Source organism: Motacilla alba, chromosome 5, assembly GCF_015832195.1.
Source record: "Motacilla alba alba isolate MOTALB_02 chromosome 5, Motacilla_alba_V1.0_pri, whole genome shotgun sequence".
Classification (NCBI taxonomy): domain Eukaryota; kingdom Metazoa; phylum Chordata; class Aves; order Passeriformes; family Motacillidae; genus Motacilla; species Motacilla alba.
This window is the reverse complement of record NC_052020.1, coordinates 32,355,319-32,427,407: the sequence shown is the minus strand read 5'-3', so window position 1 is coordinate 32,427,407 and position 72,089 is coordinate 32,355,319. Positions and strand designations below refer to the sequence as shown.

At 37.8% G+C, this 72,089-nt stretch overlaps 2 protein-coding genes and 1 long non-coding RNA gene across 4 annotated transcripts; all 3 read right to left on the bottom strand.

The window, feature by feature from the left end:
- Positions 1 to 12,472: 12,472 nt before the first annotated feature.
- LOC119701750 lies at positions 12,473 to 22,115 on the bottom strand. 2 transcript variants are annotated; one of them, XR_005257165.1, is made up of 4 exons: positions 22,017 to 22,115; positions 16,825 to 16,890; positions 13,722 to 13,865; positions 12,473 to 12,762 (listed from the first exon to the last, which is right to left on the bottom strand). It is a non-coding gene; the product is annotated as an uncharacterized LOC119701750 (long non-coding RNA). The 2 variants fall into 2 exon arrangements; XR_005257164.1 differs by lacking the exon at positions 12,473 to 12,762 and having other exon boundaries at positions 13,162 to 13,865.
- A 12,578-nt stretch (positions 22,116 to 34,693) lies between these two features.
- Positions 34,694 to 36,699, bottom strand: LOC119702157 (outer dense fiber protein 3-like). Its single transcript, XM_038139689.1, has 6 exons — positions 36,588 to 36,699; positions 36,263 to 36,463; positions 35,941 to 36,042; positions 35,459 to 35,580; positions 34,900 to 35,037; positions 34,694 to 34,789 (listed from the first exon to the last, which is right to left on the bottom strand). Exons 1-6 carry the CDS (start codon positions 36,691 to 36,693, stop codon positions 34,694 to 34,696), a joined length of 765 nt encoding a protein of 254 aa, XP_037995617.1. The 5' UTR covers positions 36,694 to 36,699.
- Positions 36,700 to 38,199: 1,500 nt separating this feature from the next.
- On the bottom strand, positions 38,200 to 40,124 carry LOC119701833 (outer dense fiber protein 3-like). The gene is made up of 6 exons (XM_038138983.1): positions 40,013 to 40,124; positions 39,693 to 39,893; positions 39,371 to 39,472; positions 38,889 to 39,010; positions 38,398 to 38,535; positions 38,200 to 38,295 (listed from the first exon to the last, which is right to left on the bottom strand). Exons 1-6 carry the CDS (start codon positions 40,116 to 40,118, stop codon positions 38,200 to 38,202), a joined length of 765 nt encoding a protein of 254 aa, XP_037994911.1. The 5' UTR covers positions 40,119 to 40,124.
- Positions 40,125 to 72,089: the final 31,965 nt, after the last annotated feature.

Below are 72,089 nucleotides of genomic sequence, written 5' to 3'. Positions count from 1 at the left end.
TTGTTCCCCAGGCAGAAAAATATGTATCTATTTAGCAAGGTAGTTACACACTGCTCTTTTGAGGACATTATCTATACTTATTGTCAGAAATACAGAACATTGTCTGCTAAAACTATTTCGTAAATCTCAGTAAACCTGCAGTTCAAGATAAAGAATGTTTAATATTGATGTAAGGGCACACGGTATCTATTTCCAGTGGGCTTCTATTTTCTATATTTTCAGGTGACAGATTAAAAACTATTTCCAAAGTATCAGTACTTGTGGTTGATGAAGATCATATACCCTTTTATTCATAAAAACAGTGATCTGACTTCCATAGTGATATTTCTTACACTAATTGAGACCTATAATGTATTACACGAGTGCTCACACAGGCTAATTTCTTGTGTCTAATGTACAGTAAATATACACAGCAGATAGGTGCACACTAGCAGCCTCATGTCACACAAACAATCTCAGGTAAAATGCAGAAGCCAAGAGTTTCTAGTTTCTAAAAACCAAATATGTGTCAAACAAGCCCTTTGTTCTATGACCAATAAAACTCGACTTTGTTCTTCTATATGACTCTCACTTCTTTTTATGGTCTTCATTTCATTATTTCTAATAAATCAAAGAAGAGACTGACTCATGGTGGAAAATTGTGTAAAAGTAGGACAAAGAAGATAGAGATAGAGATAAATCCAGGAGATGTGGATGAAGGAAAGAAAATTGATTTATTTGTAGAAAGTTTTCTGTGGAGTAAGCCTGGAAATGAGAATGTGTTGTGAAATGTGGAGGGCATTAAATCATGTCTAAACCTAAGTTAAAACACCCTGTACACTGAACTGTTTTAAGTGAATCACAAAACTTTCAGATGACATTACAGTTCTAAAAAATACAGGCGAAATTAACGAGTGAAGGCCAAATATATGGTAACTTCACTAGAGTAGGAATGTTACTACTTCAAACTCTTTTATCTTTAATTACTTTGCAAGTTTTAGAGTTGAGTTGTATAGCTTGAAAAAAATGCTGACATCTGCAAGTGTCTACTGCAGACTGTAGGTTGAACCCAAGGAAAATATGTATTGTGCTACAGATCATTTAACAAAATTTGATAAAGCCAATATTTGGGGATAAAGTGCTCTAAAATCTTCCTGTCTAGGATAGATAGATAGATAGATAGATAGATAGATAGATAGATAGATAGATAATTGGAACAGATTCCAATGCCTTGTTTACCTTTTGATATCTCTTTTGTATTGAAATTGGAAAAGTAATCCATCCTTTTTCTTTTATTTTTTTGGTTAATAAAAACTTGTTTGCAAAGGCACAAAACAGTGACATTCATCAGTCATGTAGAGTACAATGTTCAGTATTTAGTATCATCAACTTACTTTTTCTTTTATGTACATCACCCTAACCTATCTGGTTTTCCCTTGGGCACACAATCATGTCCTGTATAAATTTACTTATGTACTGGGAAAACAAAATCTCTGGGTTTTTTTGCCACGCAGTTTAAAATTCAGAATTAAGATTGTAATATGAGCATAAATGAAATTATACAGGCTAAATAGAGTCGTAGAAAAATAAAGTAAAAGATAATCCTTCGCAGGGAGAAATCCGTGTCATGTGAAAGAATATTTTCTTTTCTTGCTACGGTTTTTGCACATTGACTGCATATGCATTACTGAGGACAAGAACATGTCAATATGACTGTGATTTTTGTGTGAGTGTGTGTGAAAACAAGCATGAAGAATATTTAATTTAAAAATAAAAATTTCTTAAGAAATGATGTAAATTAATACTGATCTTTTATCCACCAATACATGGCTTTCTTTTTCTGTTGCGTTTCTTACATTTACATTTTTTAGGTTCCAAAATATTTCATATGTACTCTTGGACACAAACATTAAGGTAATTACATTTGCATATTTCATGTAATACTGAAGCAGACAGCAACAACAAGAGCAATATTATAATATGAGGAAAAAATGTTTATTTTTTAGTTTAGAATACCTTTTAGCTGGCAGTGAGGGCAGTTAGGACAGCTGTTGCACCTAAAACAGCTATCTATCTCTGTCAGTGTCTGCCAGCTCTTAGGGAGAGGTTTGCAGTGGACTTGACTGGGCTGTCAATCCTAATCTGGAGAAATCACTTTTGAGGTCATGTAACCCTACACAGTAGAGACCTAGATCACAATTATTTGGAAAAGAGTAAAAAGTGGAATCTTATCTAACTCACATTGAAAAGAAATGAAAAAAATCCGTGCTATTCACAATAAAGATTAAATAACATTAATCAATGTTATTTAACAATTTAACAATTCAAATCTCAAATGAAAAACCATTCTTTCAGTGTGTCATTCTAACCTTTCAACCTCTTTGGACAATAGAACAAAATCCATTATTGTTCAATATGAATTTATACAGATTATAGGATAGAACAAACCTAGAAGCTAATACTTGCATAAATTAATTCAATTTCTTTGCTTTCAACATTACTAATAGAAAATATTTATCCATATATGTACTTTTGTACTGTGATGTAATATATTTATCAGTATATGTACTCTTTATACTTGAAAAACTGGCAGAAAGCTATGTTGACTCTGATTCATGACTTTAGATATTATTTTGTGGAGCACAGAAATTTGGATTTAATTCCCTGAACATCCAAGATTCAGAAACAGCTGCGCAAAAGGTAAGGTTTTTCTTTTTTCTTTTTTCTTTTTTTTTTTTCTAAGAAAAATTCCAAGTTGTTTTTGCATTTTATGTCAAAAGCATGATTCATAGCATGTCTGGTTTTGAATAAAGAAGAATCTTAGGAATGTTAAGAATATTAGCCCAGGAACTTAAAATCCTTTGTTCATCCCTGCAAAGGTACAACACCTTTATCTCCTTGCTCTCCCTCTTTCCTGTCTTGTGGAAAGCAATCTCAGCTTTGTAACAATGAGTTAATAGATTAGCCACACAGGTGTTTTTTGGTTTTTTTGCTATATTTTTTGACATTTCTCTGTCATGTCTCAGTTCCAGCCAGATCTAGTGGTACAATGCAGTTGATACAGAGCCAGCAAGACCAACACAGAGCTCCTAGTTTAGTCACTTAACCAGTGAGGAGATAGAAAAATATAAATTTTCCTCCCAAATTAAATGTGTATCTACAAGAAACCAGTAATTCTAATAGCCTCAAAAGACTTACCCATTCTGTCTAAATTAGCTGGGTATATGATAAAATAAACTTTTTGTTCTCATTTTAATGCTGCTCCAGATTTCTCCATTCCAATTCTATCTAAATTTAAACGGTGAAACGACAAAATGACTTCAGGCTCAGTAACTGAGAAAAAAACCTCATGCAGTGGTAGATATGAATTCATCAATGGTCATGGAAGATAGCAGAAGTGATTCAAACAGGGTGGAAACTTCAGCTGACTTCATTTGCATTAAAAAAACAAACTGAGCAAATTATGCAATAGAGGCAAATAATACTTTTTGTAGAGAGACTTGGATTAAGGACCCATGACGCATGGGAGCTGAAATGAAGGGTCAAGAAAAAAGTGCAACTTTAAAATAATTCAGTCCTATCTCTGGAATCAGACTTCTTTATCCTAGACGGGCAGAAAACCTGTGGATCTATGTCAGTCAGGTTTGAAAGCTCCAGGCTTTTTTTTGTTTGGTTGGGTTTTTTTAGTTGATTTTTCTTTTGTTTAAAGAAAGACTAACTGCTTTTGAAGAATAATCCTGGCCTATTATGAAAGGACTCTAAAAGGTTTAGACTTTTGGGCTTTTTTTATAATTCTGATCTAAGTATTGCCCATGTTGCATTAAGACATATTATAGCTTTTGTTCAGCAAGAATTATTCTAGAGGCTTTGCTTGATATTAGCTGTAAAAACTTATTCTTTGTACAATTTGAACTGCTAATACTTACATGAAGAAACAAAACTTTAAATACCTTCCTAGAATAGATTATTTTTACAAATCTGGCATTGAGGCACTTCCAAATTATACCAGAAATTCATAGTTGTCAAAGATTTGCCAAATATTTGTAACAAACATCAACAGCAGCATTTATTAACCACTTATGAGTCTTGAATACTGTGACAGTGTAGAAGCTTTTTTAGATCTTCAGATTTGCTTTATAAAACTGGAAACACACTTTTAGAATGTGTATGTAGCATGCATAAAAGGGCTTAAATTAAGCTGCACAATCTCTCACAAGTGACAGACCTAGGATATGCAAAGGGACTGCAGTCACTTCGCCTGATCTCCACTTAATTTCATAAGCTTTGCAAATTAGTCATACACCTGTACCATTTAACAAGTGATGACAAAACAATGACATGTGAAGTCAGTCAGCAGGCCACGCATTTGGGACACATGGCAATGCAGCCAGTTATAATGTGTGTAAAGTGTGAATCCAGGTGTATGGAAAATTTTCTAGTTATTTGGATTTTTTGTGAGTTCAGATCAAGTCAGGAGAGACAATCCTGTGACCAAAAAGCAGCACAGTGACAAAGGAGGTTGACTAGAACTAGGCTAGCTCCCTTTCCAGGTCCCACTGATTTTCTACAGGCTCAGTCTGGTTGGTTCTCCCTACTGGTAAAGTCCAGAAGTCAAAGTAGGAAATCCTCTCTTTGTCAGTTCTGATTCTAAGAACAGTGAAGAACTAATTGGCAAAAATTCTGCAATAGTGATTACATATGAAATTCTGTTTGTGTAAAACCAGAATTTTTATACATGCTTGTACAACACTCTGGATTGTGCCAGCAGGTACATTCACTACTTCAAAATTTTAGACATTTTATGTCCACTTGAACCATTGAGCCCTGGACCAGTGTGTGACATCTGATTTTAACATGAAATCTATGTTTCCTTTATGAGTGATGGCAAATTGTTCCAAAATAGCCATGGTATCAGAAATAATATTAGGAAACCTTGCACTTCACCTCTCCTTTGACAAAACTGGGCAGCATTTTACAAAAGCACTTTACAACAGAAAGTCTGCAGATCTCTGACATTGTAACATAATTTCACAGGCTTTTCAAATAAAATATAGGACATATAAGCACTGCTTTGGATTACCAATAGTCCCAAAATTAAAATTTTTGTCCATTCCTTTCATCATTGCTCCATCTTGCAGTGACTGCTTATGAAAGAGTCACAAGCTTCTACATTACCTGAAAACTGCAAATATCATATTTGTGCTTATTTGAAATGTAATCTGTAATCTGTTTTGGCCTAGAGAAGATTTTAAGAAGTTAAATGGCTGAACACAAGCTGTAAAAGCAAATTTCAAGGAAAATTCAAAATATTTAAAAATTTGAAGGGCCCTTTTTCATAATTCAGAAGCATAAGAGGAATTTTTAAAATAAATAAATAGCTGCTTAGTATTATTATTATTATTATTATTATTATTATTAAATCAAATAGATTAATTTATTCCAGCACGTGTCTAAATCTTATATTTTGTTATGATATGAAATGTATACTATATGCCTCAAGTCAGAAACTGCTTTAAATAAAGACATCATTTGACATCAAATTTTTTCAATGTAGTATAAAACTTCATTTTAGACTAGTGTGGGGTTTCATACTGTCGGAACTCAGAATTTTTCACTCTATCCCTTCTTTTGCCTTTCTTGTTTTTTTGTTTTTTTGGTTTTTTTTTTAATTGGCATTACATCTATGCTAACAACTGATAATACTGTCTCGGTTCTCCTTATGTTCTATCCAAATTAATATTTTTCTCTTTCCCTGGTGTTTTCTTACTGTCACCTTCTTTACAATCTTCTTAGCATGGCTAAATCAAAATTCTTATCTCTTCCTTTGAATTTGGGTATACTAATGCATAATCATGGACTTTCTTCCTCTGGAATTTATCATTCCTTTCCACCTATACAATCGATCTGTGCATCAGCTGGAGTATCAATGAATGCCCCTGTACTTGTGCTTGGCCTTGGTGCACATCATCTTGCATTATTCTCTACTGGCCAGTGTCACCTTTCAAGGCTTTTACTAAAAGTGCTTAGGGTGGCAATACCTTTCACGAATTAAAATTTAACATGAGCTATTTTACTTCTGGCACTAAGTGACTAACACATGCTGCCAGCAGGATTGTTTTACTTACTATTACTAGGAAGCAATCACTAAACCTTTCCCATTCTCCATTTAGCCTTTCTATGCTGATAGTATCCAAAAATATCAAGGAAGCTATTTAAAAATAGGTACAAATCTATAATAATGTTTTATAATATCTTACCCAAACTGATTACTTTTTCCAGTGTATGGCCTGCTACAAAAACAATACATATTAAATAATGCTTTCTCTGGGGAAAATGTGGAGTGAATATGAAATTTAAGACAAGTATGTAAAAAGAGAGCTTGCAAAAAATAGCACAGATAAAATTAGGGTAAGATAGGTTGAAGCTTTCTTCCCAGAGGAAAAGTAACCTAGAAAATGTGACTAAGTACCATAGAAAACTATAGGAAAAGGCCACTGAGAGGCATTATTTAGACTTGTGCTATTTTTGTACAAATTATGAAAAAGTGAAGCCTGGGAAGAAGGCAGAGCTACATATTTTTAGCATTTACTACTCTATTGCTCTTTCTGTCTTTCTCTCTTAAAATGTGAATACACATTTTAAGACCATATAGAAGCATCATAGGTTGGTTTGGGACATAATGGAAGCTTTACAAGCTGTATGTAATGGAAAAATTATTAAAAAAATAATTTCCTTATGTGATCTCTTTATAACATCCAGTGGTTCAGGAAGAGCACTTCCATGAGTTTACTCACCTTCAAAGATAGTTACTAGAGAAAAAAAAACCACAAACCATAAATAGTTTTCAAGTTATTTATTTGAAGATGTATACGAACAGAGACACAGGCTTTGAGAACAACAAACACTGTAATCTCTGATGCTTGTGATTACCACTCCAGCTGTGCTGTTCTGTTCCAACTTAAATAAAATCAGGAATGCATCCTGTCCATTGATCTGTGCTTGAAGGTCTACAAGGACACTAACATTTTATGCAAATATACAACCTTTACATTTGAAGTTTTGTCCATAGGTGTTGACATTATGTATCCAGGTAAAATGGCATCACTTGACCTCAACAAAATAGCTAATTCTGAAATTATAAATGTACAAGGTACAGGGAGAGAATTGTATCCCTTATTTCTTTCTTAAATATCCCACCTTAGCTTAGGTTAGACAATATTAAAATTAAAACAACGTCCTTGCTCAGGAAAAAACTATTTTCCTGTGAAACAAGTGGGATTCCTTGTGATGGAAAACTGCAAAATTTTGCACCAGTGATACAAAAAGGCTTTGCTCTTTGAATGCCATACATCCTTATGCCTCCACAAAATACAGGCAATGCATCCCACAGTACTCATTTACACTCTGATATCTTCTTACATTATTTCAGGCATTTTCAAGTGTGTGAAAAATTTTGCATTATTTTTCCTGCAAATCTTTTGGATGCAAAGAAGATATAGAACCAGAAATAGTGTATTAGTGATGTGCTCTTTTCTGTTCACAGGGTTAATTTTTTGCCAGTTGTTGATTTTGAAACAAAATAGATCTTCTTAGCACTGCATATATTCACTTAAATCTTGTCATGTACTCTCTAGTTCATGCTGTTCCCAATACCCAGCACTTTAAGTTTGCAATTGTTTCTGCTGTAGAGGGATTAATGACAAACTGATTGAAGTTTTTCATTCAAGGAACAGCATTTTTATTGGTTTTATCTAAACCTTATAGTAAGATCTCACATTGTTTTTTATAGGAATGAAATATGAAGTGAAAATGCTTGATTTTTGTCACACATTTATGTGACCTGCTTATCTAGAACCATTACTGTAATTACTAGCATAACTGAAAGCCTGGCCTTTTAGGTTCATGTTTCTCCATGTGTAGCAGCTGTAAACCACAACTGAAGTTTCTTATGTTAGACAAGGTGTAGCCATTAGTTCCGCTATAAAGCTCTAGCCACCAGTGCTCATTGATTTCTAGTTTCATATATCTTTAATGAGGAGATTAAATACTTGTTTAGGAAGCAGAGTCTGGCTTAAGTGGTGTTTGCTCATACAGCATGGATAGTCAAAGACCTCTCTAATATTTCCCTTTGGTAATAGAAGTGGAAAAACCTTTATTGCCTCAAATATAAACCATTTAGCTCATTCTGCAGCAGCATGGAATGTGTTATTATGGAAAAAAATAATTAGAGATTAAGTGCTCCAGAAAAAAAAAAAACAACACTTTCTAATTGATAATAGACCTTTTTTTCCCTGTTCCTTTAATTCTTTATGAACACCAGGGAGCATGCTAAATTACCATTTCAAATCAATAAAAGTAAAAATAATGAAAGAAAAAGAAAGTCTTAGTAAGTTTTATTTTCTGGTCAGTCATTAAAAAGCATAAAGGCTCTGTCCCAGAAAATGAAGTTTAATGCAGTTGAAGAAGTGTGGAGATGCATCAACTAGTTCTCACTGAGGACAGAGTGAGAAGAGTAAGAAAAAGTGGGACAGACACTGCAGTAGCAAATACTTCCGTAATGAGTGTCAAAATATAAGACTTGAGAAAAGCACAGAATCTCACTCTGTGGCAAAAAGCATCAAAAACATTCAGAATCTGATAGGGATACAGGGAGGAAAAAAAGTAGGGCTGTCCTTTGCCTCACTAAATTCACATGAAGTTCCTTTGCTTAGAGTATCAAAAAGCTTTGGTAGTGACAAAAAAAAAAAAAAAAAAGAAAACCCAACAAAATACCAGAACCCAAATATTCCTTTTGTCCGTATTATTTGCCCCATATCACAGCAATTTTCAAATAGGATCAAGAGGTAGAAAATTGGTAGGGGAGAGGATGAATCTTGGAGATCAGCATGCCACTAAATTGATACCATGTAAACACCATATAGTATTGGAAAACCACTGCTGGGGGTAAATGAAATGAATTCACTGGGGCATCTAATCCTATTTCTGGAACACTTAAAGTGTTTAAATGCACTGGAAAGCAAACAAACTTCAAAGTGATCATTATACCCCTGACACTAGTACTTGTGTGGCTGAAATCTTTATGAGATTAAACCCCTACAGAGAAAGGAGTTGAACACAGTGAAAACCACTTTGAAACTGTCAGGAGGATACCAGTTTGAAAGCTCAGTGCAAGTCAGAAATGAAGCTGAATGTTGAATATTAAAGACAGTTCAATATGCTGTATGGAACTCCCTAATACACCTACAAGAGCCATAGACATAAAGTGAGCCACCTCCATGTCCACATTTTGTTCCTTACTGATTCTGTAAATGCTAACATCAACAAAGGCTGATGTAACATCAACAATTTCCTGCTAAGCGAGAAAGCTGGGTGACTCAATCACAGCTCAGACTAAACACATACATGAGTTACCCCATCGCAGTTCAACACTTCTTCTGTGATGAAAAAGCTTAAAAATGTACAGCTAGCCCAGCGGAAAAGAAGCTATTAAAACACTTTAAAATCTTTCCACAATATTAGAATTTCAATGTTAAAAACATTTCCACTGAAGGCATAACTAAATTTAAATATTGAGTGTGGGGATTATATGTTTTTAGCATGTGTGCATATGTGTGTATGTTCTAAAAAAAATTTACCACAGTTGAGAATAAAAGATACGCTCACACCTTGAAAAACAATGAAACACTAGTTTATTTATTGCTAGAAATCATGCTTCACACATTGTTTCCAGCCCTTTAATGAACTGCACTTAATGTTCCTTCTGTTTTGAAGAGAGTGCTCTTTTTTGATTTCAGTCTGAAATCTTACCAATATTTGCCACTCCAGCAAAAAGTTTTACACAAATGAACTGGTGAAATGGAATGTTAGCCAGTAATACAAGTCTGTCACAAAACAGTCACACTGGAGGAGACCTACCATTGATTTTTCAATAAATAGAGCGAACAGTGAAAAATACAGCACACATTCCTCAGCAGTAAATATCTTAGTAACTATTTTTCTTTTCTGCTATTTTCAGTTCTTTTGTCTTCTGGCAATACTTAATAAAATATGGTTTCTTTAAATATAACTTCTGCAATGTGACAACCAGTTGGGAGCTGTATGGCAACAGGATAATTACCAAGCTACTCTTACTGCAGGGATGCTTTGCAGTTTCATTCATTGGCAAAGCAAAAAATAACAGATTGTCAGTGATGTGGATGGAATGTAAAAACAGAAAAATCATATTAAATATTCTAAAAAGGTAATTTAATTGTGAGTAAGGATTGAAAAAATTTAACACTGATATAACAGATTTGTACTTCTGAAAACTGCATATATGTGTTTTTAAACATTTGGACTATCTTCACTCATATACTATAGAAATAGTTATATATGTGGGTTTTTTTAATTTCCTATTGTACTGACTGCTGAGATTTTGGGGTCCAGATCCAAAACTCATTGAATAAATGAATGATGGACTTAGAAACCTCCCTGCTGCAGATGTTGCTGCAGGCAGCCCCCAGTCTAGCCCTCAATGTTTGGCCCCATGACGTGTCCGACTGCCCCTGGCTTCCTAGGGTCTCCTACAGCCCTGAAGAGTTCAGAAGCTCTAGAGGACTTCTCCTGTCCCTTAAACTCATACAGTCAATGCAAATTCTAAATTTTGCAGGATTCTTCTGGCCCTGAATATTTTCAAGGTTGAAGTATTTGCGTAGCTAAAGTGCATGGTGGGGCGATAGCAAAACTATTTTCAAGTGACAACTCCATTCCTCTACATGCATGCATAACCAGCTGTGTACACACAGCTCTCGTACACACTGCTCCATAGATCCTTACTAATCATACAGTTGAAGCTTATTTGAAGGCCTTCTAAAGTGGACAAAAAAGCAATTCTTTTAAAATATATATAAATCTGTAATTAGCGTGTATTACTAAAGGTCCCAGTGTATGCTATGGTGTAATGCTTCTTGAAGTATAAGAATTTTTTAGGTAATTTCCCTTAACAAGCAACACTTTTTTAAAGTGCATAAAGTGTCAGTAGAAGCATTCATTGCACAGGACTTGGAAGAGGAAATATATTCTTTTAACAGGTTTGCTCTTCTGTAGCCTACTTGTTTAAGAGGTGTCCCATGGCATTCATTTAGCTACAATGCTTCATCATAAAAATACATGAAAACTCAGTCTCTTATTTACAACAAGGCCCTGGAGAGAGAAAACAAAACACAAGGGAACTACCATTAAGAACACTTCTTATCACCATGGTACAAATAAACATAAAGGGTTGGCATCTCTTGGCAGACTTTGCAAATTAAGAGATGATTGATCAGAAGCTATGTGTCTTGTCTGCAATTTAATGTCTTCAATATTCGCTGTATCTTCCAAGTCACTCGTGCATCATGTGTTTGTAATGATTAATTAAGATGAATAGTGGCAGTAAGTGACGAGACACAGAAATATAATTAATGAAACAGAAAAAAATATAGTTCTTTCAAAATTTCTTTAGTTGACCTTTTCTTGGAAATACACTGATATGCACAGGATCTTTCTTCAAATACAGTGGCCTCTGTCACTATTTCATCTCTTGAATTGATTTGATCTACATAGTAAATACTATGGTAGTCTATGCCAAGCACTCTTCCATTGCTCTACAGTTAGATTATTCTGTAGCATATTTTGTAGTACAACCTGTTTAGGGAAAGACTAAATTGACATAACTGGAAGTGATCCTCGCTGCTGTGACTATTCTCAAAAGCTAACCTCAGCCTAGAAAGGACAATCTCCCCAGGCTCCCTCTAGTATAAATAGGGAGACATCACTTGAGAGAGATCTCCTGCTTAGAAGAAATAGCGCAGGAGCTTATATTTTAAATCATTGTCTAGAATAACCTGTCTGTCACCACTGACTGGAGGCTGAGGCTAGGCAGACTAGCAGCAGCTCGCTGACTTGCGTCACTATGATCATTTTAGCACTTGTGAACATGACTTCCTTTCTCCTGCCTCCAAAAGGGTAATTAAAAAATACGAAACCTATCTTTATGTAAACTGGCGAACCTACACACACTTGTAGGCTTCAGAAGATAAGAACTTGGTGCTGACAGAAAGCTTCACTGTTCAAAATCATGTAAAATTTTCCTTGCCTAGGGCATCTATTACTATTAGAGTGGAAATCATGGGCAAGCCACCTGCCTGCTAAACAAATAAGAAAGCCAGCTTGTACCAATTCATTGTTCTATACCTGAATGTAGAAAAAATGAAATACTGGCTTTTAGGATCAAGATAAGAAGTGAAAAATCAAATCTCCCTACAATGTGCGCCTCAGTAGGTGTTATGTTGCTTCTTGCCTCTAGTTTATTTGGGTAGAGGAGACTTGGAAGCAGATTTCAGTACTGGATGACCACGGTTCTTCAGCACAAAATCATGTTTGGAGCTAACTCTCTAAGCTCAGAAGCTTTTAATCGGAAGAACAGTGTTACAAGACACATTTGTAACACTGGTTGCAAATGGTGGGTGGCAAATGAAAGCAAATGCTCTCTATTTCACGGCTGCCCGTGCAGCATGGTGTTCAAGTATCCAGCTCAAGCCCAAAGCCAGATAACCCGGTAGCTGGCTTTCACTATTGTCATGCCTCACGCACCACACAAGTTGTCTTCTCTGCTATGCAGGTTTATTGTATGTCTTTTAATGCTGCAGAATTATTTCCAGAAGGTAGGCTTAAGCCCAGAAGCCCATGGTAGGAAGACATGGTATTAATCAGATAAAGAGTATCTCTGTCCTGGTGTTCTGCTTCTGCAGTAGCCACAATCTTCTATTAATTCAAAAGTAATACAATTACTTTTATAGAATAACCTGTTTTTCAAAATTCAACAGTAGAATTAGTTCCACAAACTCATTCTGAAGCCCTCCCATTACTACATTATCTATGCATATACAAATTAAGAATGCTACTAAGTTAAAGACAGTTCCTCATGAAAATTAGTTTCACATATCTTATCATTTCACTATGCTTAGAAAAGAACTTCCACAAAAATACTAAGCATAAGTTTAGGAAACAAAACATGAAAAAAGTAATATTTTTAAGGGTTTTTCAAATCCGCTTGTTACTAGTTTCAAGCAGTGTCTGGTATATCTTCCCTGTTCTGTTCATCTCAGTACATCTTTGTCTTTACAGAATTTTGCTGCATTTTAACACTACACTCTGAAATGTTTCCTGCTTTTTTAGCTTTTAGGGGGGATGGTTTCCAGGCACAGGTATTTAGTGTGAAGCTGTGCCATTTATTTATTTATTTGAGTATTTCTGTTACAATTTTTTCTCTCTTCTGAAAAGTAGTTCTTCATAAATTGCTTGTTTTTAAAAATTTCACTCTATAAAGAATATTTTCAATCACTATTAAAATGATTGCACAGAGCACTCGCTGCTAGTTCAAAAGCTCACTAAGCCCATACTTGTTACATTTTTCAGTATGTTTTACATTTATGTTACAACATCCACTGCCCCTACCATCACATTATCTTTTGAAGACCTTTTCCAGGGTATTCAATTTTTTTTTGCTTTTTTTGACCCATTTAAACATTGTGTCAAATAAAAAATTTCCTGCTTCACTGGCAGTCCTCTCCCATTTTCATCAGTCCTGAGATATGATTTTAATATTTTCATGTTTCAACTGTTTGTTGCAACTCATATGCTATTTCTTCATCTACTCACTTTTCTGAATCATTTATCTATGAGATTTTATCACAAGAAATTAAAAACTCCAAATAACTTACTTTTTAACCCATTCTCTTTTGAGAAGTAGTTTTCTTCATTAATTTTGCTTGCTTGTCTTTGTATTCTAAAATCTTACTTTGTTTCATTTTCCTGGTACTGAAAAAGGTGTGGATCTGGGTTGCCCTGCATGATTCTTCCTTCAGCTAGAGGAGGAAAAACAGCTGTTACCCTCTAATCCTCTGGAATAGTGACCAGTTTAAATCAAAGACTGTGTATTTATGTTAGAAGTTCAACCACTCAATCCTAAAATACTTTGGAATTCCTTCACATACAGTATTCCATTGCAAGTACTTTTGTTCCTTTAATAGATCTGCTTGATCCAGTACATTCCCAATCAAAATTTTAAATCCTTGGCAGGCCTTAATTTTACTTAATTTTACATTATTCTAAATATACTCTATCAAAAAAGACATTTTATGATTTTCAATACTTTGATCCTCCTTAAAGTCATTATTATTCAATTTCCAGATCAGCAAAGCAAAAACTCACAGTTTTTGCTTTGTTGGTTTTAATGCAGGTATTCTTTAGTGAATACAGAATCCACAGAGAACATACAAATTAACCTCTAATTTACATCTATATCAAATTTTTATTTTGATACAATTGTGTCACTGGTATTGGAGATTTTCTGCTTCAAGGGAATTTTAAGTGTTTTGTATTAAGAAAGTGGAGGAAATAATTAACCTAAATATGAGTCTGGGCTTCCAAAAGAAAATTAGTTTGTGTTTTGCAGTCCATAACATTCTGTATATTTTTAATTTTCCAACTGCAATGAATTATGAATTCACCTAATGAAGCAAAATGTCATTCTAGCAGGTTGGTCATATTTTATGTGTCCTTGGACATAAAATGGACCCACAGGTTTGTGTGGACACATCAGGGTTTTCTTTGGTCCAAAGAAGTTGCAGCAGCTCAGCTTGTAGTTGTGTTTTGGGGCAAAAGGAAGAGCAACCAATGTGAAAATAGTGATTTATGTTCAAAACCATTGCTCACAGCAGGGAAAAAACAATTGTTGGTTTTCCAGTTCCTGGTGACTGGCCACATGTGCAGATCACAGATCATAGTACTATCATGTAAACCGAAAATTACTCATTCAACATGGCTTCCTTAAGTTGTTGCTGGTTTCCAAAAACCAAGTAAAATTAAAGAAATTGCCGGATACCAGAGTCTTGAAAACTATAGCATGACATTGAAATGCTGCCTGCAATACATGGCACACTAAAACTTTCACCCAGTTGATATTCTCTATGCAAAAGTCTAGAGTTAGTTTGCAGCATCAAAAAGATTCAGGAGTTCAGAATAATCACCAAGAAAATCTTAGTTTTTAAGGAGACATCATACAGAAGGATTCTGTACAGTGTTTTTACTCCACATTTTGGTATTGAGGCCTTAGATACAAAGTGGCAGTTTTGCATTCTTCACTTTTCATCTCCATTGTTTACTATCTAGAGCAAATTAGACAAATCACTCATCATTTTCAGAGCAGGTGACAAGGGAGACTGAGAGAGGTTTATTAATATTTGTTTGCAGAGAGATGTTATTTGGATTAACTTTTATCTTCCAATTTAAATAGGATTAAAAGGATTAGCTTGAATAATGGAGGTATACAGTACATTATAAATACTTATGCTTCTTTTAATTAATAGGTTTGGATATGAACATAAGATACATCAAATTATTCCAGAATAGTCCATAATTACATTATTTTTAAATAATAGAAAATAAACTCATGAGTCATTAATAAGGAGATGACTTTGGAAAAAGGCAAACTCATTCAGCAAATTTAATGTTTTACAAGTCATATTTTCTATTTATATGTAGAGTTAAAGAGTTAATAACATCTATTATGAAGTCTTCAACTTAGAAGCCTGTGTTTGCATAGAAAAGTACTTTAAAACAGATATTTAATTACATGGTGTGAGACTCCTCTTGGCAATATCAAGAGGGAGGAAGTAATTTTTGTTTTAATGAAATGTTCTGAAGGAAAGAAACAACTTTAGTTAAATACTCCACAAGTTTCAAGCTGTAGAAAGAGCATTTGGATTTCAGTTTGTTCTTCCTGACATACACCAGCATAAAAATTACTAAAAACTATGCTATATATACCATTGTACCGTATTATGCAAGATGACTGCACAATTTTTGTCTTCTTTAATCTTCACTTCGGGTTTTTTTTCATAATGGAAAGAGTAATAGCATTCTGAAAGTGTGCTGGAGGGAAGAAAATGTTCATTTTAAACAATCTCTAAAATGCTCTTACAGAGATTTTGTTAAACAAAGCAAGTGTAAGAATATAGGAACCTGACATAAGGATGTAAGATGGACACACCCATCTGTATTTTACTTGTTGTTAAAAAATTGACATAGCTCTTCATAAAGCATGTTGAGAACAGGAGAAATAATAGAAGCTCTGGCCAAACCATATTGCAGGATGCTTGTCATTTCTAGCAGTCCTTTGCCAGAGGATCATTTTGAGATGGTAGACAACTATATTAATGACCTTATGAGAGTAAAACCCACGTAAAAAAAAGTGCATTTGGTTTAGCATAGCAGGACTTTCCTCCACTGACTTACCACACCATCTCTCTTTTACTTTATATCAGCTTTAATTATCCTAAGAGATGCTGGAATAAGAAGCCTACTGTGAGTTAAGCGGGAGCAGCAGCAATACAAATTTTTTACACCATCCAAATCATCTGTTTCAATTCTGTTCGGGCAGCACCAGGGGATCAAAAGAAGGATTAGTCCATTCTTCATGTCCTCCTATCTTCTGAAATTTCAAAGTTGTCACTTAGTGTTAGCTGTGGAGGAAGCTCATGATGTGGTGGACTGTGCAGTAGTAAATGCATCATCATCATCATCATATTTCATGAAACAACCAGAACAGATGGAAAAAAATTTCAATCACTATGATTCTGCGCTGGTTTTGAACCACTGAGCTACAAATGGAAGGAACACAGTTTCCTTAACTAGTCCCTTTTAACATCCTTTTTCCCCTTTTTTTGTCTGTATTTTTATTATGAATAGCTCAGTTTAAAAATGTGATGACTATAGCTGCCAATAAAAGTAAGCAGATGTAGGAGTTGTAAGGAGCTGGCTTACCTTTTCTTTCTTCTTCTACCACTACTTCTTTCTCCACCCACATGTTGTGCAGCTCTTCATAAGGACCTTGACAGAAAACCATAGAATGGTTTGAGTGGGAAAGGATCTTATGGGTCATCCAGTTTCAACGCCCTTGCCATGGGCAGGGACACCTTTCACTAGAAGAGGTTATTCAGAGCTCCATCCTGCCTGGCCTTGAGCATTTCCAGGGATGCAATTGCTCTCAATCTGGCCATTGCCAGCCTGGGTGTATACCAGGGGTTGTCCCAACCCAGGTGCAGCACCCTGCACATGGTCTTGCTAAACCTCATGAGATCCCCATGGCGACACTGCTTGAGCTTTTCCAGATCAGGAGACCCATATGCTCACATATGGCAGCAACAGCTGCTGAGGGGAACCACAGGCTTCCCCAGTCTGGGCAGAGGGCATCTGCATCCAGCTCTCACAGGCCTCCTGTACAGTGCTGACCTTGGCCCGCCTGTGGCACTCACCTCCCATCCCAGAGTCCACCCTTGAGGCATTGCAGCAGCTCAGTCTCTCCAAAGAGGGGCAGCAGCTCACACAAACCAACCCGAATCTGCCCACAGACCAGCAGCTGTGGCTATCGGAAGTTATTGATATATATCAAATAACAACGTCTTGGCTGCCCCAACACATTACTCATTTCACAATTCAGCAGCTGACCTTTTAATGAATTTTCTAAAAAATAAACTAAGTCTTAACATTAGAAAGAGGCAAAGCAATTAAACTACGCGCTCAATTTAATCCTTTTCCTTACTTCTGGGTCATTCTGGATTCGTTGCTTTCAGTTGGATCTTGAGAGAAATTTCTTCAAAGCAATTTATGTAGCCACCTCAGTTTCTTTTTTGTTGTTGTTCAGTGAGATTTTAAATTATTTTAAATTAAGACTATCCACTTTAAATTCATAGGAGTGGATTGCTGAATGTAGTCAAATGCAATAGCTATTGAATGTCATGTGTGTATGCAACAGTGTGCAATTAATTTCAGTAAGAGTTCATCAGCTGTTGAGTCTTCATTTGAAAAACAGCACTCAGTAAAATGTTGTGGGTAAATCCAAGACTGTGTGGGCAGGCAGGGATGCTCACATGCACACACATTCATGCATTTTCACATGCAAAGTGTCAATTTTGCATTTCTAGTATTTCATTGATTCTCAGATCACGCTGCCATGCATTTTTGCATTAAGTAATAAATACTTTTTGAAATTCATTGGACTCAGGTAGAAGAAGTTTATTTTAAAATTATAGGAAAATGGTTTTGGCATTCCCATTTGCTTTAAACATAGACTAAAAAGCGGAGAGTGTACGGGGGGAAATTCTCTGCTGGAAAAAATACCTCCTATGATTTTGCCGAGTTTTAACCCAGAGGGAATTTCTAGCCCTAAGTTATAAATTCCAGAAAATAGGGGCCTATAATAGAAACACTGACAGAACCTTAACTATAGCATTGCTAAAGGCAACACTGCAATAAAATGGAATGACCTGTGAGATAAAATGTTTAATCTTTTGAGTGAGATGTGGCCTAATAACTCAGAAGCAGAGATGGGGGAGGATTCAGGCTCTTCCTTGCAGCCTCTTATATGCCCTTTATGAAATTCACTGTCACTCTCAGCTGCTTTTCCCTTTCAGGCTGATTTTTTTTTCACTCCATAACCAAATAGACTAGAAGGGTCATAAAGAACCAATTTATGGTCCCTAACTTTTCAGCAAAAACTATTTTTCAGAATGTAAATTAATGGCAACAGAAGTGAAAGGATCAGGAAAAACACCTTTGCACATTACACAAATAATAAAGAGAGAGAGAAATGGAAGGTACGGATATGGGTTTGTGTTTCTCTACTATTTCCCAGTAGTACCTTCCCAAGAGAGAAAATCTGCATTTGCAGCTTTCTTTATTTCAATGTAAACAGTTCTGTGAAACTTTCTTTTCTTGTGAAACAAGATCTAACTCTTGTTTTCGTGCTATTTTTATATCATAGGGAGGGCAAAATAAAACCCCTGCATATTAAAAGATTTTTGAATTACATGATTGACATTAATTTTATATGACATATTTGCCAGTGCTAGCAAGTGGAACTGGGCATAATGACTTAGGAAGTCTTTTCAAATGCTGTGTCTCATCAAATAAAGAAAGATGTAATCAGTAGGCCTGTAGTGATATCTGTCTGGTCAAAAATCTCAAATTAGTTAGAATTTTGCTTATTCAAACAGTGCCCTAGGCCAGGATAATGGAATGCTGCCAACATTACAGTGGTAGATTTAGATTTAATTTTTTTTTTTTTGCCGTTCTAACAGTAGGTAAAAAAGACCTACTCTGTCTTGATTGCTTCTAATTCATAGACTGCTTCTACCTGAAAAAGCAAGGTCATATGGAAGTAAATTCTTTGAAACTTTGTGGGCAATTTTTCAGCCATGTACATAAGGAATCATTATTATAATCATGATTCCATCCCATTAAGAACAGCTGGAATTATATATGTAATTCCTTGCATACCACCCAGAAAATTTACCCATAGCCTCTAGTCACTTCTGTTCCCCAAACTTCCCTCAGGCTAAAATCACTATGAAGAACATCTGGGCTCTGTTCTTTGGGGATTTCTATTTTATTCTATCAATATTTTCCCTTGTTTTAACAAATGAAAATTGTAATTAGATATTCCCATATTAGGTATATAGGAACATCCATTGCAGATGATGCTCCCAGGAAAAACCGGTTTGTGAATCTCCTGTACTGGCTATTATTATAGCTGTCATTTCTGATTCAGTAGCATTTTGCACCTGTCAGTCATAGCTAAATGAGGCACTACATATTGAGGATGCATTTGGTTGCTCTCCCAATGCTTACATGTTGCTGGATTGCACTGGACTCCACAGGAGTGACTTAGAAACTCCCAAAATATTTAACTCTCCAAACGCTCCCAAATATTTAAAGCAAAAAAACCCAACCAAACAAAAACAACATCAACAAAAACAAAACAAAAAAAATCACACAGCTGTATCTGTAAATGGGGAATAGAGTGAGGATAAAGAGGTTAAAAATTAAGATTACACTCATGATTTTGTATTACTACAAGAACAAATTTATTTTAAAAAATAACAAAGAGAATTGGAAAAATGGAGGATTCATAAGAAGCCAGTAAGAGCTTCTAAATATTCATATACATGGAAGCGTATTCTTAGCATGTATTTACAGTAGTATATATATATATATATATATATATATATATATATATATATGCATATATATGTTAAAATATATTTCTTTATCTGAGCCACTTTACTATAAATGATCTGTAATTAACTCTGGAGATTGTTTTACTGCTATTATACTAATTTCTTCTGCTACTTGGTTAGAAGGCTCTACTAGGCAGAATGTCAGTGGAAGGAGCCCAGTGTTTACCCTTCGCTCACTCAGAAAAACAGAATTGGGTCTTATTATACATAAGAAAAGGTAAAATTTTAGCTGTCTGAAAAGGAAATTTTTTCTAAAGGGAACAGACACATTGCAGCCAAATGTATGCTAACATTTGCCATTCCCTCAAATTTGAGTAAGATAGTTTCCAGTGTTGGAGTTATGATTTAAAAAGATGTAGAAGGACCTATTTTGGTCAGCACTCTGTGTTTTCTTGCTTTGTATACTCAAAAATAAAATAATGCCAAAAGCCAGTTGTAATTAATGTCAATGTTTTTATTTCTCAGTTATGCAGACCATTGTGCTATTCATCTGTGAAGATCTGATTGGAAGTGATTTCTGATTTTACCTGATGTAAAGGAAAAAAAAATACATTATTTATTTGCTTTCAGATTACAGCTTCCAGATCAGTTGTTGTTTCGCCTCGTTTTCAAATTTTAAAAAAATGTACAATTATGATTTTAAAGGATTCAAAAATTATATTTAGAATTTCTTCATAGTTGACCTTGGAACAAAATTTAATCATTTTTAAACTAGACATTTTGCACTGATGGACATCTAATGAAAAAATTCATTGTTGTCTGGAATAAGATTGTTTTCAGCCAATCAATGTTGAGTTATCATACTTGAACCTCAAAGTTCACCTCCAATCTGATATGCTATCTAAATTCTCTCAAAGTGTTGCGCAAGTAAGTATAACATACATACATATTGGTGTTATGTGGAAGAGATTATTAATATTGACTTCTACATCCAGTGACATTTTATTTTATATGCATGTCTCTAAAATGAATACGGAAAAATACCAACTGTGGAAATAGATCATAACCATGGCAGTCACAGCAGAAAATCTTGTAACTATAGTTTGTAAAATTCCTCTCTTCAGCAAAGAGCTTGTGTAAGTGCAGCTCCATATATTCTCTACTTCAGAAAGCAGGTTTTTATTAAGATTACATGGAATCTTCTGAAATGAACAGTGTATGTGTGTTTGTATACACACATTCATGTGCTACACAGGTTTTCGTATGAGCTTGGCATATTGCTTGTGGCAAGCTGCTGAAACATAAATAAAGACAGTAGGAAAAAGGCAATGCACATCCTGCTGGTAATCTAGGGAACGGATTGCTGCACACTTACCTTGTGCCGAATCTCGTGGTTCACCCACAGACTCCCAGGATAATTTCTCAGCTCCTAGATTTTCACGTTGAATTAACTGTCTTGTTTGCTAAATGAACCTGCTTCTTATTTTATTTAAACCACATGAGGTAAGTGTATTTGACTTCCTAGTAGGGAATGCAATATTTAAGTAATTTTAGTATGCACAGCTGTGAAAAGGTGAAGTATATTTTGTGAACATAATTCGGGGGTAATTTTAAATGGCATACCTTTTCCTCCAACTCCTTTCCACAGCCTGAAGCTGGAAACATAAAGTATAGCTCATGTGCTCTTTACAATTTACTCCTGAGAAACACTGACCACAAAAGTCAGTAAACATTCATCATGAGCTTTAGGCTACTTTCCTTGGATTTGGCCTCAGGCTAAGCTGAAGGCTAAAAACATTTCATGAGGGGGTTACGGTTTTAAGAAAAATAAATATAGTGCTAGTACAGCATGGTTACTCAGCTTGGTCTCATGCTGTAAAAATTCCTTCTCCCAATAAATACGCAAGATTTTATGCTATCCATGCACCACTTTATAACTGATACTGTGGTTTTAAATCACCAATATGCTAATCAACAGAGCTGTTGTGACCTACTTACCACATATTTCTGCCAGAGCTTCCCGTAACATGTCACATTGAATCCTCTCTTAGAAGTACAAACCAAATCTACTTCAACCCATTTAGCACAAAGATTCTGGGGAAGGGAAAAAAAAAAAAGGGGGGGGGGGGGGGGGGAGGAGCACAGCAAAGCAAAAAAAAAAGCTAGGTCAAGTTCTCTTGTTTATCCTGGGCCTCTGTGACATGAAGCCATGTTTGCCACCATCTACTGTCATAAGTAATGACATGATTTCTCATGAAAAGGGCTACAAATCGAGAGGACAAAGCCCTTATCTAATACCATTTCCTGTATTGCAGAGCAAACTTGGAAGATTCTTCACTAAATGGTTGGCTGTCTTAGTGCAGTTACTGATCTCTTTCAGCAAAACAATGCTTGTAATAAAAGGATTGATGTTTTAAAAACAACAATTGATGTTTTAAAAACATCATCTTGCAATTTTTGTTTAGTAAAGGAAGGTCTTCCTTTATCTAAGGAAGACCTCTTTTACTTGAATGAAAAAAAATCAGAAAGAATGATGTGAAAACATATCCTTTTAACTTTTCCACAGATTTTAATAATGTGTCCATAAAGTATTGTATTTGTTCTGGGGGAGTTTAGCATTGCTTTTTTATTTTTAAGCCTAATATATTTTGCTTTCATAATATATTATTAATATAGGAAAATGATATGTCACGGAATACATTGATCAATAATTATTTTACTGTTAATATTCATTTAGACAGTAACATCAGTACACTGAACTTACATCAGAAGGAAAATGAGCTAAAATAAATTATAAAACCATGTGTTAGATCACCCAGCTGATGTTGCTGGAGACCCTCACAATGTTCTGTTTTAAATCACTATCTAGGATATTAGAGATGTCTAGGATGGAACACTATTATTCTAGATGAAGTGAAAGAAGAAGTTTCTACCTGTAAGGAAGATCTCCTAGACCATTTTTACAGGACATGTCTTTAAACCTGCTTCCCTGAACAATTTCTAGCCTAGAGAGCTACAGCCTCCTTTCTTGAGTTCTGAGTTTCCACTGCACTCATATAAGTGCAGAGTAGATTGTACTTAGACACAATTTTATAGAATTGGAAATGCTCTTATTGGGTGAACACTGCAAAAGAATATCCAAAAATATTAATTACAGCTTAAAGCTCACTCTGTCTTGAAAAAGAGAACTAACTGATGCACAGTTCCCCTCCAAGTAATTTCTTGTTCTGGTCCTGATGGTCAGCCCAAATGTTGTGGGTTCAAATACTGTTTTCCACTGCAGATATATGACTTCTAGTGAAAAGAGAATTTTACTTAGGCAGCCAAAAGCAGAACTTGTCTCTCTGTCTCAAATTGAGTGCTTTAAACTACACTGCAATAATCACAGATGCTCTGCTCTTGGCACAATGAGAAAAGCTTGATACAGATTCACAAAATAGCTCCATTAAGTAAAGACGCCATCAGTCTTTATTACCACTATTATCATAAAGCAAATTTCACCTAACACAATATCGAATTAAACTTACAAAAAGAATGAAGAGGAAGCTATGAATTAATATAAAATGACTAAGAACAGAGGCCCAGGGAGCCTAAACCCTTATCAACACCAAAGCAAAGACAGGAATCAAAGACGTAGAGCACCATGGTAATTTGTTCCTGTGTTGACTAGAGCAGCAAAAGTAACAGTCTATCATGTCAGCATCTGCTAGTGAGTTTAAATGCCTGTAAGCATAGTATACAGCTGACATTTGTTCAAAGTAGCTTTTTTCAAGGAGATAGTTTAATACTTTAACTTTGGCCTCCTACCTCTATTTAATTTCACAGGTTATGTCCAACTTCATCAGACTTCTTTCCTGTCTGCCTAAAAGATAAAACAGTATGGTATATTACTTTCAAAAACTCTAGTTATTTTTACAGTTAAATAAAATTGCTGGTTTTTAGAAAGAGCAGATTTTTCACTCCAATGGTCATTATCAGGAGATAATGTCCCATGTAGCCTAAAAGGATGTTCCAGGATTTTCTGAACTATGGGATATGGCTTGTCTGTCTTGCCCTATTTTCTGATAAGAAAGTAGCACGCCTTATATATGTTTTGATGGGGAATGGAAGACCCTTTGCAAGTGGAGGCAACACAAAATAATTTGTGAAACACTGCCTTAAAATTGTGTCATTTTCAGCTGCCATTAAAGAACCTCAGTTAATGAAAGTAAATCATTGTAAGAATACAAGTCTTCCCTCAAAACTCAGAATACTAAATAACACTTGTAATTTTTTTTTAATTAATTTAATATAAACAGAGAAAAGTAATTAACTTTTTTCCCTGGAAACAAAAAAAAATCTCACTTACATACTCCACTACCTTGCCTAGGAGCAAACATCCAAAGAAAAAGAAGCCCTATTCTACTCAAGTTCTACCCAGAAATCCTACCTTTTCTTCTTCTGTATCTCTGAAAGCTGCTGTAATGGTAGCATAACCAAAAGAAGCAATCTTGAATATTTTAAATTCTGTTTTCCACTTATAGCCCAAATGATGTGCTAACATCTTGGAAGTGTTAGTCTTCCATCAGAGGAAACTCTCAAGGAGAGGAAAAAGTATAGTTTGGCCTGAACATCTCAGAATACAGTCCACTGTTCTACATCAGCTCCCGTTTCCAGTTACACCCTGGCTGTGTGCAAACCAAGTCACAATTATTTAAACAGGTCTTATTGCTGAATTTCCACTCATGAAAGTAAGGTGAAGCAAATTTTCAAGTAGTGGTAATTAATGCATAAACTTCCATAAGTGTCAATGGTGCAAAGTTTATTTATGCTCGCTGAGGCTGCAAGGACCTGAGGAATAGTACTTGCTTTGCAGATTGGAAATTTTCTGGCATGAAGTCTTTGGATAAATTCAAACAGGGGGATAGTGAAGAACATACCCGTGGGATCCATCACACATTTTCTATTTTGAATGGTGTACCTAGTCATACCAAAGCTCACACACAGGGTTCTTGAGTCTGTGTATGTGATAGAGTACCATTACTCTCATGGGAAAACAGCTCTAATGATACCTAGATTGCTCAGAGCCTTACCAGACATATGGTATAAAATAATGTCTCTGAGCCTTGGGATATGATTTTACTCATTCCTACCTCCATTACTAAGAACGAACTCTGGCAATCTTCCTTTAAAGATGAACAAATATCACAGGGAATATACCACATGCCAGACAAATAGCCTTAGCTTAAAATCCTGCCAGATGAGTGTGTTGCCTTTTATGGATCTGAAATGCATTTTAAATCCACAGCACCACATTACAATCTCATGAAGGTAACCATGGATTGGGACCACATAAGTAGTATTACCACTATGACCTGTGAACACTAAAGCTGCCAAGACTGAGATAGACAAGTAAAGGATTGCAGAGTCTTAAAATACTATATTAAAAAGCTTAACTGTACTGTCCAAAATTCAGATCTTTAGTAGAAAGAATGATGAGATTAAAGAAAAAGATATCAATATATTTTCCTCAGGTAATAAATTATAAACACAAATGTCTATTTATAGAACAAAAATGCTGTAGGGATGCAAATCTTGACCTTCACTTGCTTAACTGAATTTGGATATTCCAGTGGCTTATTTTCATTTCCTCTGTTTTTTGAAAATGAAAAAGGCAGATAGAAGGGCAAAGCAAAAGTAACCTTATCCAAACCTTTTGAAATTATACAGTTTTAGTCACATCTCTTAAGATAAACTAAACACCTATTGTGGCAGGTGTGAAAGTCTTGATAAGAGTTAGTAGAGCATCCTGAAGTTTATGAAAATAAGACATTTTGTTTACATCCCATTAAAAAATTCAGTCCTTATATCTGAACTTCATATTTTGCAATCAAAGAATTAACTTAATAAACTCTGATATAAATAAAGAAGCATCATCAAAGTACCATTTTACAAAGCATCAGCTGGGTCATACTTGGTATGGAGAGCAAGAATACATTTGAAATGTTGGATTATCATAGCCCTAGGACAATCCTGTTATGTGGAGTGCTTTCATTACAGGCAACCTAGCCCAAGACAGTGAAAACTTCTGTCCTAAATCTGTGGCAGCCCCTTTGGCAAAGTCAACCCAAAGCAGCAGATCCAGATCCAGATCAACCCAGAGCTGCAGATTCTGGAAACCTGCCATCCTGGCTTTGGTTAAACCACAACACCTCCAAAACATGACAGGCAAACTCTGTAAAATTGAGATGTGATGGGATACTTTGAGGCTATGATACATTTTTAAACCAAACTCTTAACTGTTGTCTGGCTTTTAAATCAAACACCATGGCATGGTGTGTGTTTATGAAACCAAACTCCCTCTCTTCTGCACAATAATTTCTCATCCACCACAATGCCCAGCACATTCTCTGTTCCCTGGCTTTCTGTGATTCCTGAACCTTGCCCAGATCCTGACTAGGAAACTGCAGTTTTCTTGGACTAAAACCATGTCAGGGATCTTGTCCACATTTAAACAGTCTAAATGATTGCTAAATAATGCCCAAGCACATGTCCCAGCCTTGTTTAATTAATATGTATGTGGAAAGTTGTAGCCACAGAGACATCAGGGTTTCCAAAGCCATGAGTCAGAGCTCTACAGGCTTCCATGCTTCTTGATATGTGATATCAGGAAATGTGCCAATGGGAAAGTCAAGAGTGTCTGGGTAATCTGAGTGCTAAGTGTGCTTCAAGAGCTCAGACCTTTGACTCAGAACATCATGGGATAAAAAGTGATTTATGGACTACCAACCTTGCCTGTGCTACTCACTCCAAGGGGGTCCAAGAGCTCTAGCTAGGCTGTTGTTACTTCTCACCACTTTTTGGCTCCCAGCAGTAGAAATACAAATTCAGTTCACTAGTTGTTAACATATTAGCTTCTAATCTTTTTTTTAATCTATTTTTTTTGTCAGAAAATATTATACCAAACCAAACGGCCCACAAACAAAACAATAAAGCAGCAATTCCTTGCATATTCTGTTGCTAGGTCACTTCTTAGGATTAAATATGTTTGTTTCTCCTGATTGAAACTGAATGTGTGAATCATTAATGATGAAAAATAAAACTTTTTCAAAAGACTGATGCAAGTCTGGGAAGCTAGCAAGAACAGTTTTAAAGAAGGTTGCTAAAATTAGCAAGATGGCCACAACAAGAAATTTGGACTTGTGTCTGGATGTGAAGAATAGCTTTATTTAAAGCCAGATCTCTTACAAAGAAAGAATGCACTTCTGTTCAGTGATGGATCCAAACTCCACATCCCCCTCAGTGGAATGGGGGGGAGAAGCAAAAGTGAAACTTTTAGGTTGAGATAACAGTAAAATAATTGAAATGGAAAAAAAAATAATAACACTAAAGTAAAGAGAGATAACATTCAAGAAAAACAACTTATCAAGTGATGCACAATGTAAATGCTCACCACCTGCTGGCCAATGGCAAACGCTGATTGATTTATTACTCATTTCCATGCACCAATGCTTTAAATAAAAAACTTCCATTTAGTATAAAAATTTTCCTAAGGTTTTGAAGGAGATCTCAGCTTTGGGAAGAAGGTTGGACAGACTGCAGTTCCATGGTACCTGTCAATCAAAGGGGCCGACACCTCTATTTTAGAAACCCTTCAACATTTTCACTGTCCAATTATAACAAGGAACTGAAGCTGTTGTCTGTGAGTGATTTGTGACAAATAACTGAAGTACTGCTGTGTTCTTTGGTTGTGACAATTGTTATTTTTAGGGCTAAAGGAAGGAAGGGAAGGCGTTGCAGTTATTTTAAGACAGATTTAGTTTAAAGAGTGAAGCTGTAGTTGTATACGGATAATCCATTTGGCAGGTCTGAAAATAGCAAGGTCACATTAACCAGATATTTTTAATTAATGTACTTTAGTACAAAGAGCAGAAATTTATGGACAATCCCATTCTTTGAAGAATGAAGGGGTCATTCAAAGAATGTGTGCATACATGTGCACACACTTTTTTTTATGATGTTCCCAAGAATGGCCCAGGATTGCAGCACAGCCTTGAGAAATTTGAAAAATGTGTGTTTTGTTAGCCAAGATTAATGGACTGTTTTGAGATGTTTACACCAAGGTACTGTGACACTTGATGTTGAATTTTCCTCCTTTAGGGATGCTAAAAAACAGGAGGAACAGAGGTGTTTGGTTGTTTTTTTTTTTTATAAAGGAGCTCTTTTACTTTTATGTATCAGCCCAGCTGCAGAAATTCTTGACTATGATCTGTTACCTGCTGTACTTCTGCCTTTCAAGGAAGAAGATTTTGCAGGAAGAAATGTCAGGTGTTCTCAGGATGATACTTTTTTGATTCCTTTATTCAGGCAAAAAAAAATTAAAACCATTAACCAGCTTTTGAAGTGAACAAAGATGAGAAAACCAAGGAGTCTCTCTGAAAGCAAATAACTCCTATTTTTCCTCACTGTACATAATTTGCTCATCTTTGAAAGCAAATCATTCATGGGAACATTATGCAGCTTTGATGACAAAATTAATTGGAGGGGTGGGTCAAGAAACTCCTGTGGAATTTCAACACACCTGACGACGAGGGTGTATTGCATGCTTAAGGCAGGGAAAAATCACTCCTTCGAGTAAGAGCTGAATTTAATAGGAATTCCTATTTTGCTTTGGGACAACATCTTTCACTGATTTAATCCTCTCCTGTATGTACTTGTATCATACGAGGTAGTTGTGGTTTTCATTTTACATTCAAGTCTATAGTATGATGAATAGCTATTGTCAGCTTTACTTCACCCTGACCAGTGGTTGCACCAGTGGAGGTAGGCTAGGGTCAAGGAGATGGCCTCAAATAATCTACAATTTTCCTAACCCTATCCCTATCCTCCTTTCCTCAGGGCCTTCCTTTATTTATCTTTTTTTCTTTCTCTTTTAGTGTCCCATCTATCTTGCAGCTTACTGAGGCTGGAACTCTGACTAGAAATGATAGATCACTTCATATGTCACACTTTATTGTTTGTTGCACTTTTATCACATTTCCAGCATCTTCTTTCAAAATCAGTCCAACTCTGAGGTATATGGTTCTAATTTGAATTACAGAAAAATTCTGCCTCTTTTGTTCACTTGGGTATTTCCCTTTCATTCAATGGATTATTTACAGCGTAGTGGAATTCAGCACTTCAAGAATTGACTTCATATGATTTACTACACATTAGTGTTATTACTGTATTAATAAACTTGTAAAGCCTGGCCTTGATAGTATTTGATTGAAGCTGATTTTTTCTGGAAGTTCCCGATCAAGAAAGTTACAGCTCTTCTCAGAACAAAAGTAGGGATAAATTCACTGCATATAGCTATTGACAATTTTCAATGAGAAACCAGGAATAAAAGCAGAAATATAACATTAAGCATAGACAGGTAGGAGTGGGAATGGGAGAGAATATTAATTAAGGAATATGGCTTGTTAGAGGAGGTATATACTGGGCATTTGAGGCTGGAAATTCAGATGGGTAACGCTTGGACTTGTTTGGTGAGAGGGTTGGGAGGAAATGAACAAGCTATTTAGAGTGGGCTGGACAGATACAACAGTGCAAAGGGCTGCAGTGGAGGTAAGCCTGAGCCCAGTGAGCAACACACTTCTTTTTATGAAGCTCAGGGTAAAATTTGCTTTCTGGGCTGCATACAGACATCACTGGCTCATACCTAATTTTTGATGCAGCGGTATACCTAGGTCCTTCTCTGCAGTGCTGCTCTCAATCCATTCACCACCAAGCCTGCATTGAAAATGATGATAGCTGCAATCCAGACCTTTCACTTGGCCTTGTTGAACTTCAGGAGGTTCACAATGGCCCATTTCTCAAGCCTGTGAAGGTATCTCTTCCCTCAAGTGTGTGTTGGTTAGGTGAGCAGTGATGCCTTGTGAGATAAAAAAGGGGTTCTTCAGCTTCAGACCATTAGAACTCAGTAGAGATAGACCTATAACAGACTTAGTTTAAAGAGCCTACTTGCCATTGTCAGAACTGGGATTTAAAGATTTACCATAAACATAATAGGCAATAACTTGCATATAGACTGAAAAGATAATATTTTTCTACAGATATGTAAACTGTGCCTATGTACTAACCAGTAAGCATCCTTGTCAGGCTCAAACAGCCTATGTAAAAATGTTAAATATTAGATGAGAAGCAAAAGGATTACTGGGAAATAAAGGAAAGACAATTGGCTAAACATACCCCTGAGGCCTGCATCATAAGCATCATTATTTTATTGGATAAGTAAAATACCAGACCCTGTTCACTTTGAGCTACCTGACAAACTAGCTGCAATTCTAGCTGATAATCACTGCCTTTAAAACTAATGGTTTTGATACAGATTCTCTCCTACAGCCAATTGTTACAGCAACTGAAACTGTTAAGCAGCTAGTCACATTTTCTGATTCTGAGGAACTTATTTGCAGCTTTGGCCCAGACATGAGCAAAAACAGGCAAGGAACTGCTTTAATTTATGCCACTGTCAGACTCTCTCACGGTCTCTCTACCACTGGAGTTCCTCTCTGCCACAACCTTTCATGCTCTGACTAGGGATTTCCCATGCAAAAATATACATATGTGCAATGCACAGATGGTTTGCATATGCGCAGTAGGCTTATCATAGCTGATTTACTGTGTATGCACGGACCATCTGTGCAGCACATGTGCAGCAGGTCTGATGTGTACTGGACACATTGGACTTACTGTGCATGTGCTACACAGTTAATCTGCACACACACAGTAGCCACAGCTCTGACTGAGTTGCCAGACATCCAGATGGCCAGAGTCCTTAAATCCCTTCCAGAGAAAAAATGAAGATGGAATAAGGATGTTTGGTTTTGTTTGGGTTTTTTCCTGGAGTCTAACATAGCTTATCCTTTATCCTCAAATGTAGGAATATATTAAAGTGGATACACCATCTCATTACATTTTAGTCTAAAATCAGAGACAGAGAGCAATTCTCTCTGTCATGCATGTCCAAAAACAACTATAGAAAACAAAACAGAGTTGTGATAAAGATTCTTCTCTGTAAACTTTTACAGAACAAGCAAATCCATAACAAGTGAACTACACAGGCTTCTCTTAAAGAGGACTGGCAGATTTTCTGACTACAAAAAGCTTTTCAATCTGGAAATATTTAAATTATTCAGGTTAATGCTCAGAAAACTCACCAACCCAGATCAATCACAAGTCGCAGTCTCAGGAATAGAGTTAGTTGTCTTGGGCCTTGCCTTTTGGGTGGTTGAGATTCAGTGTGTTAGAGTGCACATGCCGTTTGCTTTCCCGTCATTAAGACTGTAATCTAATAACACTGTCCCTAATGTTTTTGACGAATTCCCTATCAATAACTCTTCCCTAAAACTAAGATGCACTTAAACATGAAAATAACTTATTGGACCCACCAGCATTTTGATTGTTGCTAAGCAGGCTGGTAGTTCCAATGTATGGAGAATTTATCTATATTTACTTACTGGGGAGAAGTCTGAAAACACACTGCATCTGTGGCTGGCATCCAGCTATTTTTTGCATGACCTGAAATGCACAGGGGAGTCTTCTCCATTTCTTCTGCACTCTGGGGAAAGGCCTCTCTTGCCTTCATTTGCACGCTGAGGCTGTCAAACTCCCAAAGTGGCAGCATAGAGGTGTTCTTCCTAAACGTTATCTTCAGCAGAAAATTCTGCTTACAAACACCAGGCTCAGATCATCCTCTCCAGAAAAAAAAACAAAAACATTAAGGGACCACTGAAAAATAAGACATGAAACAGAAGTCTGAGGCATGCAAATTTGCATTCATATTATGTGACTCAAAACTACAAGAACATACAGCTTTTAGATAAACAAAAAATCACATTGTTTTTTCTCTCATTGCATGTTTCTGCCTTGCAGACATCATCAAGGTCTGCTTGTTGTGTTTTCAAGTGGAAAATATATTAGGTGCCTTACCCATACACACCAAGTTGTGAGGTGCACCAAGACTTCCTCTACTCCATTCTGAACCAGTCCCATCAACACAGACCTTCCCAGCCTAACCCTGAGGCTCTTAAGTTTGCCAGCCTGTCTCCAGGAACCCAAAGAGGACAGAATGCCTGAATGAGGCCTGATGAGTGCTGAGCAGAGGGCATCACCCTTAAACCTTCTGGAAATAAGAGAAAATAGGAGAAGACCTGTCAGAGCAAGCTCTCGTGTGGCACTGGGCCAGGCAGCGCTGTGGCCCCAGGCTCCTATTCTTGTCATAGGCTTTGTAGCCACCAACATGGATGGAGCCTGGATGGGCATGTGGGGGTTTCATCACCCATGCGGCCACATCAGGGCAGAGTTCAGCACCCTGGGATTCACCTATACAATCCCTGAGATGATAGGTAAACCAGAAATAATGAAGGATGGGGCAGGGGAAGAAGGGGGAGAGAACAGCTGGGGGATCAGAGCACATCTGCTGCTTCCACTTAACAAACTGTAAGTTTAACACTTACAAGTTGCAAGGAGCCAAACACTCCATCACAGACAGCTGCTCTGCAGGTACTCAGCACTACATTCACCCCTGCATCATTGTGAATAGGAATGACTCAGCTCCAGCACTGCACATCTGTAGCTATCCCAATACGAAGACCGAGGTCACCCTGACTACCATTTCTCCAGCCTTTCTTCCAGGTGAGACAAGCACACCTTACTCATGGGGGCACAAAACCTGTCCCGAACAAAATCTGTTCACTGCTGCCTCAGCACTGTTCCCATAGTGCACAGCATCACTGACCTCGTCTGTGAACACAGGTAGGACAGAGTTTCTTTTGTAGATTAAAAAAACAAGTTATAATATTTTCTTGCACCACAAAGGACTGAATATCCAGTCTACTAACGAAAGCTTCATTTGCCTTTGTCCCTCCCCTACAACAGCAACTTTCAACAAATATTTTCCTATTCTAATTTTGTGTTCTCCTGTAATCTTTCTAACTCACTTCGATCTTCATGTAAGTTTAGTTAAAATAGTTTAGTTTAGTTTAGTTTAGTTCCTATTAACCACATATTAACCTATTAACCTATAGTTTAGTTTAGTTCCTATTAACCACAGACATTTCAAAATGAAGTGAAGGACACCTGAAGCCCTGACAAGGAAGATGCCTGCTCGGGGTTCGACTGAGAGGAGCCTCAGGCAATCAAGATCCCCGCGGCCCCTCCTCACCAGGAAAACAGGAACGATAAACAAGGTGTAAAAGCTCGCGAACTGAGATAACGACGCGTGAAACGGATTCGGCTGGAGGAAATTAGTGCAATTTACTGCTGTTTATTCAAATAGTGAGAAAATTAAACCTCACTATCCACCCACCCACTGCTCCCCTTTCGCAGTCGGAGCTGCGACTCCCATGGCTGCCGGCTCCTGGCCGGAGCCGCGCTCAGAAGCGCCTGGCCCCGCTCTGCCCAAGCTCTCGACGCTGCTGCTCCTCGACACACCGTGTTCCAGCCTGGCCCCGCTCTGCCCAAGCTCCCGACGCTGCAGCTCCTCGACACACCGTGTTCCAGCTCGGCACCGCCGCAAAAGGCCTACCGGGGCACGCCTGTCCGCAGAGGACGCGGCGGGACTGTGTGTCTCGCTCCCGGGAATTTGCCTTCCGCCTGCCCGCAGTCTGGCACAGGCAGCCTTTCCCTCGGGTCAGCCAGCACCCGAACGCTGCCGGCGGAGGTTGGGGCCAGCCGCCGTCGGTCCGTGCTGCAGCGCTGCCGTGTTGCCTGCGGGGCTCCGCTGGGGCTGGGCATGGGGCTGCCACGGAACTGGCTCGGTCAGCCCCGGTGGGGCGGCCCCAGTTTGTCCTCACAAAGACCTGCTTCTTCCCCACGCACAGACACACAGCACGGCCCTTTCCAGTCCAATGGTACCTGAGCACAGGGGTTTTGTCTGATGGGTTGAGTCTGACTGAAGAGCTGGCCACAGAGCTGAGAGAGGCTCCTGCCTTGGAGCGCCTGTGAGAGCTCCCCGCTCCAATTCCCACTCTGTTCCCTAGCAATCAGGGATATCTCCTTCTGGCATCACCACTTAGCCAGAGAGGAGAAACAGCCTCCCCAGGGCACAGCAGAGTCCCATCACTGGCCACAATCAAGTTCGAGGTTGGTAAGGTGCCGGCTAGTCTCTTCCAGGCTGCCTCTCCCACACGAGGGCTGGGTGAGGTCACCTTCCAAGGTCCCTTCCCACCTGGGCTCTTGCAGGATCCTATGATGATTCCATTTTCAGACTAGGAATAATGGTTCTTTCTCCTTAGCTCTCAGTGGCCCAGGGACTTGCCTGTGGAAATGAGCCCCTGCCTGTGGCAAGAGAATATGCAGGGCAGATGTGTTTCTGGGCACAACCTTGGGCAGGTGCCACCTATGTGCACTGAAAAAGAGGACACTGAGATGGGCTTTCTCCTTGAGGCCAGCATGGGCCATGGGGTGAGAGTGTATAAGGCAGGACTGGAAAGCTTTCACAGTGTTTTGCCCTGGTTAGGTGGAATGGTGCTGTTGGAGATGTCAGCCTGGCTCATGCTGTTACCTCGCTGCTCTCCCCTCACCCTCATCCTGCCATGTTTTGACTGAGGCATAGACATGAGAGAGTGAAGCAAATGGTACACAGCAACGCACACCTAACCCCACCCTGCCACAAAGGAAGAAGAGAAAAAGATTTCTTCAGGTATCTGTCTTTAATCAATATGTGTTTCAGGTACTAAAGAAGCTTTGTAGAGAGAATGTCGGAGTCCAAAACTGAAGGCAGGATCCCGGGTCTTGGTAACTGACAACTGGAAGAGGAAATTAGGAAGAAAAGAGGTGAAGATGGTGCCTCATTCTCCATAGCTGTCCTTAAGTGAAGGCTGTGCAGCATAGCACATTGGTGGGCAGGCTGCCTTACCTTTCCCAGGCTGTATTCTGCTGGACCTGGAAATGATCCCTTTCCAGGAAGTTTGGTTTTTAGTCCCATTGAGAACTTGGGAGCCCTGCTTTTGTAGATGTCCATATCCACCTTGTCAAATGCCGCAGGACCTGGCGTCTGCAAGAAAAGCAATGAGGTTGGTGGGTACAAGACGAAGTGTGGATTCTTGCTGAGTGTCCATGAGTACTGTGCTGCTTTAGGTGGCTGGTCAGAGGAGCAGTGTGTGAGGCCTGGAGACTTGGGAATGAGGGCTCCTTGGGAAGAGAGGTAGATTTCCCAGAGGACGAGGGAGATTATTGCCTTTCGTGCCAGTGAGCTATACTGTGCCAAATGTGCTGGTGTGGAAAAATGAGGGTCTGCAGGTGTTGGTGTTACTGATAATAGCAGAGCCAGAGGCCCTGTGGCTTCTTGTCCTTTGCTGCAGGTGCAGGGAAGCGTGTGTTATATGGGGATACGGCCGGCACTGGGGCCCTTCTGCCCTGAGCAGAGCAGCTGAGCTTCTGCTGCTGCTGTGAAAGAACAGAGAAGCACAGCTCACCTTTGCCAGGTCTTGAAAACAACTCTGGTATTTACTCTTCCCCGTCATGGAGTAGCACGGTTCAGCATGAGTGTATGCTGTGTGGGGTCCCAGAATCCTGGGCAAGGTGTAGGTGCCAGGACCTGGAAAAGGAATAGGAAGATAGCGTAGGTCAGTCCTGTGGGAAAGGATGCAGTGCCTGCCTGAGTGGAAGAGAGTCAGCCTGCCAAGCTGGCTGTGAGAAGCAGGAAGGATCTCCTGCCCCTCATCCCAATGCCTCTGGCTTTTGTTGCATGTGGTGTGCCTTGGCTGTTTGAAACCAGAGCGAGCTGCTGGTTCTTCTGTAAGATGGGAGAAGTTGGTGCTGTGCGACAGCAAAAGGTTTGTTGATCACACACTGTGGCTTGCTGCCCAGGCTTTTTGCTAGGCCTGTTCAAGAAGCTGCAGACACTACCTGGAGGACACACAGGCTGTAAGAGTTTCTGTTTCCCCAAGTTCCGTACCTGGTGTTCGGGAACCTTTTAAGTCCTTTGGTCGGGACGCCAGGCTATTCGCCGGTGCAGTATAGTAGACGTGTTTGTTGGCAGGATCCGTGGTGTAGTCACCTGGGACAGAGAAGGAGGCAAGTAAAGAACTGAAGCTGGGAACCTAACTGCAAGCCAAAGAGAAGTCAGGAGGAGGTGCTCAGTCTTGCTTGTTTTCTGTCTGGAACTCTCTGAAGCCCATTCAGGGCACGAGCAGAGGGCTTTGTGTCCCAGCGGCACAGGGCAACAGTAAGGCATGCTTGTCTGGCCTGAATGAAGGGCTGCAGAAATTGCTACTCACTGGGTCCAGGGGTGACCAAAATCTTGCTCTTGGGACGTGCTGTCACAAGTGCTGATGGAGCCACCTGCTTCCCAGTCTTGGTAATGGATGATTCGATGAAGTACCGAGGACCTGGTGAGCAGGTTGCTGCGGAGGGAGCTTTGGTCCCTCGAAATGAGTATGCAGGGGCTCTGTCTTTGGTGGGATCATGGGCCATATGACCTGGGAAAAAAAGCCTGTGAAAGGACCTGCGCCTGCAGCTGTGTAGTGAAAGGAGGTTTCTAAGTGGAAGCAAGTGCTGTGCCGTGCCTCCCACTCCCACTGCCTCCCCTGATAGTTAGTTTACCTGTTAACCCAGGGAGCCCGTACTTGGGACCTGGGGTAGTGTATTCTGCAAGGATTGGGCCCCGTCGGGGATGAGGTCTCCAGGTGCCTACCCAGGGTCCCTCCATGCTGGTGGCTAGAGAAACTACAGGAAAAACAGGAGAGCTACCAAAGGGCTTCTCTGACACAGCGCTGGTACAGAGCTTTCCTGTAGCCCAGAGCAGGAAGAAAGCAAACTAGCATCACGAGAGAAAGTGAAGGAAAGTGAAGAACAGCAAGAAGTAGCAGATGGAAGAAAAGGAGGAATGGAGAGAAGCAGCAAGTTGGAAGCAAAGATGCAGCAAAAAACTCCTGCTGTGCCCTCCAGCAGTAATTGTTGGCGTAGAATGCAGCGCTGGCCTGGCTGGGAGGTAGCCTCCGGCGCATCTACACACAAATTTGCTCAGCTGGAGTGTGGCGCTGACTGGGCGCGGTGCAGGAAGGGATGCCAGCCCCTCGGTGACATCATAATCCATTGCTAGGCGGATCCATCATCATTGACGTCCATCACCAGGTGATGTCTCAAAGGGCTGTTCTCACCCAGTGATGAGCGAAGCCCACTGTGATGTTGAGACCCTTAAGCTGTTCATGCTGCAGTGCTGCCGTATTGCCTGCAGGGCTCCTCTGGGCCTGGGCATGGGCCTGCCATGGAACTGGCTCAGTCTGGTGTGGGGCAGCCCCAGTTTGTCCTCACACAGACCTGCTTTTGTTCCCATGTGCCCAGAGACTCAGTACAGCCCTTTCTAGTCCAGTGGTGCCTGAGCATGGAGCTTTTTTCACCAAACAGAGTGCAATAAACTTATCCAAGACCAATTTGTTGTGAGTAAGGAGACACTTCTGTATTTCAGTGCCAGGAACAAGGGGGATTACTCCTCCGAATTTGTTCTGATTAGCAAACAAAATTCACCCATTTTTTATGCTTTTTCTGCTGTGTCATTTTTACATAAGTTCTTTTACATAGTACGCATGATCTGCCCATTCTTAAATGTAACCTTTACAATGATTGGTTTCACTAGTTATATAACAACAATAATATTCCTACACAAAGACTATCATTTGCCATATCTACTGAGATCTACTGATTGGAATCCTGATAGTCAAATTAGGATGGGAAGGGTAGGGGGTTTCCAAGCACACTAACTGGTGTTCATGACCATTTCCATAGCTTCTTGAACAAGGCATAGGATACCTGGTAACTTCTTGGTAAAGTTTCTCTGGCTGAATACTTTAAAAACAGAAATACTAACATTCCATATCATATACTTCATAGTTTTCTACTTGCAATCAGAACTAACACTTTTGTCTTTTTTATTTTTAAATTATTTTATCAGTGTATTGGTAAGAGGCTGAGTAGACTGAAGTGCTGGCCACAGAGCTGAGAGAGGCTCCTGCCTTGGAGCGCCTGTGAGAGCTGCCCACTCCAATTCCCACCCTGTTCCCTAGCAATCAGGGATATATCCTTTTGGCTTTCCCCTCACCCTCATCCTGCCATGTTTTGACTGAGGCATAGACATAAGAGAGTGAAGCCAATGGCCCACACCCACACACCCTGCTGCAAAGGAGGAACAGAAAAAGATCTCTTCAGGTATCTGTCTTTAATCAAGATGTGTTGCCGGTATTAAAGAAGCTTTGTAGAGAGAATGTCGGAGTCCAAAAGTGTAAGCAGGATCCCGGGCCCTGATCAGTGCAATCTGGAAGGGGAAGAAAAGAGGTGAAGATGGTGCCTCATTCTCCATAGCTGTCCTTAAGTGAAGGCTGTGCAGCATAGCACATTGGTGGGCAGGCTGCCTTACCTTTCCGGTATTGTAGTCTGCTGGACCTGGAAACCGATCCTTCCCAGCAAGTTTGGTTTTTAGTCCCATTGAGAACTTGGGAGCCCTAGTTTTGTAGAGGTCCAGATCCACCTTGGCAAATGCCGCAGGACCTGGCGTCTGCAAGAAAAGCAATGAGGTTGGTGGGTATAAGATGAAGTGTGGATTCTTGCTGAGTACTGTGCTGCTTTAGGTGGCTGGTCAGAGGAGCAGTGTGTGAGGCCTGGAGACTTGGGAATGAGGGCTCCTTGGGAAGAGAGGTAGATTTCCCAGAGGACGAGGGAGATTATTGCCTTTAGTGCCAGTGAGCTATACTGTGCCAAATGTGCTGGTGTGGAAAAATGAGGGTCTGCAGGTGTTGGTGTTACTGGTAATAGCAGAGCCAGAGGCCCTGTGGCTTCTTGGGCTTCTGCCCTGAGCAGAGCAGCTGAGCTTCTGCTGCTGCTGTGAGAGAACAGAGAAGCACAGCTCACCTTTGCCAGGTCTTGAAAACAACTCTGGTATTTACTCTTCCCCATCATGGAGTAGCACGGTTCAGCATGAGTGTACGCTGTGTGGGGTCCCAGAACCCTGGGCAAGGTATAGTCGCCAGGACCTGGAAAAGGAATAGGAAGATAGCGTAGGTCAGTCCTGTGGGAAAGGATGCAGTGCCTGCCTGAGTGGAAGAGAGTCAGCCTGCCAAGCTGGCTGTGAGAAGCAGGAAGGATCTCCTGCCCCTCATCCCAATGCCTCTGGCTTTTGTTGCATGTGGTGTGCCTTGGCTGTTTGAAACCAGAGCGAGCTGCTGGTTCTTCTGTAAGATGGGAGAAGTTGGTGCTGTGCGACAGCAAAAAGTTTGTTGATCACACACTGTGGCTTGCTGCCCAGGCTTTTTGCTAGGCCTGTTCAAGAAGCTGCAGACACTACCTGGAGGACACACAGGCTGTAAGAGTTTCTGTTTCCCCAAGTTCCGTACCTGGTGTTCGGAACCTTTTAAAGTCCTTGGGCCGGAACACCATGTGATTCGCTGGTGCAGTATAGTAGACGTGTTTGTTGGCAAGTTCCGTGATGTAGTCACCTGGGACAGAGAAGGAGGCAAGTAAAGAACTGAAGCTGGGAACCTAACTGCAAGCCAAAGAGAAGTCAGGAGGAGGTGCTCAGTCTTGCTTGTTTTCTGTCTGGAACTCTCTGAAGCCCATTCAGGGCACGAGCAGAGGGCTTTGTGTCCCAGCGGCACAGGGCAACAGTAAGGCATGCTTGTCTGGCCTGAATGAAGGGCTGCAGAAATTGCTACTCACTGGGTCCAGGGGTGACCTCAATCTTGCTCTTGCCACGTCCCATCATATGTGCTGATGGTGACACATACTTCCCAGTCTTGGTAATGGATGGGTGGATGAAGTATCGAGGACCTGGTGAGCAGCTATCTGTGGAGGGAGCTTTGGTCCCTCGAAATGAGTATGCAGGGGCTCTGTCTCTGGTGGGATCATGAGCCATATGACCTGGGAAAAAAAGCCTGTGAAAGGACCTGCGCCTGCAGCTGTGTAGTGAAAGGAGGTTTCTAAGTGGAAGCAAGTGCTGCGCTGCACTGTGCTATCACCTCCCCTGATAGTTAGTTTACCTGTTAATCCAGGGAGCCAGTACTTGGGACCTGGGGTGCTGAATTCTGCAAGGATTGGGCCCCGTCGGGGATGAGGTCTCCAGGTGCCTACCCAGGGTCCCTCCATGCTGGTGGCTAGAGAAACTACAGGAAAAACAGGAGAGCTACCAAAGGGCTTCTCTGACACAGCGCTGGTACAGAGCTTTCCTGTAGCCCAGAGCAGGAAGAAAGCAAACTAGCATCACGAGAGAAAGTGAAGGAAAGTGAAGAACAGCAAGAAGTAGCAGATGGAAGAAAAGGAGGAATGGAGAGAAGCAGCAAGTTAGAAGCAAAGATGCAGCAAGAGCTCCCTGCTGTGCCCTCAAGCAATGATTTTCTGCCAGGCCAGCAGCAGTGGAGAAGCGCAGCGCTGGCCTGGCTGGGAGGTAGCCTCCAGCGCGTCTGCACGCGAGCTTGTTCAGCTGGAGTGTGGCGCTGACTGGGCGCGGTGCAGGAAGGGATGCCAGCCCCTCGGTGACATCATAATCCATTGCTAGGTGGATCCATCATCATTGACGTCCATCACCAGGTGATGTCGCAAAGGGCTGTTCTCACCCAGTGAAGAGCAAAGCCCACTGTGATGTTGAGACCCTTAAGCTGTTCATGCTGCAGTGCTGCCGTATTGCCTGCAGGGCTCCTCTGGGCCTGGGCATGGGCCTGCCATGGAACTGGCTCAGTCTGGTGTGGGGCAGCCCCAGTTTGTCCTCACACAGACCTGCTTTTGTTCCCATGTGCCCAGAGACTCAGTACAGCCCTTTCTAGTCCAGTGGTGCCTGAGCATAGAGCATTTGTCTAATGGGTTGTGTCTGCCTAAACTGCTTGCCACGGAGCTGAGAGAGCTGACAGAGGCTTTTGCCTCAAAGCGTCTTTGAGAGCTGCCCACTCTAATTCTCACCCCATGCCTTAGAAACTAGGGTAGAATCCTTTTGACATCACCACTTAGGCAGAGGGGAAAAAACAACTTCCCCAAGAACCAGAAGAATTAAAGAGGCTTTGTCTCAAACTTCGCCCTTGTCTTGCTTTGGCCCTTCCTTTAACTCCTGGTCTGAGGGGACAGGGGTGAGTAAGCAGCTGATGTGGCTCAGCTTCTGTCCAGGCTCAACAACTGAGCTTCTAATCTTATTTAGCAGCGATGTAAGAATGCCCTTCTTTGGGGGTGAATAAATTGTGTGAGTTAGCTGTAACTGCCGCTTACTTCACCTGCAGTCATTTACAATGGGAGATCCCCTGAAACGAGCTGGGAAATTGATAGTGTCCAATGCCCAGCTTGTGCTTTGTATCTTTTGATGCTTTTCCAAGGTCTCTGTGCTCTGAGCTTACTATTAGAGGGGAGGGAGAGAGCAAAGCTATCAATAGTATCAGTTGTTCTGGCCTCTCCATTTGGGGGCCCCCAGTTTCTGCATCACTCCTCAGATGCTAGTGATGTCTTCAAGCAGTTTTCTCCCCTTAATGCCCACTTCTCCAGGTTATTTTGGGAGTTCATGGTCAACAGGATTTTCAATGTTGATGCTTCAGGAACATATGAACTCTTTCAAGGTTTCCCTGGAAGGGTTGGACAGAGTTAAGTTTCATTATGCTGATTTTGCCAGTAGTGTGTAAATCTCTGTGCCTGCACTATGAGTTCTCCCACTAGGTTTTTCCATCCCCAGATTTCATGACTCTTTGTCAGTAATACCAGTCATTACCCATGCTTTGTTTAGTGACCCTTAAAGCTTTTCAGTCTCCAAGTTTTTATGGTTTGAGACCCTTATGGCTTTTCTTCCATTGCTGTGCTACATGGGCTGTGGTTAATATAGCATCAGTTAGGAAATAAATTCTGAAGCATATGAATTGTGATTTGAATGGAGATGCTGTGGGTGAGGTAAAACAGTGGAGTGGCAAACCAGTTTAGAAGACATAAGAGTCCTTTAACACAAGCTGATTTGTATAGTGAAGGGCACTTAAACTTCAAAGGCACACTCAGATGGAATTTTCTCCCACTGGTCAAGTACCAGCAGTTTTCGTAACGCTTGCAGTCTTTTATACGCTAACAAAATTATATATGAGTCTGCTCTCTTACCATAGGTGAAGCAGATATTGAGAAGACTGGCAGGAGTTAATACATTACCAGTCTAGCTGGCTAATCACATTTCTTGTTGGATTATTTAGAAATGCCAGCATTAGTTGATGAGTTCCAGTTCTTGTGTTCTTGGTGGCATTCACCTAAATCTTCTGCATCCATTTTTTTTCCTCCTGTTTTCCTCTGTGTCCTGTATCAGCACAAATCTATCAAATAAGTTTTGTTTAGATGATGCTTTGGAGCCTACCGATGGCCTCTCCTCCAGACTTGGGGCATAGTTTTCACTCTGGAGACTTAAAAAAAAAAGCCATTCCAGTAAACAGTCTTCTTGGGTGATGGTGTTTTAACTGTGAAGACTACTGATAACAGCTACAGATAGAAGATTTTCAGTGGATTGGAGGTGTTAAAGTTGGAGCCCAATGATAACAGCCACCCCAGAAGCATCCCACAGAAGGAGGCATTTACCCTGGAGCATACTGATAGCAACCCCATGAACCATTTCTTGTGGAGAACATTCAAAAAATGAAGAGGACAGCCCTCAGCCCAAAGGCTGTTTCCCAGAGCTGCCATCAGTGGGCTCCAGAGCCTAGAATGAATGAAAGCTAGAAATTTATTCACATAGTCTGTGAATAGCAATAGGCAATGACTTGCAAAACAGGATAATTTACTGCTATTGAAGCTGGTAGTGGGCGTAACATACCTGGCACATTTTTAATATACTTAGCATATTTTATTTCAAACTTCTTAAAAGGATATGCTGTAACTTATCTGTGTTTAGTGAGAGTATGGAAGAATGTTGCTGGAAGTTTTAGCCTGTATCAACACAAAAGGATGACAGAATTAAAAGAGGCCTATTAAAACAATTAAACACTTCAGTAGTAATTAATGTGTATGATATATTATTTACAAATAACTGGATACCTAGATATTTTCACTGCATGTTACAAGATCTTTGTACAGTGTTCTTTAGGAAGTGACACAGTTGGCTTAATTAAAACAAAAATTAGTATAACAGATTTTTTACCTGTATGTTTCAGAGATAATTTCAGTGATGTGGAGAATCCCTGCTGTACCCACAGCTCGCAGCACAATACATGCTGATGCAGTCAAATATCAAATTGTATGAGCTCTACTGTATGCCTCGCATGATGCCTTCTTTTGACAAATAAAAGGAAGAAATGCTAAAAATGTCAGCAATTAAGTTTGATCTGGTTTTAACTTTTGATTTTGAAAGAGATGGAGGCTTAAATATCTATAAATTTGAGGGCTTTCATGTCTGTGCAGTTTTCTACTCTGATTCAGTTAGGGACAGAATTTGAGTCTTTACCTCTCATCAGCAAGGTCATCTTAAGAATTAATGAAAATGCTTAGATAAATTTGTCTGGTTTTCTTTTTTCTGTTCCACTCCACTGTGGATGTTTAACAGTAGTGCTCCAATGCCAAGAAATACTACTCAAAAGTTTAATTACATGGAACTAGCAAGAAGTACCCACCATGAGCGTTCTTTTTGTTCAGAGAACACAGACTAGAATTTTCAGGCCCTGCTGTACCTCTGTTTTTAAGAAGAATGTTAAGCATTTTCATTGACATTGATTCCACTAATATGTTTGGTGTCAATTGTGTAAATGCACTTAGAGGTCCTGAGGCTGTCTCTATAAGCCCTTCAAAACTTTAGAACTGCTGCTTCAATCTAGGGACTCATATGTGGAATGCTTGCTGGACCAAACAGTATGACAGATGCTTTTTGACATCAAAATGAAAAATAAAAGAGAAACATAAACCCCAAATCATTAATTACATTTTTCCTTAGAATAGTAGATGATAACTATATGTTCATAGGAGAAATTAATTTGATTTACAGCTCTAGTAATTAAATAAGTGCCATGTAGCTAATAAATCCAAAACAAAGCTTTAAAACAAAAATTTGAGATCACACAGTCATCAAAATCTATGATATCACATAACTTCTGGTTTATACAATCAGGAACTGGCTTGTACAGCTCTGATCCTCCAAGAGAGATCATGGGGATCATATATGTGGGATAACTATGGGAACCAGCATGGGATGCGAGAATGTGTTCTATAGCAGGGCTGTGTTTCTGTGTTTCTAGCCACCCTGCACAGGTGGCTAGCCCAGAAAAAGGTGTAACTCTGGCCCCTTCCTCTCAACCCTTTATTGAGCTGAATGAAGCTGCTCACTCAGGAAAGAAATGTATGCCAAGTACAGCTGTGCTCCAGTTTACCCCAGAGCAAGGGGATAATCCAAGGACAGATTAGGAGTCTCACTGTGCAACATCTTCATCTGGGCTTCTAGCTAGTTTAACCAAGGAAACCATTACATTAATTTTACATCAGTTAACATTTTAACTTTAATTCTTCAGTAACCTTAGTGGAAAAATTATTTTTTTTTTATTTTCATGTAAAATAGTCTAGGCTTGAAATTAAGTCTGTGATAGGTAATTTGGGGGTTTTTAATAATCATAGATTTATTGATAAAATTTTCAAATAGAAAGCAGAAAAAGAATAATATCTTATAAAGTAAAGAATATTATCTAAGGAAAAAAAATAGTTTGCAAGGAGAGTATTACCTCCTATTTTTGGAATTTCTGTAAGATTCCTGTCTCGGCTGTATTTCAAGAATCTGTCTATAGATTGCATTCCTGAGCCTATCAGCCTTACAGATCGGTTAATAAAAGTCAATCAGTGATTCTTTAACTTGCCTGCTACTGCCTGAAGCAGAATTACAAAAGCTAAATGTGTTCAAAACTCCACCAGGAGTTTCTGTCATCTTAAAACTCCAAGTGTATGACCTCATGGCAACTAAAAATAAATATTCCACAACAGCTTGAAGAAACTTGCAGTTACTATGCATTCTTGTCAACAAAATAAGAAATCATGCTGGACGAATAGCAATGTTTTTACTTTCTACTCTTAGAATGATTCATTTAGAAATGGAAACTAATGGCAAAAGGATGATGAATATGAAACAACTGACAAGTAGAAACTAACAAATGCAATTAATTAGAAAATAGTAATTTGATTGCTAACTGAGAAGGTTTTTAAGCAACATAGAATTGCCCTGTGCATTAATCGGGTTCACTGCAGTTGCAATTAACTGTTCAATACTAAGCCTCCTCACAAATTCTGAATATCCTGACTGATTTACCATGAATTTCTAGGTAGTCCTGACTTTGAACTTTCATTAGTGTTCATTCTTCTGCATACTCAGCTAGGGTATATTTTGTTTCATGAAGATGACTTTCAAATGCACTAAAGTAATTTGTTAATGCAAATTGTTTTTCTTTCATGAAGTCACACACAATTTTTGTTAAATGTGAGGAGAAACACTCTAAGTAATTGCTATAGAAACAAATCTGCAATCAGCTTTCATTAATTTTTAAGTGAATTGGGGGTGTGATTCTTATAATGAAACAGTATTATATCTTCTTAATCCATTGCTCTAATTTATAATGTTGACCTGAGAATTAGTGAGAATATTTTACTCATGTAATGGGAATTGGAGTTAGCAAATAAAGTGATTTTTTTTCGTTCAATCAGGAATTTTAGTTCAACTATTTTAGCAATAGTATTTTTATATGCATTTTCTTTCAAAAATAATAGCACTTCTTCTCACCAACATGTTCTAGAATCTTTAAGATTAAATAAATATAGCTTTAAGATGTAAAAATTTGGAAGAAATTCTGTATCTTGGTTGCACAACCAGAAACCTACATGCTGTTTTCCTCAAAGTCTAACAAAATTAGATGCTGACCTTAAAACCACATCACATGCTGTTCCTATTTTTCAAAGCTCATGATGGATCATGGTCTTGAGTTTAAAGGACATACATGAGAGAACAGCTCAGGTTTTAGAAGAAGCATGGAACTGAAGTTACATTAGAGAAATACTGAAGAAGTCTTTGTTGCTTTTAATGAGCATGGATTATTTAAATTTAAAAAGTTAGAGTTTAATATTAGAAAAGTGAGACTTGAATACCCACACTGCTGTGAAATTCTGCAAAATGAGGAGTAAGACTTGGGCTCTCATCATCAGATTCTCATTGATAGGCATAGTGATTTCCAGTCAACATGGATTTATTTATACACATAGTTTAATTTCAGAATGCATAGTTCAGTGCAAAAGGACATTGGAATAGCAATCAGTATCAGTGCTAGGGTTTTTTGTTTGTTTGTTTTTGTTTGGGTTTTTTTTAATATTTGGCTGGTTATGAGTAGGATTTTTGAAAAAAATCCTTACAGTAAGCATCTCAGTAAGCAAAGCTCATGAAAATTATCAAGAAATAGCCTTATGCTTTGATAGAAATATTTTCATTTGGTATGGCAATCAGCCTAACTCCTCTGAAGACTTCAGAATCAGAAATATTTTCATTGGTATGGCAATCAGCCTAACTCCTCTGAAGACCTCAGAATCAGTTCTGATAATTTTTCTCTTTCCTCTGGTTCATTTCTCAGGAACTTTGAGGGAGTATAACCCAAATCAGTGCTACTGGTTCATTTTCCTCTCAAGCTTTCAAAGGAGAGTGTTGAAATAGATCAGACCATGTGCAGTCTTGTTTTATACAGTTACCAGACTTGTACCATTGGAAAATGTGGTGCATTTATTTTCAAGCATCCTTTCCACTGCAGTTGTGTGGAACAATGATCTGCTGAATTTAATTCACAGATCAAAGAGGGAGGAAATTAACCAACACAGTAAATTGATTATTTCATGGGTGACATAACCAAGGCAATGATTTATCTTAATAAAGAGCAACATCCCTCTAGTCCTTAACTGAATTCCAGCCAATGCAATAATACTCAGTTGTTAATGACTTTGATGTTGATGTGGAAAAGTGAATGACTGTATAATCACTGAAATGAGACCTCATCACAGTTGGAAATGTTTAAGCCAAATCATTTTGGACTGTGAAAAGAGCCCTGAGTGGTATAGATTGGCTGGGTCCCAGATTTTCAGCCTTAACTAAACAGGGCCTGAAAACTTTATCATACTGCCATGCCTCAGACTGGTCTGCAATTCTGACAGCCCCAGAGAATTGCAGTTTAATGTATATGTGTGGACTCACTGCAGAAAAGGAATTCAGGATGTGCAGAATGCCATGGAGATACACAAAACCCACCTCACTCAGGTAACAAACTCAAACTTTGACTCCCAAGCAAGTCCAATGGCCAAAACAGGCAAAGAGGGGCAACCACGACGTGCCGGTGACACTGAACAGGCTACAGGCTCGGGGTGGGGCAGTTCAGGTGCTGAACCCCGGGGAGTGTCGCTGGTGGCTCCCGGCGCAGGCACAGCCCGGCACAGGGGCTGCCCGCGGGGCCGCGCCACGCACGGGAACGCTCCGGACAGCGCTGCCCTTCAATTTCAGTAGTATTCCCAGTTCCACTGGATGTACTGTGCTGGGATCCGCCCTGGGGAGCTGGGTGCGCCTGCCACGCAGCACCCGCAGTAAATACCTGTCTATCCGCAGCTATCTTCAGGAGAGGGAACAGAAGAAAGGAAACAGAAGTCAAATAGGAAAAATTGTACTGAGAGCTTGTGTTTGTATCCCACATCACTAAATATGGCTTAGGAAGGCTGAAATGCAGCATTAGTCATTTGTAGCAGCCTTCACCCCCCCCCCCCCCCCCGCCCTTTACCCTTCCCTACAAACTCTTCCAATAACAAACCAGGCTAAAATTAGAGCTGCTTTATAGTACATTAATTTGATCATCATTGTCTCGGCGCTGATTGAAGGTCTCACATTAGTAGGAGGGATACCCTTTACATCAGGCTTCCCTGATGCTGATGCTCTTGGATCCAAGGGAGAAGTCAGGTCATTTTTTTTTCTGCTCAGGTTTCCTTCACAACCACTCAATTTCCAGAGAAAGATTCCTAGCATTGGCATTACCCTGTCCTTGCCTTGTTAACTTTTTTTTTTTTTAAAAAGAAAGGACAGGAAGAGTGCTTTGCATCCTCCTAGCCTGGCTTTGCCCCATGCACACTGAGAGAAATCAAGAGGAGATGAGGGAGGAAGATGATGGCAGTTAACAAAAAGTGGAAGTCCAGCTTTTCTAACCTCAGCAGAGAGGCAGAGGCAGCTGCTGCAGGTAGGTTTGGAGGAATTTCAAGAACTCGCCCTATTTGAATACCACACAGCCTCCAGGCTCCAGAAACATGATACTCTGATGCTGATCATTTAAGAGAAAAAAGGGCTAAGGATTATTAAACTGCTCATCCAGGCCTGCAGCTGGGGGTGACTCAGAGTGCAGAGTTGGAAAAATGCCCATGTGGCAAGATTAGAAACTCATTTGTGTAGTTTATGTGGCCTTGCCAGGAGCCTCCGTTTTTTCCAAACCTTCAGTTTATTAACTTTAAAAGCACTCCTTTCCTGTTGGGGATCTGGCATGGCTGCAGCCCGGCAGCTCTTTCTCCTTTTGCATTAACAACACTTAAAGGCTTTCTTTCCTTTTCAAACTCGACTGTGTGAGATCATCTGGAATTTTCAAATGTGCTCACTCTTTCTTTTCATTTCTTTCTTTGTCCCAGGGTTCAATTTAAATCCAAGTGCTTTTAAACTAACTGTATTCATTCAGCCAGCACTTTCAGGAGTATATGTTATGAAAGCAGGAAAAGAAAAGGCCTTCTTGTCATCAAAACCATAATTATTATGTGTCAAATGTAATTACTGCTCTGTGGGTAATACATCTAATACTCGGTGACAGAGTAAGCAGCCTGCAGAAGTAGAAAGTAACTGGTGGCAGGATCAAATTTGATATAAAATTAACCATCATGCTTAAATATTCTGTCTCATAAAGTTCTACCAAAAATGCAAAGGCAAGGAAAAAAGGGGTTTTTCTTCATCTAAAATTGGTAATGTGCAAAAACTCAGTTCTCTCCACCTCCATACAATGAATCACAGCTCTTTTAAAATAAGAAACACTGCTATAAATGTGTACATTACAAGGATCACACTCTTGTGAAGGAGCTCATCTAACAGGAAGGAATTAAGTGTGGGAGTTCTCTGCTCTTAACCCATTATGTTTCCTCATTATTACCTTCACACTGCACGCTTGATTCACTCGCTGAGAAACAGCCTTTCCACATTTCCCTACCTTCTTTAAAATTCACCAACTAATGAGCAGCTGGTGAAACTGACATGTGCCTGTGAATTTGAAGACTACTGAAATGAGTAGTCATATTCTGAAGGAACAAAAAAGTGCTATGTCAGGAAACAGTATTCTAAATATGACAGCATGTGTAAGAAACTTGTCCAGTTTAAAAAAATACATGTTCTCTCCTCCCTAACACTCTTCTAAGTAGACTTAACAAGATCTAATGTATTCAAAAAACACTTCAAGATGTAATGATTTGCTAATGTGAGTCTAGATCCTGAAAATAATCTTCAATAACTGTGTTTAGCAGTTATATTATGAGTAAAATTAATTCATCTAATTGTTACCTAAAGGCATAAGTTTTTTTGTAGAATTGGTGTTTTCAACTGGAGCTGACATGTATGCATGTGTCTTTACTGACTTGTGTAGGACTACATAATAGTAAAGTTCAGAATAATAAGAATACACGAAGTGGCTCTGCATTCTAGTCCTCAGTTTTACATGCTCCTGCATGATAATCAGAAAAACAGGATTTCTGTACATTTTCATTTCAGCTTTATTAACATGCTTTGATTTTCTTTACATTTGCTTTGTCTTTCTATTTCAGGAATATTATGTTTCCTAGCAGGCGCACTTAATGAAATATTAATAATATTAGAGATCTTTGAAAAGTTTGAAAGATTCTCAACATGTCTTTACATCAGAATTAATTTTTTCAATCTGAAGTTTCTTTGAAATTTTGTAACTTGAAATACTCATCAAGTAACTATTAATGGTTCATTATATAAGGAAAATTCATGCATATAATGTATTACATTGGAAGCCTGATTATAAAGATCACAGTCATTCAATTAAACAACAGTGTTCAGTCACAGAATTAAAATCAGGTTTTTAAAAATTCAGCACTTTAAGAAGTACTCCCAAATAAGGAACTGACCAATATTTGGTGATTTTTAAATTGCAGACTTGGGGGGAAAAAAACCCTGGAAAATGCTGGACAAACCACCAACTTTTAAAGATTCAGTATGAGATATTTATTCTTTTCTCTCTGGGCCTATTCACCTTTTTTCACATATCAAAAACAAAGCCCAGGTTTTGGGTTTTTTTTCTGATTTTTGAACACTCCAAGTGTTCTAGTAAAAACTATTTGTTAAGTTAAACCCGAAGTTTTTCTCCAATATTAGGTGTGAGAAAATGAAGGCATCTCATGAACTTGTTTTTGCCTACTCAATAGGCATATTCAAATACTATTCTGCTTTGTAACAAGACTTTGGAACACATTTCACTGACTACCAGACTATATGCATGCAGACATACTTAGCAGCATTTCCTATCTGTCTCTGTGCAAGAGTGTTTTTATAAGTTATTGGCATTACCTAGAACAGGTGGAATATAGGAATGTATTTCCACAAATAAGCCTCAGTGCTCTCATGTGTTTATTTCTTGAAAAGATATCACAAGTCTGTCTCCTATAAATGGCTAATTGGCACCAATTTTAATTTATGGAAAGTAGGCACTAGAAGAGCTCCACATTCAAGTAAGCAAGAAAACTGATTCTACCATAATGAAAGAGCAGTAGTGATTAACAAGAGTTATTTCTTTAAAAACAAAATGCATCCTAATGGATGAAATACTTGGTGTTTGCCTGGGACACATACCTTAGGTCTTCTCCAGGGTTCTTCCTTTAAATTTCAGTAGTTGGATGTACTGTGCAGTACAAGCAGTGCTGTCTATACACATAATTATCAGCACTTGAGGAACACAGGCCCAAAAGCATTCTCTGGCTTTCTTTTGATAAATAAGATTGATGAAAAGAATGGCTCAGAACTGCCAGGTTTGGTTATGGTTTCTGAAGAATTAGGTCAACATGAAAGAAATCACGTTTTCAAACAGTATTGTTCTCTTTAGAATGATCCCCCAGTTTATTGAACTGTACTCATTGGGTCCCAGGTTCAAATGCTGCTTCTGCTCATCAGTCACCACTTGTTGCTTGAACTAAACAACACATCTATAATTTTCAACTTGAGTAGAATTAGCTCCCAAAAGAAAAAAAGTTTCATATAATTCTGACTAGCTTCTAAATTGGAAACATCTGTTAAGTGTTGTATCTTTTCCTGACATAAATTAGTGACGAGGCGCTTGTATAAGAGTTGCAGACAGAAAATAAAATAGTACCATAAGTATTTCAAGTACCAGAAAAAGGATTGCTGCAACTGGGTAGGTATAAGAGAAAAGAATATGTGACCCCAGCCTGCTGACTTCCTATAATACCAAAATAGATGCTTGATACCTCTGTTGTGTTAACCAGAAAATGACTGCCTGAAGCAAGATCAAATGTCTCATTAGCACTTATAATCGCTTCCATAAGATGAAAACAGATGAAAGAAGACAGGATGAAATTCAAACAGTAGATTAGAAAAATGGATCCCTTTTGTTCCATGGTGTGCCTTCTCTCTCAGATGGGCCTCCCTCATAATTAACCTGAGTTCAGCAAAGTCATTATAAATGGAGTTCCAGAAAACCCAATCCCACTTTTCACACTGTTCATAAATGCAGTGGATGGTTCTTTATGTAACCACCAGTAATTACAATAAAGCATAACATTTCTTCCTGAAACAAATTTTAATTTTACTGCCCTCCAAACCAATGACAGCATGTTCTCTCACCTCCATATCTCTATGTTTTCAATGTGATAAAAAAATCTGCCTCAAAAATTAGAAAAGTAATGTTCTTCCAGAATTCTAGAAATCCACCTTGATTCCATCTCATGAGGGAAGTTATCACTTAATTTATTGTAACCTATGGGCTGTGCTAGCCTATGAGAGTGCAGTTGATGATGCATGAAGAATAATATTGATTCCTATTACAGTTGCATAAATTTGATACGTGGCTAGACCTACCCACAAACTGAATACATGAATTAAGGGATAGCTACATGCAGTTGCTTGGCTACATTTAATGACTTCTGACATGTGTTTAGGAGCAGAATGCTAATAATAATTTGTTTTTCAGAAGTGATGCTGAAGAGATGGAGTCTACTGCAGTCATTCTGCATAGTGCAACATGGTAAGGACCACCAGATTTCATCTTCCAGAAAAGATGACTGACAGACCAAAGCATATGCCAGGTGATGCTGGGTGGTGTTATTTTTCCATGCTTGTGTTTCTCTTAACTATAACATCCAATTTTTTAGTGAGGAAGCCAGTTCTGTGACATTACTTACCAGAAAGTACAGGGCTCAGAACAGTGTGCTGTTATGAGAGAAAGTAGTTGTAAGAATCCATCATTTCTTCCGAATGAATTTCTTATGGTTTAGTAAAACACAGTATGTTTAGATGAGTGTAGGTACTTTTTTACTTTGTTGGTGCTTAGATTACTGGTATTAGTTTCTATCCACAAGCATAATAATTCAAATCTACTGACTGGACAATGTGAAAGTACTGTGTATTTGGACCTAAGTGCATTAAGACCAAGAAAGATCAGAAATAGTTTGAACATTAGCATTTCCTTATAATTTTCCTGTCTTCTACTTAATAAAAAAGTCCTCAAATATCTCTGATAGGAGGATCACAAGGAAGAAGGTCTAGCAAAATCAAAATAAGTCATTTGCATTTAAGGATAAGGCTAACATATATGAAAAAGTTGGATACCTTGATTCGCATTATTTCCTTGGTGAAGGTGGTATTTACCTCCAGGTTCTCTAAGTCAGTATTGTTATGAATGATTTATGTACAAAATGAACTTTCAAAGGGACTGCATAGCGCCCTACTGAAAAATTATTTATGGTCCAGTGGGTAGATACCAACTTCTTGTTTCACACTATGAACTGACCATAAGTGGGTATCATCGCAGGAAAGTTTGGTTCTGTCAGAGTTTTAAGGAGTGACTTGTAAAATATACAAGTCTGAGAGTGTTCTCTGTGGAGAAAAGGTTTCTGTCATATTTACATGGCCACATTTATTTTGGTGACACCAGGCAAGCACTGTCTTCTGAAGTGGACCAAAATAAAAAGTTAATGATATGTAGGATAACTTGTGGTAGTATGAAAATGTGTAGGAAAGTGACAGCATTTACTTCACTGAATACTCACAATGTAAATCCAAAAATTACACATAATCTTAACTGGTCAGTATAATTTATCAGCAGCTGTGAAAAATCCCACACACTGATGAAAATGCTGCAGAAAATGCTCAACCGGTTCTGTGGAAGTTTGATGTTTTGCTGTTTCCCACTTGGATTTATTGCTTCTGATTGAAGGATGGATGTAATGCATGCTCTCCACAATAGAAAATTGTACTTTTGGTGTACTATGTTCTTCATGCTAACTTAGAAATTTCTTCCATACAAACAACATGCTTACAGTAACTGGAAGGTCAGGCTGTAACTGCAAAGACCAGAGCTAAATTTAAGTGACAAAACTGTTTTCCAGAGAGAAGTAAATGTTGATTTAAAAAGTAGTCTTCAGTTTATATCTCCCCCTCTCTCACCACTATTTGAACTTTCTGAAGTCCCCTTCCTTCCCTGTGCAATTCTTCAGAATTTTCTTCTATCTGCTTTCCTCCCATATATATAACAAATATATCTTTATAGAAATATATAACAAATATGTCTTTAATATTGAATTTTCTGTACTTATAAAACAATGTGGAATTAAAAAATACATGCTGATTCTAAAATTATTTTTCTTTTGCAATTCTTCAAGTTTTTCCTACCTCCATTTCCTGCCTTTAAAATCTTCTCCTTGATGAAAAATTGTATATGTATAATAACTAAATCAAGACAGATATGACTATAAGGCATTAAGCAGGTATCAGTTTTGCCCCTTAGTTCCACCATCTGCTGTGCTATACACAGTGCACTTCCAAAAGAAAAATATTTTCTGCTTTAAGCTCATTATAGAACTGACAGACTTAGATAGGAAAATAATAATTCTCTACATTGTCGCTTTAACTATTTCAACATTTACTATCAACTGCTACTTCAATTCAACTCATTACAAAGCCCACTGCTCAATCTACTGCACGAAAATACACATCAGTATTCAAGCAATTTGGTTTGAAGTAAGGAACACAAAGGACTACCAAGATATATCTTGGGCTGTAAAACAAGGGTTATCGGGTTCATAGGAAACCTGAAGTCAATTACATTTCTTAGAATGTTCTGCATCCTTCTTCAAATGCAGAAAATTAATGCAATTTCTTAAATCATGAAAATGTGTTAAATCTACAAAAGTAATAGAGATCCACCCCTTGTATATGAGAAAAAAATTACATTTTCCCACAAAGAACCTATGGTCTCATTTTTATGGAGACAATACCTTAACAGAACTAGCAGGAAAAAAAATAGCACTGATAAGTATGATAAAATATTACTACCATACTCTATTTTGGTACAACAGCAATATATTACAGACACATAAAGTTGACCAGGAAGGCACATTTTTCAGAAGTTCAGGAAAACAAATTCAGTTTTATAAATAGTACGATCATGAAGTCATTCAAAACAATGGACCTTTCTCTCAACTATAAAAAGCTTCTAGATATGTTTTTTAATGTATCTTTATAAAATCAGGTTTAAAATGGAAAAGGAAAAATCATATTTATTAAACATATGCTATTCATGCTGCTTCTTTTACCTTTACAGATATACTATATGCATATGAAGATAAATTATAGTACATAGAGATGCACAGTGACCAAAAATGAATTATTATTAACATTTATTATATACTTTGGTAAAAGCATTGGTATGACTTTTTGCATAGTGACATTCTGTGGTCTGTCTGGAATTCACCCCTCACAAACTTTAGGAAATGTTGAAAAACATGCGGTTAATTGTCATCAAGTTTATACAACCTTGCCCTGCATGAGAACTGCAACTGCCCCCTCCAAAATAAAAACAAAATAAGGAAGGGATACTGGGGTTTCCCTCCCCCTTTGCCAAATGAATATATTTCTGTGTCCTGTCCTGGCTCCAAGAGAAGGAAGTTGAGTTCAGTTGTCAGAGTGCCAACGCTGTGGCTCAGGAGAATAGAGCTCCCTGGCCTGTTCTTGCACTGATGTCCTGTGTGAACCCGGGTAGCTCACAGTTCCCTCCCTGCCCCTGGAAAACGAGAATAGCACTGTCCTAAAGCCAGCTGTGGCACTGATAAATAAATACAAGGCTGCAAAATATCCAAATTGTGTAAGGGGTGGGAGAACAAGCACAGCAATAAAATTATTTCTGTTCTTCATTTGGCTCACAGAAGTATTGCTGCACAACACACTTGGAATATACAAATACACTTTCTCTTTCAAATTATCCAAAACAGATAAAGATGTCTGATTCTAGCCATTTCAACATTTTTCTTTTCAGAAAACTGAGAATAACAAAGTCTGGGAGTTTGGCATTGTGACATCACCACCTAACATTACCCATCCATTTAACCATTGTTATTAGGCAATAAATGTTACTTCTGTTATTACTGGAATAGCCACAGACGTGACTATGTTAAAGTATCCTAAACCAAAATATTTTTGGATCTAGGGATTTGAGATATTTTTTAAATGTATAAGGGAATAGTACTGGGAAGGTAGTGGTACAACTTATGTCATGTAAATATACATAACATACACTTGATGATATGTGTTGTGCTGTTCCAGGCAGAACTGCTCTACTGAACTCATTGATCCACCTTCCATTTTTGTGATTCTGTCTTTCCTTCCACACTTTCTCATTTCAATTTATTTTAAAAATTAATACCTGATTTATTTAACTGAAACATATTCCTTTAATTAAACTTGGAAATACTGTTGAGAGTGGAAATACTCTTGAGAAGAGTACTAACTGTATTTCCTCTATTAGCTTATTACTTTTAATGGGAATTGCAAAAAAGGACAAAAAAGCAACCTAACAACCATTTGAAATGAAATAACTTAGTCTTCATGGAAAAGTATTTTCCTGTAAATATTTGATTCTCCATTTACCCACCACATGTCCAGTAAAAACAAGGGATGGAAAGTGGCCATTTCAGTGACCTTGTGTCCCTCCCTTAGAGGAAGACGGCTGACAGGTAGATATATGAACAGTTTGTTATTGCGGATTCCAGATCTTGTGATTATCTCTGACTCAACTTCTGGGGTTTTATCTGGAATTCCTGTGGCAGGTCAACTTGTGTATTACTCCTTGTCTTTACCTTGTAGCGACCTTAGGTTAAAAATACACCTTACAATAATACATAGCAGTTTCCAAAATTACTGTTTGAGTTGAAGTAAGGATGGCAAGCTCCAGACTTAGAATGATCCAAAAGATATGTCTCAAAATGTAGACTCCAGTTTATCTGTGACAATGTTATCATTATGAGTTTATTTTTGTTTAGTTTTCAGCTTTACTCAATGCAGTAGATACAGTACATAATTGCCATTCATTTTCTTAATGAATAAAACATATCAATTTTATCATCTTTCAGCATATTATGTGATACTGCCAGATGGCATATTTTTAAAATATCTTGTTAGAATTGCTTGGGACTTATTTGATGAGGAAAGTATTTACATCTAAATCTCTTTTATATGTTTAGAATATATGCCTATCTTTATTCATTGTAAAATAAGCAAAATATAACTTATGAATCAGTGTCACTAACATTTATAAAGTAATCTACGTTCCTCTGATAAATATTTTGGAGAATGGCACACTCTCCAAAATTTTGTCTAAATCTTTCGGCTCTTTCATCCAGTATCAGGGTATATTTCCTTGCCTCCCCCAAATAAATTTCTAATTCTACTGATGTCATGTCCTTTGCTAATATTTTTTGCTACATTAGACCTCTTCAAAAGCTTTATTATTTTCCTTATCAACAGAAAAAAAATTAAAAAGTGAACTTTTAATCTTTGAGAGCTATGGATGTTTCATTTTTGAATACATCCTAGTAACCTAGGATAAGGTCATCTCTAGCCCTTCTTACAGCAAAAAAAATAATGCTTTTTATCCCTCTTCCCCATTATTCACTTCCTCCTGTAGGTAGCATAGATGTTCTGGCAGAGATTTGCTGACATTTTGCTTCCTTCTCATTAATCTCTATCTTCTGAGCCCTCACTATAGCACACCTATCGTTCTCAGGGTAGTGTTGTAGGATTTCTCCAATTTCCTGTGGGAATACCTTTCTAGCAAGATGCAGAAGCCAGGAGAGAATTGTGACAATGCACTATAAAGTGAACAATGCACATGTTATTGGAGGACTAAGGGAAGAACAGCAGTTCTGAACAGGACAAGGGTTCTGCTATTTTTGCTCATGTCTCAACACAAGATTAGCCTCCCCTGCACGTAAGCACAGGAAAACAGGACATCTTCTCCTTCAAACTTTGACTTCAAAATGCAAGTTAGAGCAAAAACCTAAATTGGGTGGTTTGCTGTGGCTCACTCCTGTCCCTGTGCTATGATTTGTTGCTTCTCAGTAGTACTGGCTCACTGGGATTTCCTGAAAGGTCCACAAGTACCACGAAATACAGCAAATTAAATGGATCTGAAAAACAACATATAGCACTTCATTACAGATTGAATTTATAATATATAAACATATATTTTTATATATTTTTTAATTTTTTCCAGTTACAGTGGTACAATCACTAGAAAGGCATGACCTTTCTAACAAGGCTTAGATAAAAGAAACAAGAGGGAAATACATAAAGGGGTCTACTGCCTCGACAAAGGCAGCTGTTGAGTAGATCTCTACCATTTTAGATACTCTGTGGTATTAAGCTTTCCTCCAGCCACCACTCCAGAAGCAGTCAATATTCCTATATGTCTTGCAGCACATGTTCTGTCTCCACATGAATATCCCAGGTACCTCAGAACATCTCAGATGACACAAGATGTTTGACTTAGACACTGGGGACCACCCTTCACACCTGCATGCTGGGAGCCTAATGAATAAACACACTACAAGCCCCTCTTACTGTGCAGGCAATGTACACCCAACTTCAGACTCAGTGTTTTTATGCCTCTCTGTTGGCATTTGATGAGGCCACTGTCAGAGGAAAAAAGAATAATTCTCTCACTGCAAAGCTTTAGACCAATACCCTTTATCTTCTCAGGTTAGGAGCATAATGATGAGAAGATGAAATGCACGTTAAAGCAGCAATGCTTTGGAAATGCTTTGGAAATGGATATGGAGAAGGTGAGATCCATGCTCCTTAAACCAGCGCTTCCCTTCATTGCTTCCTGTTTTCTCAGCTGCCAAAGAGGACTCATTTTTTAACTCCTCCCCATTTTTTTCCATATGCCTGTGCATTACGCTATGTATAGGGTGACAAATTTGAAGTGCATACAAGGAATTAACATATTTATTTCTTAGAAAATATTAATGTTAACAATTCTTTGTTTGATTTAGAAGAGTGCTTATAGCCAAAGTGGCTATATAATATATGGCGGCTATAATTGAACCAATGGTTATAATTATACCAATTACTAGCTCTTTCCCAGAAAAAGTAACAATAGATTATAATCCAAGCTGTTTAGAGAAAACACATTCTAGATGACCTGGGAAGTTCACTGTTGTGAATGTGGCTCTAAAATGTATCTTTTTTTTACACCATACTTCACTGGAGACGTTAAAGTGCTGTAATGTCATGGGTGTTGACAGAAGTGGAAAAAAAAATTAGTCTATGAAACAAGTTATCTGGCATTTAATGGTGAATGATGGAAGGTTAAAGATGTTAAGATCATAGCTGGTAATAGAAATCTGGAAAACAAAAGAAGTAGCCTACGAGCTATGGCTTTTAGGCATATAGGAAAATAAATCTCTGACTTGAAAGGTTTAATCCCTAACCCCTTTACATTTTGTAAGGGAAGGTGCTTATAGTTGGACGTTTTGTATCTCTACTCAATGGGCCCACATGCTGGCATAGAGTGGCTGAATCAGAAATAGGGATTCACTGTCTAACCAAAATGTGCTGCTCAACATAAGGATCCTTGGTTCTGTTCATGTTACCAATTTCTTTTCAGCTTGTTTGTTACATCTGTAGAAACACTAGCCTATTGTGTCGATAACATTAGTCTAATGATGGAAGGAAAAAATAGAACAATTATCAGGAAAATAAACATTTACAAAACAACTGGCTACAGGAAAGGAAATAAAACATCATGTAAATAATGATTACATAATATCTTCCACCTGACAGTCTGATTTACTGCTCTTCCTTCACTCATAAAATGTTCTCTCCAGTTTTGTTCCTTCATACAAAATTTTCTAACAGTCTGTTTATAGAAGAAATAATTCAGCTTACATAGTAACTGCCAGTTTCTTCTAAAAGTGTCTATAATGCACATATTTGCATAACTCTACATATTTTCAGGTGCAAAACATTATGGCTCCTGAATCAGAACACCACCTAACAAATGCTTAAGACCATCCTTACCCAAGAAATATCTTCACTGAGATTGAAATAAAAGCAAAAGGGGATGATTTTATAAATTGAAGCATGACACATACACATTTTAAGAAATAATCTCTAACAAATAAAAGTGCAAATAAAAAATCAGGACATTTTCTTATTGGCATAACTTCTACTGTCATAATTTCAAAATGTCTCAGTGAACTGAGGACCCTGTTGCTACAGATAATATGCAGATGAAGTAGGAAGCAGACATATCTTATGTCTGCTTAAACAAAGCAGTCTATACAGAAATATACAGAAATAGCTGCATGGAAGCATTAAGTACCTTACCAGCATGACAGTGAAAGAGTAAGCTTAAACTGGTGACTTACTTGATGAGAATACTGAAGTTTGAAGTGCTCAGACCTAGCTAGATATCTGCTTTAGCTGTCCATTCAATAATTTTCTCTGTTTTTATCTGTTCTGCTCATACAGCTCATACAGCTCATCTGCTCTGCTCACACAGCAACATGGAAAACAATGGCTCCATTCTGGTCAACAGAAAAATGGAATCTTTTTCAGTAAAAAAAAAAAAAAATTAAAAAATTGCTGTACAAGTAAAATAAATGTTTCTCCAAAGGATGTGTTTTTTATGGTTGTATCTGTCCCTTCAGAGTCACCATTAAGCTAATAAAATTGTCAACTCACTTTTGTCAAGATTTGCAAATGAAAAATAATAGTGTGAGAGCCCAGACTCTTTTACAGAGAGTTTTCTCAGTATTATTGACACAATTGGGTAAAAGACTAATGATTGGAAGGTACCAAACACCTGCTTCTGGAAAACAAGCTTATTCAAGACAAGGCAAGATCTGACACCTTTCAAATAATTTCTTAAATCTTATTGAAGCTACATCTCTAACACAAATCACAAAACAGAAGTTAAAAATTCTGATTGTATAAGAGCAAGAGATGCTTAACAAAGTCACATGAAAGCTACTTTTCACATGCTAAATTTAACTAAGTGCAGAAAATCTGGAGTGGTTCCTCTCCAATGATACAATGTGTGTTATGTTAATTTATAAATCACTCTTCTAACATCACTTTTGCTAACATCATCCCTAGGACATTATAATCCCCATATTCTTAAAGAGGTGAGGGAGACTAACTGTACAATGTACGTGGGAACTAACAAAATAATTCATGAATTGCCTAAGAAAAACCAGACTTAAATAGATGGTATGCAACAGAGAAAGGCAGTTGACAAAATATGGATTTTGCAAGCATCCATTAATCAAATTAATGCAAATATTTGATTAGAAAATTTTCTTTCACAGATCAAAAACAGTGAGCAGTATTGTCAAACAGCACAAGTTGAGCATTTGGCTTGACATCAAAACAATTACAGAGAAATAGTCAGTGTTGTCTTTGCTTATATTCAGGGCATCTTCCTTTTTCAGGAGTCCCACTCCTGTTTATAGGACCATCCAGAGAGGCAGGTGCAGTGCAAAGGAAGTAGGAATAGTTTAGTCTGCTCCTTGCTGTCTTAGCTGGTATTTGGTGTGCCATTACCTTATGCTAGGAAAAAGAAATCAAAACAGGACATTTTGCTTGCAGATTATTTCATAGTTAAAGGAATAGCTAACAGTTGTAAGATGTGTATCAGCTCTGCTTGCTTGTACTGCAAATGTATCCATACTTTCAGTCAAATTATGTTCTTTTTTTTTTTTTTTTGTACTGTAATTGGTATAGATATCCCAGTGGTCAGGATTCCCTGTGCCAGCAAATTCTAAAAGATATTCTTAAAATAAATAGACGATGAATGACAAGTGGCAATAGAAATCCATATGCTACCCAGAGGATAATGTAGCAGTGTTTCCTGAGCACCCTCCATGCTCCATTATGGCAGGGATTAGATGGAACTAGAATTTAATCTGCCTGGCAGCAATCACAAATGGGAGATTCAGCAAAAATTTGGCTGTTCAAAACAGAGAATTATGCTTACACATGTGTGTATACTCAATGGAAAAAAAGAATTTGCAGTATGTAATTCATGTGCTTTAAAAATGAGTCATTCATTAAAATATATTGCAGTCTTTCCCCCCCTGATTTCTTCTTTTCAGCTGGCATTCCTTCTGTATAAAACTATTTGAAAACTTGTAAAAAATCAAAAGTAAACAAGCTATAATTTTTAAATTTTGTCTTTCTGAGAATATCTTTACCTGAAAATATCTCCACTGAGAGTTCCACAAGATAGTTACATAATCCATATATGTAAAGCTTGACCTGAAATATATGTAAGGTATTTTAAGTGTTTCCACTTTTTTGATTAATTTTGCTAGAAAAGTATTTTTAAGTAGAAACTTAAAAAAGGTTGTTGATACAAATTTAGATTGATAAAACAAAATACAAGGTCCAAAACTTTAAAAAATTATTTTCGAAAGCAAATCTTTACCATTTCTTTAAAATTCGGGCCTTGTTTTACAATACATAAAATATAAAGATGATACAACTATTGAAGTTTGCTTTAAAAATGGTGGATTTTAATTTAGGTCCTTATTTCACTCTCTGTTTTGTTATTTATTTTTATGTCTTTCAATTGAGCAAATACAATTTAAATCACATACTCATATATTCTTTGCCCTTATTGGCAGTTGGGAAAAAACAGGACTATGTTTTGTAGAGTCTTATTTTTTCTTACAGTTCACTGGATGAAAGTACTGTTGTTGAGAATAGAATAGAATAGAATAGAATAGAATAGAATAGAATAGAATAGAATAGAATAAAGGTCTTCCTTCAGTTGGAAGGGACTTACAACAATCATCTAATCTGACTAACTTCAGGGCTGACCAAGTTGGACCATGTTAAGGGCATTGTCCGAATGTCTCTGAAATACTGACTGGCTTGGGGGACCAACTGCCTTTCCAGGAAGCCTGTCCTAGTGTTTGACTGCTCTCTCAGTAAAGAAATGCTTCCTAATGTCCACTCTGAACCTCTCCTGGTGTAGCTTTGAATCATTCCCACACATGCTCTCACTGGATACTAGGGAGAAGGGATCAGCACCACCCTCTCCACATTCCCTGTCTTCAGGGCTCCAAACACTCTCCCCATTTATACTTGTGCCCAGAATTACTCTATGTTAGGTACAGAATCCAGCACTTGGACTTGTTTAATTTCATACCATTAATAATTACCCAGTGATTTAATCTGTCAATATCCCTCTGTAGGGCTTTGTATCCCCTAAGAGAGTCAACTTCACCTCTCAGTTTGGTATCATCAGCAAACTTGCTAATAGCGCATTTAACTTCTGCATCCAGATCATTGATAAATATCTTGACCAGGATTGGCCCTATAAATGAACCCCTGAGGAACCTGGTGACCAGTCACCACTTATACGTAGCTCCACTCACTAGAACCCTTTCAGCCCTACTGTTTAGCCAGTATACCACAAACCCACTCATCCCACAGTCAGACAACTTATCAAGAAGGGACAGTTGTGTAAGAGGCTTTATCAAAAGCCTTACTAAAGTCCAGAAAAACTACATTCCCCACCTTCCCTTTATCCACTGGACAGGTGACCTTATTATAAAAGGATATCAGATTAGTTAAACAGGAGTTACCTTTTGTGAACCCATGTTATCTCTGCCTGATAACTGCATCATTCTTTAAATGCCTTTCCATACTACCCAGTATAACCTTCATAATTTTCAGAGTGACTGAGGTTAGACTAACATTTCTGCAGTTCCCCAGGTCTTCCCTCACATTCTTTTTGTAAATTGGAATAACACTGGATAGCTTCCAGTCAGCAGGGACATTCCCAGACTCCCAAGATATTTAGTAGATGATCAAGATGGGTGCTGCTGTAACATCTGCTAACTCCTTCACTACTCTATGATGTGTCTCATAATGGCATGTAAACATTCAGCTGATGGAATCAAAGAATCAAAGAACCATAGAATCATAGAAGGTTTGAGCTTGAAGGGATCTTAAGGATCATTTCATTCAAATCCCCCTGCCATGGGCAGGGACGCCTTCCCTAGAACAGGTTGCTCAGAGCTCCATCCAACCTGGCCCAGAACAATTCAGGAATGGGTCATCCACAATTTCTCTGGACAACCTGTTCCAGTGTCTCACCTCTTTCACAGTAAAAAACATCTTCCTAACTTCTAATATAAGCCCAGTCTTTTTCAGTTTAAGGCCATTACCTCTCATCCTATCACTAAATGACCTTATTAAATGTGCCTCTCCAATTTTATTATAAGCCACCTTAAGGAAACTGGAAGGTGCTGTAAGGTCTCCCCCAGAGTCTTCTCTTCCCCAGGCTGAATAGCCCCAACTCTCTCACCCTGTCTTCATAGAAGAGGTGCTCCAGCCCTGTGATTATCATTCTATGAACTATTGGAATTTAACAGCAAAAGATAATATTTTTTAATTCACGAAGATGATGAAACATGAACTATATCCAGAAAAATGAAAAAAATCTCCTTGTGTAGATGAAATTGTAGAAAAATAAAAAATACTAGACTCTCTGAAAACTATAACTAGATTTTTTTAAAACCTATTTCTTCACTACTGTCTTCATGTACAACCCTAAGAACTCTGTACATTTTTGTTGTTTCTGGAGTTTTGATACCATGAGCAATTCATAAAGATGTGTGATCTATTATTTTGGCCTTGTGTCAGCTCTTGTCAAACATGTAACTGAAGCATCTCTGTGTTCCATTTGTTAAAAAAGAAATTGGAATTTATTATTAACATAAAGAGCCAACACTAGCTAATTAAAGGAACTGGTTAAAACCATATACAGACCTGCTAGTCCAAGCTCAGTTCCTGTAAAAACATTCAGGACAAAAAAAAAAAATTGGAGGAGACGCCTGCCTTGCACTCTTAAAGTCTGGAAGAGTAAAATAATGTTTAGATTATCCCACAGATTAAATGAAGTTTCATATGAACTCTATCTATAAATTACAATTTATCAAAAGACAGAGCTAGAACTACATCTGCAGAGAGCAGAGGAGCCTCTTCTTCTTCATGTAATTGCAGGAATTGGAGCACCAACAATAGGGGTGGGTGCTCAGCCCACAGTAGGTGTTTTCGTGTGGCTTCTTCTCCCTCTGACCACTATTTCTGTAAAACTACAGAAGCAAGCCAATGACAACAACCAGCACAAGACAGCAGAAATGGCCAAAGAAAGGTCATTTTTCTTTGACTAAAAATATGGTTAGATGTTTGGTTCGACGCCAATATCAATCACCCTTTTCTCCATTTCTGCACCTTTCTAGTCCCCCAAACAGAGCTGCAGGAGCAATTTGGAGGTGGGGAAGGAAGTGTGTAGCCATGAGGCTGCTTTCCAGTATTCTGAATACTGAAGGTATTCACAGTGCTGCAGAGTGTTAAGAGCACCATTGCCATGTGAGACTCAACCCACCAGTAAACATACTAACCCCTCCCTCCTTGCTTCCAGCTAGAAATCATGGAACTAATGCAACGTTTGCTGCCATCACATTGTTCATGCTCATGTTCATGTCTTATGTTATGTCTTGTCATTCACCCTGTTGATTCAGATTATAAACTCTCCAAACTCTCTTCAGATTATAAACTGGACCATCTGGTATTCTCTGTTTGTAGAGAGCAAGAGCCTGGCAAATAAAGTCTTGTTCTGGGCTGGCACACACAATCTTACAAAAAAACCCAATAATAAATAGTTTTACCTCACCAGTTGATTTCTTTTTTAGTTACCAGTGGGCACTTTGCTGTAATATGGATATTCAAAACAAAAGGGAAAATGAAAATACAAGATGAGGAACAAATTCAGATTATCCTAGTCACCTTTTATCCTATGAAGTCTCCTGTTTTCTATTTACACAATAAATAACAGTTTTAATAGACTGGTTGGATTAAATCAGATATGAGATTATTTCCTCCATCTTTTACATACAGAGGTGAAGGTCTAACTAAAACACATAGAATCCACACTGAAAAGTACAGTCATGAGTAATTAATTACATCATAAGGTTAGACAACAATATAATTTTGCTAATTACAGCTTGGGGCCGATTTTTCAGTGCAGCGGACAACAGCATGTGTTTATACCCCATAATAACAATAATGGGATACATCATTAACCCTACTTTATTCTTTCTTAATTTTTATAATACCAATAACAAAGATCATTAACCTCTGTTCTGTTTAACATCTAATCAGCCATTTTAGTTAAATAAATATAATATGAAACATTAAACATCACTCTGTTTAGCTAGATTTCCTCTCAGGAGGGGAAATTCTCCTAATGTTATATTAATACCAGTTGACTCAACAAGTGTTAAAACACCAGGGGCAACATGGTAAAAGATCCATTGCAACACTCAGTGTTTGAATGAAATCTGTTTATTCATAATTATTTTATAAATATTTCCTTTAAAAAAAAAGCAACTTTTCCATTAAAACATATATTAAATATATTTAATAAATTTTCCTTTTAATCATTCTGTCAAGTTCTGGAATTCTAATATCACTTAGATTCAGGTATTTATAGATGTAAGGATTTTGTGCAATCCTATAAAATCATCCTTTCATTACAAAGGTAAGAGTAAAATCTACTTCTGATAGTATAGGTAAGCCAAATTAAGAGGGGAAAAAAAGAATATATTTTTGCTGAGGAGAGTCCATTTTACATAAATGTCCCAAGGTGCAACACAATAATACAAGTAAAGCCATATAACCAATATTTTGAATCACCATTTCTAATGACTTTAAAAAGATAAAAGAGGAAAATTATGATATATTAGTAAGCAAGAGGTATGATTTTGAACTTCAAGCTTGGCTATTGAAATATATTTGTTTACACGGGTATAAGGGTAACATTTAGTAAGGCCTTAGTTTTTTAGGTGAGTAACCATAACAAGGTAGTAGGGGGATGTAAGCCAAAACAGGGATGAAGTGACATAATTTTGAAAATTACAAAAAATTTTTTTGAAATTACTAAGAAAGGTTTGAATAGTTCTGAATATTGCTGTTGAGACTGGTGGACCCCAAGTCTTTTCTTGTATTTATTTATGTATGAGCACTGCAAGCCAAGATCATCTTTTAGAGTGATGTCATGTACAGATCGATAATCAGTTGATTTGAAGAGAGCATCTGTGAAGCCTACACATTTAATATAAGGGTTATGGGATATTACTTATTTAGAAGTGATCCAACAGGAATACATAACCATTTGTCATTTTAAGGCCATAGAGAGTTCCCAAATGCCCAGATCTATGGGAACATGTTGATGTTAAAATCCTATTTGATTTTTGATGAATATCTGTTGGGTCTGTATGAGGTACCTCTCTGCCTTAAATTAGATATATTGATTTTTTTTTTACACTTCTGCAGAATTTCTGTAATATTTATTCTATATTAGGCACGAACAGTCCTCTTCACTACAAATTAAGCATTCAGAAAATTTTAAAAAAATCAAAAACAATCAAACAAAACCCCTAAAATAAAAGAAGTCACAACTACAGCAGAATAAAAAAGGGCATCATGAAGTACAAACCTCTGTTTTGAGCTTCTTTCTGCTATATTTAAGAATGCTAAAGGCAGCACCTAAGTTTGAGTAAAGCTATGAATCACAAAATAAAATTTGCCTGTTTGTCTACATTTCTTGACTTTCACTGCAAGTCGTGTATATTCTGAACAGTTTCAAGACTTTAGATTAAGAAGGATGACATTTTCAATTATATCAACGTAAGAAGACACTGCTTTAATTCTGCCACAAATGTTTACACCGCTATGTATCTTAAATAGAAGAAAGTCATTCTCTCTAATTCAAAGATACTGTTTCATTCAAGATGTCATTTAAGAATACCATTCAGCTGCCACTGAGGTAGAGTCCTTTCCAAGGTGGTACTGCTTTATCCTTACATTAGGTTAAAAAAATCCTCTCCCTTTAATGCAATTTATTGGTCCAAATGTTTTTCCAAGCAAGCATGAAAACTGGATTCTTACTTTCACCAAACAATTGAAAATACAGATAGCATTCCTCAAAATTGCCATGAAAAGTACACCTAAGTGGTGCATTTAGAAAGAATGAGGAATTAGAACTTTCTGTGTATTTCTAAAACTAGAGAGACATGATTAATGCATATTTTTCCTGTGAATGAGAGTCCCTTAACTGTAGATTGTATTTTTTGCAAGAAAAAGGGACATACCAGTTTTTCTCCAGCTCTACCATTTGATTCCTAATTATTCTAAACACTGTTATAGGGAAGAATAATTGATCTTCTATTTTGTCTACAATCTAATTTTATCCACAACTTATAAGTTATGTAAGCAGACAATTGACTTAGAAGTCATCAAATGTCTAGCAGATCATTATACACAATGACTGTAGAAAGCCAAACACAAGCTGATTTCCAAGATTCTAATGCTTCTTTGCTTTCTTAATTTTAATGGAATTTCATACAAATCCTAAAAGATAACTTTCGGCAGAGCTGTGACTCTATGCTAATCATTTTCCATTCTCCCACTACTCCACACAGCTACTACACTGGAAAAAACATCAAGCTACAGTTAAGCTAAAGGGCAATTGTGTATCTGTCTCCTCCACCTCCTTTTTCTTTCTTAAAAAAATAAGGATTGCAATCCCCACCTTCAACTGGACAGTTTTTCTTGTTGGTTTGAACTTTGTGAACAGCTTATGAGAAAAATACTAAGCAGCATTTTATTAGAGGTTAAACTACAGCTAAATAAAATTATTGTAATTTCTGCTATTTTTAGGAGGAATGCAGGAACAAGAGATTCTACTTGATAAAATGAAAAGGTAAAGTAAACTTCAAATGTTTTGTTATAAGAAACTAAATATTAACCAAGCATTCTGGGTTTAGTTGGTGGGTTAGATTTTTTTTTTCAGGTTTTTTGTTTGTTGATGACAGCATTCTTCTGTAACACCATACTCCCTCACCTTTGCATTACACGAGAAGATTATGAACAGCTGTCTGATTGAAGAGTGGTTTAGAATGCTTTGTTTATAATGTATTTCAGAGAAAGAAGAAAGGATTAAGAGCTGGCTGTGATTTAATACAACCCCAAGCTCTATCACTCATTACTCACTATTATTGTGAAAAACCAAAAGGCAATAAAGTCTTTACAACCGGTATCATTTAATTAATCTCTGTCTCTTGCAAAAATACCTGTTGCAAGAAATATTCTGAAAAGTGGAACGTTTCAGTTCCTTTTCAGTTGGAAAAGGAAATTCTAAGGGTTCTTTGGACTTTATTGTTTTCAAAACCTGAGAATTAAATGTAGACATTATGTATGCATAAAATAGATCTTTTCAATCAAAAAACCCAAGAAAATTAACATCATTATGTAAACCACATTTTATAAATAAAAATGTAAACCACCAAATTTTATAATAAAATAATCTTTATAACATTTTGATTGATTCTCTTTGCTGAAAATCACACTTAAAAATTAAGTTGTACATTAAATTATGCAATATGTCCCCAAAAAAGGGGTAATTAAGCATAAAGACAATCTCTCTAAATGGCTCTCAGAATGAACCAGTACTCATTGGTTTAGGTAACGAATGGGGATACATATCTTCATGCTTGCAAGCAGTTCACATTTTTGCTTTTATCCTGGAAAGTATCACTATTTGGATCAGTTCTCTCTAGGAAAAAAAGACAGTAAAGTGGGTATGCCTACACATCAAGTGCAATTTGCTTTGTTTACACATAGCCATCTGTCCTGTAGTGGAGACATACACACAGCATTTAGACTATTTTTTAACAAGAATTATAGGATGATATAAATGGCCAGTTTCTCAAGGGCCAGTCTCAACATCAAGGTCAAACCCAAAGCTTACAAGATTCTCTCTGTAGAAGATAGTGCAAAAACTTGCAAGTACATACATATCTTCTCAGCTCTGTTTGCCCAATTATTTTAAAAATATGTGTAGTAACCACAAAATATAATCTATACTATCTGAGAAGTCCAGTTAGTCATAAGGTGTGCTTCTCTATCTACACTGCTCCACTCAGCCATGCTCTTTGTAAAGAGTGCCTATTTCTGCTTCTGCATTTTCATTCATTAACCTGGATGTGCCCTTTGCACATACAACAAAGCTGACAAGCAGGTGCAATTGGATTTCCCACATATCATCAAAACTGTAGTCCTGATTTCCAAAATAAGGGCAGATGAATGGCAAGCAGCACCTCTGCATGATTTTTCTATTGTAGACTAAAATAAAAAATACTGAGAAGAAAACTATGTACATCAATTATTGTAGAAGATTCATAGAAGAACTATTGTGCAGCATGAGTATTTTGTGTTTATTTTAATGGGTATATGTTTCATATTTAGCAGCAAATTTTAAAAATGCAGAATTCATGCTAATAAAGACAGAGTTTGTAAAAAAGAAAGTAGTGTTAGCAAAAATCGGGTCCGTTGTTAAGTGATTCCATACTTGCTGAGGAGAGGAAAGAACTGAAAGTGGACACAAATGGGGGAGTGACAGAAGGTGCACTAAACACCACTACCAGCAACTGCTGAAATAACTTTGTAGCAATGGCAGGAGTCGAGTTTTAGGGTTTATTGGAAGCACTAGTACTATTATCATTCAATGGGAGATTATAAACAAAAGAAATCATGCATTCTAAAGCCATGAAAATACAATAAACCTAGCTGCCTATTTACACAGAAGAAATAAAATACTTCTTGAATGCTTTTTGTTCAGTTTGTGTAAGAGCATAGGTATGTAATCAGGTGTTTTTAATGTGATACATTGTTTTATTTTCTTACTCTCTTCTTATATCCTCAGCTGAGTTACCTGTGCATTTGACCTGAACAAGCCACAACTGCTGAGGCTTAGTATCTTCTTTGTGGATGATAAATCCCTTTCCATCTATTTCACTAAGGACAATTCTCATGCATACCTTAGAAAGGATCACTTTCCAGAGCTCAGTATAGAATTATTCACTTTCTTCCAAAAATCTATGTAGATTTACGAATCTTCTTGCATATAATTCAACCTTTTTCTACTGTTTATTTTTTAAATCTCCACATACAAAACTGTATGTTTTGACATTGATTTTTAGGGTAGGTTATAAGTTTAATGCATAATACTAATCCTTCAGCTAAGCTTGTCTCCCATGTCTCCCCTTTAAGAAAGAAAACAGTCCATAATTTGCAGAGTCTTCTTAAGTGAAGACCTCGTATTTTCAATTTTAGTAATGCATATGGAGTAAAGTAGGAAGTTCATTGTCTACTTTGCCTATGGAAGCTTACTGTATTTGTTGCAGCCTTAATTTTGTCTGTATGGGAGTTAATATACAATAATTTTCTTTACATTTCCTATTTACTTGATCACAGTTGTATTCCTATCTAGAACAGATTGCAGATGGCTATGATGCATTTAATAGTACTGATTTTTTTCTTGAAATTCATAAACTTGGAAAATTACAGTTAACTTGACCTATAAATTGAAAACTCTTAGTACATTCCTCTGGGCAAATTTACTAAGGTCTCTCAAGAAGTTGTTTTACTTGGTGGGAGGGGTTGTTAAGCAGTGTAGGAAACCTACACAGGGATTCTTATATTGAACTCTCCTATAGAGAGATTGGAATATTTCATAGATTATTTTCTCATGTTTTAAATTTATTTTTATTTTCAGTTTTATGAATAATATTTTATATCATTAAATAAGATAAATTTCCCAGAAATTGTGTGGCTTTGCTTACAGTTCTCCATCAGTAACCTGCATTAATTCTGTACTGCTGAACAATGCGGACAGAGATTGAGATCTACCTTATCATTGTATCCAGAAGTAAAGTGTCCACAAATTAAAATGTTTCTAAATTAACAAGACGTTATAGATGTTAAAAATGAAGATGAGACAAATAAAAATATTTCTCTGTTCTTGGTAGGAAAGCAAAAACAAGTAACTCACAGTCACACGGATAGTAAATAGTGTTTATGAAATAAAATTGAGATGAAATTATGTAAATCCAAGGGCTTGAAGTTATGAAAGAATGTTCTTAAAAATATCACTGTAGATCAAATTTTCCTCTAATTCTTTAAGTTATTTGATTGTTTCATATCACAGAAGAATATATTTCATTACTTAGCATTTCCCTCCTTACTATTTTTATTATCATTCTAGTCCTGAAATAACAGATAAGCAATAGTCAATTAACAATAGCTCACAAAGAGTTCTTTCAAATCTTGGGCAAAGTCTATAAATAGACACAAATAACAGAAAAAGCTCCTTCTTTTTCTTTGAAATGCTGTACATAATGACCTAAATAGCACATGTGGAAGTAATTTCAGCATTTTATACTTGTAGCTCTTTATAGATGCGCCCTTTGGGCGCGATCCAGCAAAGCTTTGCACATATGCTTAAGTTTATGCATTCTGAGTAGTCCCAAGGCTTTTGTTTGTACTGTTTGTGCAAATGCCACATGATTGTTCTCTTTCATGTAATACCTTTAAGAAAAAAAAGAGAAAAAGAAAGAAAGAAAGAAAGAAAGAAAGAAAGAAAGAAAGAAAGA

Bases quoted from the DNA above. Each gene is read 5' to 3' on its own strand.
- LOC119702157 (XM_038139689.1), bottom strand. From the start codon at position 36,693: ATGGAGGGACCCTGGGTAGGCACCTGGAGACCTCATCCCCGACGGGGC. The intron at 35,581-35,940 runs GTACGGAACTTG...TTCCTTTTCCAG, and splicing joins AAAAGGTTCCCGAACACCAG to GTCCTGGCACCTACACCTTG. The intron at 35,038-35,458 runs GTGAGCTGTGCT...CTTTTCTTGCAG, and splicing joins GTTTTCAAGACCTGGCAAAG to ACGCCAGGTCCTGCGGCATT.
- LOC119701833 (XM_038138983.1), bottom strand. From the start codon at position 40,118: ATGGAGGGACCCTGGGTAGGCACCTGGAGACCTCATCCCCGACGGGGC. The intron at 39,011-39,370 runs GTACGGAACTTG...TTCCTTTTCCAG, and splicing joins TAAAAGGTTCCGAACACCAG to GTCCTGGCGACTATACCTTG. The intron at 38,536-38,888 runs GTGAGCTGTGCT...CTTTTCTTGCAG, and splicing joins GTTTTCAAGACCTGGCAAAG to ACGCCAGGTCCTGCGGCATT.